At 41.2% G+C, this 72,089-nt stretch overlaps 1 protein-coding gene across 1 annotated transcript; it reads right to left on the reverse strand.

Moving 5' to 3' along the window:
* Positions 1 to 12,376: 12,376 nt before the first annotated feature.
* Positions 12,377 to 51,442, reverse strand: mmp15b (matrix metallopeptidase 15b). Its single transcript, XM_079247264.1, has 10 exons — positions 50,674 to 51,442; positions 35,371 to 35,519; positions 34,868 to 34,990; positions 34,363 to 34,670; positions 31,455 to 31,616; positions 29,240 to 29,436; positions 23,973 to 24,111; positions 19,953 to 20,103; positions 18,315 to 18,433; positions 12,377 to 18,056 (listed from the first exon to the last, which is right to left on the reverse strand). The coding sequence occupies exons 1-10, from the start codon at positions 50,791 to 50,793 to the stop codon at positions 17,530 to 17,532; spliced, it is 1,995 nt and encodes a 664-aa protein (XP_079103390.1). The 5' UTR covers positions 50,794 to 51,442; the 3' UTR covers positions 12,377 to 17,529.
* Between the last annotated feature and the right edge of the window lie 20,647 nt (positions 51,443 to 72,089).

Below are 72,089 nucleotides of genomic sequence, written 5' to 3' on the forward strand. Positions count from 1 at the left end.
TAAATACAGGTTTGTTTTGAGTTCCTGCTCTACATATAAAGCTGAATTAAACTGAACTGAATCTGACTGATTTGAGTTGAACTGAACTGAATACAAAAGATCAGTGGAAGTCTGATGCCATGAAGAGGAAACAGAATATAAAGTTGAAAAAGATTAAAGTAAAACGGAATTTGACCTGAATTCTGTGATCCAGATAAAGTTCAGAGTAGACCTGCTGCTGAGCTGGCTGCGTCCTGGTGAGGGGTTCTGGGTACGTCTGCTGGAAGGGGGACCCTGGGGAAGACCCAGGAAATGCTGGAGGAACTATGTCTTTTGGTTGACCAGGACTCGGGATGCTCTGGATAAACTGGGAGAAGTGGTCAGGGAATGGGAAGCCCAGGCTTCTCTAGGCTGCTGCCCCTCCCACCTGACCTCAGATAAGTGGTAGAAAATGGGTGGATGGATGACTGCAGCAGTGCATTACAGACATGCATAATAGCTCGAAAGAGCTCACTGACGGTAATTTTATGAAGACAGTGAGTATTTAAAGCTCTTTCTGGCATGAATCTTGCTTATATGCTGATTTAAACGTCTGAAGGTAAACAGGCAACATGCCGTATTGTGTCTACATCTTCATCCCTTTGGATCATCTCCACACAACACCGATGTGCCTATGCATGACTTCCGCATTGTAACTTTTAATTAATTTTGCTTTTAATTATTTTGTCATAATTTATTATTTTATTGTGGTTTTCCTATTTGTGCAGCCTTTTATGCTTCTTTTACACCATCTGTAATGCTTTTAATGTTTTATGTAAAGCACTTTCAGTTGTCTTATACATGCAAGGTGCAGAACAAATAAACAGTTTATGTTCACCATAATTTGTATGATGTAATATATATTATCTCCTGTTTCCCATCTGTTTCTATTGAAATCCACTGTGATCATCTCTGCTCTTTTTTTTTTTTTTTTTTTTTTGTTCAAATGACTTTTGTTCCCTTATTTCATTATTTAGTTTCTCCTGACTGGAAAACAATTAAGATGGCATTACTAAGAAAAACTGAACAATCAACACAAATTATTTTATTAAAAAAGAAAACTTTTGTAATGTGGTCATTTCCTCCAAAACAATGTTTCCAAGTCTTTTCTTAGCTTATTAAACTAATGTCAGCTCATTATTAATTTTTTAAATATTTACATTTTTTAATATATACATCATGACAAACCTGAAATGTAAATCAAAGTTGAGAGTTTCAGGGCAAAGTCAACGCAACACAACCAGGACATACTGGACAAATATTTGCCTTTGCTGTCAATTCATGTTTATCTGTGTGCTGATTGCGGTCTCCAAAGTGAATAGTAGCTGATAGCGATGTTTTACATCAGTATATCCTACTATTTAGTTTTGTTACAAAGTTTTTATATACAACTGACTCAGTATCTGCATGTTTCATGGCTAAAAATGGGAGTAAATCAGGCTCATGCGTCTGCATATCATTCTGCAACGATGGAGATTTATAAAAGAGAACTACACGTGTGTTGCTTTATAAATCTGTCAGAAAGAAGAATCTGTTTAAGACGGCCTTCAGATCACTGCGTATCTAAGGGTTTTGGTAATTCAGTGAGCAGCAAAGTGCTGCTTTAGGATGTTGTGCACAATGTTAAATAAACAGGCAGTAACACGGAAAAATATGGTTAAAAGATACAAAAAAGGGAAAATAAATATTGTCAACATGGATCTTATAAGCAAATGTTCCAACTCTTAGTAAATTTGCAGCTCATGTTTTTAAGTGTGACTGCTCCTGCAGTCAGTATAGAGTACGACTCGGTACAACATAAGTACTAAGTGATATTCCTGAATAAAGTTTTGATGAGAAAAATGTTTTATTTAAAAAAAAAAAAAAAAAATAGAAAGATGGATCTCAAGAGCATTTTAAATTCTAGTTCCAATGATATCTTCAATGTGTTATCTTTACATTACCTTTTGATTTCAGTTTGTTTCATGCAGCTTTATTTGCATAGCGCCACTTCACAACAATGTTGTCACAGGGCACTGTACATACAAATCATTTCAAGCCAATACACACAAATCCTATAATAGAAACCATTTGATTGAATTAAATCATGACTTTAATCCAATCATCCAAATAAATAAAATCCTTTTCAAGCAGGAGTTTCTCATGAAATACTCAATTCATTCACACTGCATGATGTTATCGGCTCATTTCTGAGGTGCTCCTTAATTAAATCTATATCTTATGTCACAGAAAGAGCTTTTTTTGTCCAATTATTTTTGAGGGTTTGCTCTCAAGTTCAACATGATAAACAAGACTAATGTGACTAAAACATTCAACTTCAGACTAGCCAGTCTGGAATCCCATCAAGGTTACTTTAACCTTTCATTTACGGTCTGCAGCACACCTGGATTCATATCTCATAAAAACATACTGAAGATAATGTGACGAAGAAAAGCAACCTATAGCTGCATCTTTATGGAGAACATCTTTACATCTGCTTCCTTTATATGATAGCATTTAGGCTAACCTCACCAACCCGCTCTCCATCTCAGCATATGACATGCAGATGTCTGGACGGGGCGCCTGAAAGGCAGCGCTTTGTGCAGCTTTGTGCAGCAAATAAGAACAGAAACACAAAACTGTTTTATATATATATATATATATATGTATATATATAAGAAATATTTTAAAGTGAGAAGAAATAGTTTTAAAGGTCTGAAATCCTTGTACTGCTGTGAAGACTGGTCTTTGACACAAACACACTGCAGCAACACTCACACACAGGTTCGTGCACGTGTCCCCTGTGATGTTTTGCTCATTAACTTTATTACATCCCATCATTTTTATGAGCTTTTTTTTTTCTTGCCAGTGGTTGTGATAACAGGTTTACCATCAGCAGGAACCCAAACTGTTTGCAGGTTGCATCCAGATACTTCTCCTGCAGCGCACGTGAGACACGGTTTTTATAGTGCAGACTGATGCTGAACGTGAAGACATAGTTGAGTCTTCTCATGACCATCACGCCGTTTCTTCAGGGATGTTCATGCACAGTCGGAACGTAACGATTTGGATATCTTCTCCTCTTTGGACCTGCTGACAAATCGTTAGATGAATAAAAAAAAAAAAAAACAGTTTTAATTAAATGGTTGTTGGAAAAGCTGATTAAAGTTAAAAAGGTATAAAACTGATGTCATTTCTAAAATGTGGAAATCCCGAACAGAACAGCTTCATGGATGTGAACTCTTGCAAATGTGTCTGCTGCTGTGATTTCGTCTCTCCTGGGTCTGCTGAGGTCAAAGGTTCGCATCACAAGGGAGTTGTGGGAAGTGTGGATCTGGGTTGTCTTCTGGACTCAGCTGCTTTGGACAGTAGGTCAAAACTTTCTCTCAGGAAAGGAGACGGACTGAAGGGGACGAAGAAGAACCGCATCAGATGCAGCCGAGTGAGTCCAAACAAACACAAACACAAACACAGCATGCATCTAAATGACCTTTTAAGCTCCTGTTTTTATGTATTTTTACTCATATTTTAATGATTAAAGATCAATGAAAATCTTTCTGTGAGTACCAGTTAACAGAACCACCAGATTTACATGATGTGCTGGTGTTAATCATCTTGTTCAGCTCACTTCCATCAACGTGTCTTTTTCTCTACGGTGGCTCATTTGATCCAGATAAACCAGCTGTTTTTATGAATTTAATGTGATTGTAACTTGACAGAAAAATGGTCAGAAATACAGAAGGGTGAAATGCAGCGAAGGGTTTGGAGGCTGCAGCCCCTGCACACAGTAAACACCACCCCAGAAATATATACTGCATGCTTCTTAAACACACAGTTTCATAGGTGGATGGTGGGAGGCAAGTCCAAGATAGGAGTCAAACCAATAAGCTTCTGCACAACCATTATGCCAACCAGTTAGAGGTAAGATCTTCTGGGTCCAGATCCAAACTGGTGGACTGGTCTAAACTAACAAATGTTTATGGTGGACATCCTGCAGGAGAAGGACATGTCATTGTGTAGATCTGGCAAATCAGCAGTTTATAGAATATGAAGAAATAAAAGAACACACACACACACACACACACACACACACAGGAGCAAGGGGTGATGAGAGCACTTTAGAGCGTGAGTGCTCCGACGTTCATTTCTTCATTCATTCATTTTTCATACAACCATCATTCTGTTTAGGACCCCTGGGGGACCGATCCCACTTCCCATCCTGCGAGGAGCTGGACTCACCTCAGACCGATCTCCAGTCCATCACTGGACCACAGAGACAAATTACACACACTCTGGACGGCCACTTTCTGGGTTTAATGGGTTGGTGACGGGGAGAAAGAAAAACACTACACTGTACTGTGACACTGACCTTTACATGATACACACACACACACACACACGACTTTTCGTCTGAAAGTTGTTGAAGAAAAAAGCTCCTGTACTCTTTACAGGAACGATGACAAACTGTAAGAGTTTCCTCAAACTTTTAAGTTTTTTCGACACTAAAACAACATAAGTAGCTTTTATTTTGAAATTTGGTATTAAGATGTAGTGGTTGTGAGCTCACACCTCGGTCCTGACCAGCGTTTTACAAGCGTTGGGTGCATCGTGGCACTGACCAAAAGGCTGGCAGGCAGCGTATCAACACCCTGGGCTGTGCTGGTGTGTGCCAAAGCTAGCACCAACACACACTGAAACGAGCTGCAACACAGCTCCAGATGTTGCTTCAGCATGACCTCACTGAGAAACGATATGAGAGGAGGGGAGAGGGGGGGTGACACGGGGGGAGAAAAGGAAAATGAGACTGTTAAGCTGTTGCATTTGTGGAGAAATATTTATACAACATTAAATGCACAGAATCCATCATAAGTTCAGTTTAGAGAAGGATGATTTATATTCTGACACTGATGAACAACACTCAGTAAAGACCACCGCAGGACCCGGTTTTATTTGTCACCGTTACATCCGACACATCGGTTTGATATTAAGCCTTATGACCTGATCTGTGTTTTTTTAAGACTGTGGAGTAAAAATCTGGACTTTGGTCGCTTTATTGACACTTTTCAGTCCTGCTTTTAGCTTTCCATTGTTTTATCCCAGTATGAGATATGAATATTAATATAAAATAATAATATAAAATAATAATAATATAAAATATGCTCTTTTTAGCAGAAATTTTACACAGAAAAATTCATCTTCGCATTTGAAGAGAACATGAACAATCTGTGATGTCACATAGAAAACACATCAGCGCTTGTAGCTGAGATATTTACAACTTATTACGACTTAATAAAAGCTGCATTTCAATCGTTTTTTTCATTTTCACCATCAGCAACCTGATCTGTTTTAATATTTCATCCTACCCACTGATACGTCTCCCGATGCCTGTATGCATGAGCCTATCATGACAACGTCATTTCCGTTTTAAGACACGCCTATGAACCCACGCTACTCTGACATCTGACAGCGGTGAGATTTTCATCAGATGCAGCTCCTAAATAAAGTTATCGTTACCGTTCACGTATTTTCTGTATTATTATCAAAAATAAAGTGCATATTTAAACTATTGTACATTTTTCATTCTTATAAAAGCCAAGTAATAGAAACACTGATACAGCTGCGGTATCCTACTTTCATACATGCATATAGGTAGAATACTTGAAGATGGACCGGCGACCCGTCCAGGACGCACGCCGCCTGCAGCTTCCACCCAACCCTGAACCGGACGAAGCGTAGAGAAAAGGAATAAATGAATGAATGTAGCTACTCAGACGGGGTTCTTTCCACTGTTGTGAAACAAGTTTACAGTTCAAATGAAATTCATTTAAAATGTGTAATATTTGTTCTTTAAAATATTTCAAGTTGTTTATTATTATATTAATTATCTACTTTCACTAATTTACTTTGTGAAATCCTCCTACATGGATCCATATAAAGCTATTGCACCTAACTTCTTGCACCTGACATCTGTCGAAATGTCCTGCCTTTATTCATTTATTTGTCATTTTGCTTTTAAATGTTCATGATGTTCAGTGAGTTTAAAGCTCATTCATCCACCAACATGTTGATTAACTACCTTTAAACTGAGTAACTAACTATAATTGCACAAAATTGTAAATCCTTGTCCTGTTCTCATGGGGAGGCATTGGTTCGACAGATAGGCCTGTCACGGTAACAAATTTTACCACGCGATTAATTGTCTCCGAAATTATTGCGATAGACGATATTATTGTGCTGAGTGATTATTGTTGTCATTTTGAAATAATTTTCAACTAAAATAACAAAAACGCCATCATACTGCAAGAACACCAATTCAAAGATCAACCTACTTTAATCTCTAAAGAACATTTAGCTGGATGTGCAGACTAGACTCATCAAGTCCCCAGTCTGCTGAAACAGATCAGGATTTCTCCTGCGGTTTTGGCAACATGGTTATCTGGAACATGTAACACAGTTACATAGTCTATGGTCATATAAGGGGACATGTTTGGTCTTGACCAGAGGTGGAATGGTAAAATGTCATTTTTCATGTCATTGTAAAGTCGTTTGTGACGGGAATGTTCATCCAGATGATTCATACTGGCTGTGAAATGTTTGCATCATTTTTCAAAATGTCGCCTTTTAAACAATATTAAAGGGCAGCGTCGCTTTACCAACCATGGTAACGATGGTGCAACATGGCGTCTGAGTGCACGCCATGTTGCACTGTCATGTTTGTATCTAATCTGTCGGTTAAACACCGCAGTGGTCGTGGCTGTCGGGAAGATGGAGCTAGTCTGTTTGTTAAGGTCTTTTTTCCCAGCTGGGAAAACTTCAGCGGATGTTTTAAGTGCAAATGGAAGCTTGTTGTTTGGTCGTGTTCAGTTAATATTGTCTAATTACAAATGCGGCACTCAAAAGAGAGAGAAATGAAAATGATTGCATCCGACAAACTGCACGCATTTTTTCTTATCATTCAATGGATTGGCTTCTAGCTTATTGCGACAGGCCTATAAAGAGATAAACCTGTAAAGTCAGGCTGTAGCAGCACATTTTACCATCATAGCAGGTAGGTACCTATCCATCAGGTAGGTCTTCATTCGACTCCTTCACACGTGTCACTAATCCAGACAAGAAAATGAAGTCCATGAAAGAATACAGAGATATCACATCGCTTTGGGCGGCAGAGGAACACAAGATCCTAAAAGATACAAAAGTCACAGTAGGCACATAAACGTCTTCATTTATTCATACAAAAAATGTTCTTAATAATCATAGATTCAATCAGGAATAATTAAAACAGCAGAAATAAGAATAAATAAGAATCTATCTATGAGCATCCAGTACGCTGATTGACGGATTTCAGAAGACTTCAACTGAACTACAAACCAGCTTTTCATTGTTTTCATTGAGCTTTTTACTTGTTTTCTTGGGCGTTACAGCAGCAGAATGACAGTCTGGCTACTGTTTTGTTTTTTCCTCGTTGAAATCAAGAAAAATGGCGAAAAAAAAAAGGTTTGTACTTTTTTTTTTGTTAAAAAATCAGCAATATTGAGGAATCATGAGAATTGCAATTTAAATTCAATCAACACCCATAAAAAATCAGAATCGAATCGAATTGGGATGAAAGCATATCGTCATAGACCTAATGTACTCTCACTATTTCCATGGTCTAAAGTGTTGTTTATCCAAGGCGGTGTTGAGGCACCTGAACTAAACGCTGGTACTTCTGAAGCGCAGCGGCTTCTCACTTCACACACAGCACTGTTTGTCCATTCAGAGACACCATAGTGAAATGATGGCTGACATGGATGTGGAAAACCAGCAAATAAACTGTGACTTTTTCCTGAGAGAATAAAGTCAGAACTATCAACAATAGAAACAATAGAAACAGCTTTTAAAGGTACATCACATGACCTTTGAATTTCCGCCACTCTGCACCTTTAAGTCACAAATAAACACCTCAGAAAGACAAAACGTCAAATTAATAACCATGTAACTGTAAACTAATGTAATGAAAAGCACAAATGATTTCAGAAAGTAACTTGCAATGGTGGAGACTCCGGCGGTGACACCAGATGTTGGTGCAAAACGAGGATGAGCGAGGGAGGAAGAACGCCTATACGCTTATGATTAGTGGCAGAAGTTTAAACCAGCTGTGTCCAATAAACGTTTTTGGTCAGTGCAGATGTTTTGCAGATGTTGGTGATGATTTTCAGGTCTTCATCTGTGTAGCGCCGCACAAATCACCTGTAGTTGCTACAGTAACAGTATTTCTAGCATTTGTACAGCTGTCAAATATTAATGGTGCAGTATTTCACCTCAACATGACTCTAAATCTGTCCACAATATGTAATTACAGTAACCATGACGATGAGTTTGATCAATTTCTTCTCATTTTTAAACAAATGGGTGATTCTCTGCGTGATGCATTAACTTCCATTCAACGTAGCTTGCTAGTTTCCACAACAGCAACATCTAAAAACATCCATCTACTGAAGTTTCATCTGCTTTTGCTTTTTAATGTCAGTAAACTGCAGAGTTCTGAATATCTGGGCATCTAAAGGAAGAGTTGCAAGAAAAATACCAGAATCTTGGCCAGTCAGAAGACAGCCTGCATAGCTAGCCGTTAGATTGAGGTTAATGTACTCTAAAAATGACAATCATATCAGGGTGGGGAGGCTTTGTTACACTTTGGGAGCCAAAAGGTCAGCATGCTCATTTTGCTGTGCAAACATGACCCAGTTCAGATAAATCCAGTTAAAATAGCGGAGCTACACTTGGATAATATAATTTTGTATAACAAGCTAGCAGTTCGTTTAATAATTCCAGAATATAGTAAAGTCCCCAACAAGAAAAACTATCTGAGAGAGGTAATTCAGCTGCACCTCATTCACAATTTTGTTTAGGTATCAACAGCAGCTGCTAGAGGTTAACATCCTGTCCTGCATCTGTGTCTACTCATAATGGATGCGTGTGTGTGTGTGTGTATGTGTGTGTGTGTTTGTGTGTGTTGTGGAGCTAAAACTGAGTTAATTTTCCACCCAGAGTGAGGAGATGTTTGTAAGCAATTACAGCACTCCACAGGATGTACCTGCTGATAAGTGTAGCAGGTAGATTTCACAAGCAATCATCTCAAACTGCACACACACACACACACACACACACACACACACACACACACGTGTAACAGGAAAGCATTAAAGGCATGCAAACAGAGTGCAAAAGCAGGACACACTCAAGTACTGTGTGCTCACAGTACATGCACCATTAAAGCTGTTTGTTTAGAAAATGAGCTCACAAATAAAACTTAATGGTTGACATGGAGCGCATCTCTGGGAGTAGGTCACGGAACGGGAAGGTTGTCCTCAGGTTTGACTGTAGCGTCTCAGAAGTGGTCAAACTCAACGCTGACTGCACTTTGTAATATCTTTGAATGCTCTTTTTTTTATTTTGCTAGATTTGTTTTCAGGTTCACTTTATTGGTTACAAAAGTCACTTCCATCTTCACAAAGTGAAATCTTTCCCACAGGTCTGACTGAGAGGTGAATAGAGGTACTGCTCTACTGGCGGCTGCTCATCAGGATAAATATGACCTTTTTTCACTTCAGAGAAAAATTATATTTAACTGTAATAAAGTCGGTGCGAAAATGAAAACATTTGGAAAGTAATGCTGTTATTTCACATCTAATGTTTTGCACATTCAAGGTTTTATAAGGTTTTTAAGATAAACACAAACTATAAAGCTTCCCTTGTCAGAGAAAATTTGCTCAGCAGAACACAGCATCCAGACCATCATTCTGCTTGTCTAAATGCTGGACAAGACAAAAAAAAAAAAAAAAAAAAAAAAAAAAAAAGATAAACACAAACTGATAAGTGCTGACTGTGCATGTTAATCAGAGATTTATTTGTCGCTCCACTCTGTGTTTACATAAACCGACCATTTATCCTGGCGGGTCACGACCTCGGTATGTGAATATGTGGGACTGGGGTTGAAGACAGGCTGCAACGTTCAGGTGTATTCAGACTAAAGAAGAGTCAGTTTGTTGTTTTTGTAGTAGCTAGTAAATCTGCCATCGGCGCCAGTCTATAAGACCCCTACGGCTGTCTTCATGAAGCTCCACCCTGCTGACAGCGCTCAACACACACACCTCTTCTGCAGCTGCACAAGATTCAACAGGTGGTTCAGAAACATCACAGAGGGTGTTGAGCTGCAGGAAAACAACATGGATGCTTGTTTAGGACTTGTTATAGAAGAGAAAGTGTAGATCAGCTCCCGCTCAGAAAGCCTCGATGCAGCTGATCTAAGCTGTTGCATGTCCTCACCAGTTTGTGCACACACACCTCGACTTTGCTTTAACACAAAGTTTGGTGATAAATTTAAACAGAATGGAGGTGGAGGCGTGACCAAAACATTTAATTCAGATCTGTAGCTGATGTTTGGTTAACATCCATGGTGCTGCTATGAACAATGAACTTCCTCTCAGTGTGATACTATTCCCCGCTTGGTTTCTTATTGGCCGTTCCAGCGACCTGCTGACTTCCTGCCGCTCATGTGGTTTCCTGGCGAACCGCCAGACACCGCTGCACCCCCCACCCCCCACCCCTCCTCCCACGGCCCATAAGGCCATTCTGCTGCCTGTCCCGTGTGAGACAGGAAGCTAGCGCCTCTGAATAGTGACCTCACCGCAGGAAGAGGGTATGTATGCTCTATGTGTGTGTGTGTCTGGAACTGTAGCTCTATATTCTCCACTGATGAGACACAAAGTTAAAAAAAAAAAGACGCTTAAAACTGAATATTTCTCGGAGCAGTTTTTAATGTGTACATGTCCAGCATGGCTTGTTAACACACTCAACTAGAGGTGAACACACAACACAAATGTATAAAATCTTACATTTTCTATAGAGAAAAAAATCACTAAAATCAATCCAAAAACCTAATTGGAATGTTGTTACATAAAAATAAAAGTCGAATCAAGTTTGAGAGAGAAAAATGCACAAAAAAAAATGTAAATAATAATCATTGTGTTGAGCTGCGATTTCTTCTTCAGCTTCATCGGACCCCCCGGCGGGGAGGTGGGGGGCGCTGAAGGTAAAGTTCTTCTTTCCAGGAAATGATTGAACCATTACTCAGGCGGTGATGAAGACAGACCTCTGAAAGGGTCCAGTTCTAGTGATGACCGAATCCATCAGACTCTACTCTCTACTGTAGCTGCAACCAGAGGATGGAGGCGTTATTTTAAAGTAGCCTGATCGGCAGTTTTAGAGTCTGTCTGCAGTAGAAGAAGTGCTGATCTGCTGCACTCATCCGGGACAAAGTCACTACTCAGATGCTGAAAGTCTTTTGTCAGCCATTTTTTCCCTCATTCCCAGCGCGAGCGCTCAAGAGGTGATATAAAATCGAGTGGTTTTAAAGGAGGATGGGCTCAGTGAGCAAGTTGAGATGCATTCTGGGAAAAGAGAAGCATCGGCACGACCCAGAGTCTCTCGTTCCTCGTCTCCCTCGGCTCATCGCACCACGAGCCAAATCCGTTCAAGCAAAAACAACCCTGTTGTGTTCAATTCAGTCCATTTTAGATCAATCTGGCGTTTCCTTGTTTGCAAACACAAAGCTGTGATGAGGAGTTCTTACAGTCTGCCGTCATTTAAAGACAAAGGAACACATGAGAGGAGAGGGCTGGAGAATTCACAGAGCAAAGTGTGGAAAGAGGAGCAGAATTCCTGCTTTCTGGAGGAGATTTTAACAGAGGAGCAGGTTTATAAGCCAAATGAGAGGAAAGAGGTCGGTCACCAGGGCCAAGTCAGGGCCGAGTCAGGACCGAGTCAGGACCGCTCAGGTCTGCTCAGGGCCAAGTCAGGGCCGAATCAGGACCGAGTCAGGTCCGACTCAGGACCGAGTCAGGACCGCTCAGGTCTGCTCAGGGCCAAGTCAGGGCCGAATCAGGACCGAGTCAGGGCCGAGTCAGGACCGAGTCAGGGCCGAATCAGGACCGAGTCAGGTCCGACTCAGGACCGAGTCAGGGCCGAGTCAGGGCCGAATCAGGACCGAGTCAGGACCGCTCAGGTCTGCTCAGGGCCAAGTCAGGGCCGAATCAGGACCGAGTCAGGTCCGACTCAGGACCGAGTCAGGACCGCTCAGGTCTGCTCAGGGCCAAGTCAGGGCCGAATCAGGACCGAGTCAGGGCCGAGTCAGGGCCGAGTCAGGTCCGACTCAGGACCGAGTCAGGGCCGAGTCAGGACCGAGTCAGGTCCGACTCAGGACCGAGTCAGGACCGCTCAGGTCTGCTCAGGGCCAAGTCAGGGCCGAATCAGGACCGAGTCAGGGCCGAGTCAGGGCCGAGTCAGGTCCGACTCAGGACCGAGTCAGGGCCGAGTCAGGGCCGAGTCAGGTCCGACTCAGGACCGAGTCAGGGCCGAGTCAGGACCGCTCAGGTCTGCTCAGGGCCAAGTCAGGGCCTAATCAGGACCGAGTCAGGGCCGAGTCAGGACCACTCAGGTCTGCTCAGGGCCAAGTCAGGGCCGAATCAGGACCGCTCAGGTCTGCTCAGGACCAAGTCAGGGCCGAATCAGGACCGAGTCAGGGCCGAGTCAGGGCCAAGTCAGGGCCGAATCAGGACCGAGTCAGGGCCGAGTCAGGACCACTCAGGTCTGCTCAGGGCCAAGTCAGGGCCGAATCAGGACCGCTCAGGTCTGCTCAGGACCAAGTCAGGGCCGAATCAGGACTGAGTCAGGGCTGAGTCAGGGCCAAGTTAGGGCCGAATCAGGACCGAGTCAGGGCCGAATCAGGACCGAGTCAGGGCCGAGTCAGGGCCGAATCAGGACCGCCCAGGTCTGCTCAGGGCCAAGTCAGGGCCGAGTCAGGGCCCAGTCAGGGCCGCTCAGGTCTGCTCAGGGCCGAGTCAGGACCGAGTCAGGGCCGAGTCAGGACCGAATCAGGGCCCAGTCAGGGCCTAATCAGGACCGCTCAGGTCTGGTCAGGACCGAGTCAGGCCTGACTCAGGACCGCTCAGGTCTGAGTTAGGACCGAGTCAGGACTGCGTTGGGGCCGAGTCAGGACAGAGTCGGGGCTGGGTTAGGGCCGGGTCAGGGCCGAGTCAGGACCGAGTCAGGACCGAGTCAGGGCCAAGTCAGAGCTAAGTCACGACCGAGTCTGGACCGAGTCAGGGCCGAGTCTGGACCCAATCAGGGCTGAGTCAGGACCGCGTCAGGGCCGAGTCTGGACCGAGTCAGGGCCAAGTCATGACCGAGTCAGGGCCAAGTCACGACTGAGTCTGGACCGAGTGAGGGCCGAGTCAGGACCGCTCAGGTCTGCTCAGGGCCAAGTCAGGGCCTAATCAGGATTGAGTCAGGGCCGAGTCAGGACCACTCAGGTCTGCTCAGGGCCAAGTCAGGGCCGAATCAGGACCGCTCAGGTCTGCTCAGGACCAAGTCAGGGCCGAATCAGGACCGAGTCAGGGCCGAGTCAGGGCCAAGTCAGGGCCGAGTCAGGACCACTCAGGTCTGCTCAGGGCCAAGTCAGGGCCGAATCAGGACCGCTCAGGTCTGCTCAGGACCAAGTCAGGGCCGAATCAGGACTGAGTCAGGGCTGAGTCAGGGCCGAATCAGGACCGAGTCAGGGCCGAATCAGGACCGAGTCAGGGCCGAGTCAGGGCCGAATCAGGACCGCCCAGGTCTGCTCAGGGCCAAGTCAGGGCCGAGTCAGGGCCCAGTCAGGGCCGCTCAGGTCTGCTCAGGGCCAAGTCAGGGCCGAGTCAGGACCGAGTCAGGGCCGAGTCAGGACCGAATCAGGGCCCAGTCAGGGCCTAATCAGGACCGCTCAGGTCTGGTCAGGACCGAGTCAGGCCTGACTCAGGACCGCTCAGGTCTGAGTTAGGACCGAGTCAGGACTGCGTTGGGGCCGAGTCAGGACAGAGTCGGGGCTGGGTTAGGGCCGGGTCAGGGCCGAGTCAGGACCGAGTCAGGGCCAAGTCAGAGCTAAGTCACGACCGAGTCTGGACCGAGTCAGGGCCGAGTCTGGACCCAATCAGGGCTGAGTCAGGACCGCGTCAGGGCCGAGTCTGGACCGAGTCAGGGCCAAGTCACGACTGAGTCTGGACCGAGTGAGGGCGGAGTCACGACCGCGCAGCACGCTGTTTTTACAGAAACTCCTGAGAGGAGCTCCGCCAGTCCCAACTACAACTACGCCACAAAATGAGCAGAAACATGAAATTTGACCATCAGTCTGCAGGAAGCCGGCAGGTACGGCGGGTTTCACTTTGCTTCTTTAAACCAATCTCCCCACAGCTGAAGGAGGAGGCGCTGCTGTGTGAGGCTGGACCTTGGACTGGTTTCCTTACTGGGAGGAGGGGAAGCGGGTGAGGCTCAGGGAGACAATAATGTGTTTGTGTGAGTTTGTCTTGGAGAGAGAGAGAGAAAACAGAGGGAGGAGAGAGAGGGGAAGAGAGAAGGCCATTGTTGTTATTACGATCCCCTCGGGCTTGGAGAGCCGGGCTGAGTACGCAGAAGGGCGGGGAAGGAGATTTACAATCAGAGAACAGTCCTCGCTGATGGAGAGTACAGCTGATTAACTGAACACCGACACACACACACACACACACACACACACACACACACACACACACCTAAACGCGCATCAATCAACCCGGACAGATTTCTCCCCTGACCTTTCCGTGCTCGTCTTCCGGGTGGTGTCCTGACACTAAAGCATGATTTGCCGTGGAGGAAACGGAGGAGGGCTCAGATGTTCCTGCCAGTGAGTCTGCAGTTTCTCAGCGTGTCCAGACGCTCGGCGGTCTGAACGCCGTCTGACGTTGGACCAATGGAAGCACAGGACATGAGAGGACAGTGGAAGCGAGGGCGGGGGTTGCTTTTAACGCTGATTAGCTGCGTCCGCCAACCCCCACCCACAAAAACCTCAATGATGATGAGGTGAGCGATGGACACAGGACACCGTTTCCTAGCAACTGTGATCGACCTGCCTCAGATCAATCGTCAGACTTCTGGTGAAGGCTGATTCTGCGTTTCCTTCTCTGCCTTTCACTAGCAGTATCCTGTTAACTGCGTCTGCCTCCACCTGTCTTCGCCTTCATGGGAGGCCGGGCGCTGAACGTCTGTCAGCAAACCGTCTGAAAGCCACAAAAGAAGAGGCGGCGAATCTTAAATGCTCTGAATGTGCAGGTTCTCCAGATGGCAATGAGCCACGCCAGCAGCTACAAAGTTCTCCATCTAGTCGTCTTCAACCAGGCACTGACTGGAAGTCTCTCTGCCTGGTTGTCGTTGCTGTCGGGCTCAGTAGGAGAATTTGGGTCATTTGAGCTCTGGCAGGTCTCCTCTATCTCTTTTTTCTTCTTCCCATCCTTCCTTATGGGATAAAACCCATGAGGAGGGATGGGAAGGGCGCTGACTAGGTCCCTTCCCCCTTCTAGTCTTACTTCAGCTGCAGGAAATTCTGGATCTCCTCTCTCCTCTTCGGCGATGTCTGCGTAACCTGAACCTTCCCCTGTTGGCAACGCCGGCTAACATAAGCCTTCCTGTCATTAAGATTAGGAGTTAAACTAAACTTAATCTATTTTAAATGACCAAAAAAAGACCAAAAACGCTGCTGATTTTCTAACTTCAGCTCCAGTTTACTTCCTATTTTAAAATCAAGCCCGTTTTCAGTGTAATGTATCCATGGCAACAACTGCTTTCCATTTTTTCTCAGAAAAACTATCATTATTAAAGTTTTATTATTAGAAACTGAACTTTTTAGAAGTAAATGGTTGATTTTGGAAGACGCAGGATGAGTGGATAAGAAAGACATTTTTGCGGCTCCTTTGTTCAGGAGAGATGAAAGACAACCGGAGAGCGTTTCGGTTCGGGGTGGTAAAGGTTGCCGTCGGAGGTCTCAGAGGTTAACGGCATTTGCACACACCTGCTGTTTTTGATGAAGAGGATTAGCCTGTGCTCACATGAGCCTGAGAGGTCTGAGCCCACCCTGGTGCCCATGGATACCCCAACTTCCCAGCACCGAGGTCGTCACAGGGGGTTTCTAAATGGGTCTTTGAAAAGAAAAATATAGAAGTTGACAGCCTTTTGGAAGGTACAGAGAACATTAGCTGAACCCTGCAACTGCTTTGCTTTGTTCCAGCCTTGTTTTATGTCTCACACAGACAATAAATGCTTCCTCTCCTGGGTAATTTCACGGTAAACTGGCTTTTTACATTCAGCAAGAGCCCATCTCTGCAGAACAAAGCAAAGGTCGCAGTGTTGACAGAAAAGAAGCATGTGGAGATTTAACTCCGTAACTAAAAAGCAAGGCGAAGAGGTCCTTTAAAGTCTGTTTACCCTTTAAACCAGAAGATCTTAAGTTTCCAAATAAGGTAAAGAAAGAAGGTCCGGCTGAGTGAGCGGAAGATAGAGAAGGAAAATAAGGCTTTACGTGTCTGAGCATTAGGAAGAATTGGAATTTATTACAACCTGGTTCTGGTTTTCCAAGCACTGATTTTTCTGTTTTAATCTTGTTCTCATAAAACGTGACTGCTGACGCTGAACGGAGCTTTCCAAACGAGCCTCCTCGCTGTCCTGCATGATCACAACAAACAGGGTGGGATGTGTTTACAGCCAAACTGAGAGCTGCTTCCAGTTCCTCTCGCTTCACATTTAACATCTTCATCATGTCATCTGCTTGGCGAAAAAAAACCCAAAGGGTCCCACAGTTCAAGAATAACCAGATTATCAACATCATCATCTTATGTGACGGATAAAGTGAAAATGAACTCCCCACAGATGCATGCAGTGTTGACAGCCTGTTAAGTTATTCCCACTACTGGAAGAATAACCTTACAGGAAGGTGTAAAAGTTGTACAGGGCTGTAAAAAGCCAAAACTATGATGTTAGTTGTAATAATTTGTACAAAAACACAAAACTAGTGCTGCAAAAGTCTGTTGCTACCCACTTGCCTGCCGCTGACATGCTTCACCTAGAAGGAAAAACGAGCAGCACTGAGCGGAAAGCCGAAGCGCCGCGATCTGTCGGCATTTCTTTCTGTTGTCACAAGAAAGATGACATGAGCAGATGCCAAGTTATCAGGCTGGAAAAAAGCCCCCGCTGAGATCAGGGGAAGGGGGGGAGAATAGAGCGGCCTTCCTGGTTTAGAAACAATAACAATAACAACAACAAAACAAAGTCACACAGAATGAACCGAAACAAAACAACATGAAAAAAGAAGAAAATAAAAAACAACAATGTGCAAAGTTCTCTCATATAAATAGACTACAGTCGCTGCTTTGTAGAGCACCATGGGACGCAGGACGAGGAGAGGGTGATGTGTGTGTGTCCAGGTGTGTGTACATGTAAGACATCATTTATGTTTGCTTTCAGTGTGTGTTTGTGTGTGTGTGTGTGTGTGGATGTGTCAGTCCAGGATCTGCATGGATCTACTACCACATGTGCTAAGAGCTGCAGGAGCCGTCGAGCAGAGAGACGCGAGTCAGCTGGATCACTGGATGGGATGGGGGGGGGTAATCTAAAGTCTGATTCAAGTTCAAAGTCCAGTGTGTCCTGGTGTCAGGGTCAGACCCAGTCCTGCAGCGAGCGCTTGCAGTGCACCAGCAGCCGTGGGGCGCCTTTGCTCTGCAGCGTGTTGATGATGGCGTAGATGAGTCCCAGGATGCACAGCACCAGGACCAGCGGGATGGTGACCATCAGAATGTTCATGGTCCTCTCCTCGCTGTCGTCCACCTTCAGCACCACGTCCACCTCGTTGGTGTCTTCTTCCCGGCCCTCCCGGTAGTCTTCGTCCTTGTCGCTGTCCGAGCCTTTGCCCGTGTCTCTGTCGGCTCCTTTGCGATCCGTCCCGTCTCGCTCGCGGCCTTTGTCTCCGTCTCGGCCTTTGTCTCCGTCGCGTCCTGCGTCCGGATTAAACGGCGGATGGTTGACGTCTGGATATTTGCGGCCAGAGTCTGTGTCCCTGTCGGGGTCCAGGTCCACGCTGCAGCCCATGTAATCTCTCAGGATGGACTTGGGGTAACCCGATTCGCTCTTCATACGGTGGTTGTCGAACTTCCAGTACTTGGAACCCTTGTAGAAGACGGTGTACGCTGCAAATGGTAGCAAAGCAGAATAAATACGACAAAATATCCCAGAAGTTCACCGTTTTTATTCCAAAAAACATCTCACACATCCCCTCCCTCTCCAGCATGACCACACCCTGATCCTTTGTTTCAGGCATGTCTCAGTCTCCTACACACACACACACACACACACACACACACACACACACACACACACACACACACACACACACACACACACACACACACACACACACACACACACTTATGAACCTATGAGCTCACCCCCATCATCAGTGAGGAAGGCCCCCTTGGGCGTGGATGGAACGGAGGATCCCCAGACGCTGATTGACTTCGGGTATCCTCTGTCCACCAAGCGGGACTGCTCGTTGAAGCGCCAGTACCTGCACACAGCAGCCCAGACTTGTTGCTGTTTATCAACTCTCTAAACAAAAACTGGACATCGCCTGACGAAGAGCAGCGCGTACATGAAGGGTGTACAACAAACTGCTTCCAGGAAACACTGAAAGATGTTCTCAGTATAAATACCCGGCGAATCTTAACGCAGTTGGTCGTGCGGTGCTTACATTGGGCCGGCTGCGCGGGCGGATCTGAAGTGGGCTCACACATAAACGTGTTATTGAAATGTGTGTTCTACAGAAGAGCAGAAGGAGAGCTTCGTCTTCTTTCTCAGAGAAGAGACGTTTAAACGTTTCTGCTGATCCTCCTGAACATGCACAGAGCATTGTTGGAAGTCCAGAAGACCAATCCAGGGATAAAAACTTAGAAGTAACAGAAATCTGTTTGAATATTTACTGTATAAAAAAGTGTAAAAACTGCATTTTGTTGTTTTAGGCAGAACAGATGTAAACAAGCTGGCGGTTCTAACTTCTTATTTTAGCATGTTAGCATGCTAACGTACACTTCCAGCATCTTCTTAGATGCTTTCTCAGCTTCATGCCAGGAAGTTAAATCCTTCTGCACATCGGGATGTGTCGACCAACATGATTGTTTAAGACATGAGAAGCGACTCACTGTTGGTGTGAAATAACTTGTTGCAGCTAAAAACATCATCCTCCGATGGGGGACATTACCTGCTAGCTTCGTCAAACCCACTTCAGTGTTAAATAATGTAAATGTTCATCATTTAATCCTTTAACTTTACATTAGAGTTTAAAGCTGGTGATTATGAAACATTTCCTGTCATGATGTGACATTTCACGTGTTTCTTCTAGTTCTGGTTTCCTGATTTAGTTTGTAGTTTTGCTTGTTTAGCTCCCTCATGCCTGGTTTCCTGTTCATTCGTTCACCTGCTCTCGATTAGTTCATTCACTCCACCTGTGTCTCGTTTTGTTCCTGTGGATTTATACCTCTTGATTTCTGTTCATCATTGCTGGTTTATTTTGTTAGACTTTGTCACCTCCTATTCCCTTCAGTTTGGTTTTTTTGGGATTAAAGACCGTTTTTCTCCACTTGCGGCTCCCGTCTTCTGCATTTGGGTCCTCACCTTCACGCCAGCGTGACATTTCCTCTTTTTCCTCCCTTCACTGCAACTTTTTATTGTTATGTTTTACAGCCTGGAGGCCGACCTCCACAATGACACCTTGACCATTTTTCCACAACCAAATAAATCTGACGGGGATGTTTCATGTTTGTTTGGAGGGAAAACTCTTCCTCTGCCATACGCTACCACTGAGACATGCCACATATTGATTAACTGTGGCATTTAGTACTTCAATTAATTATGAAATCAAGTAATTTTAATATTCCTAGACTGTGGTCTATAAATACTAGAGTATATATAACTTGTTTTACATTTGTTGCATGAAACAACAGACATAAAGTGAACATGGCTTAAGAAATCGGTAAGCAGGTGAATAAGAGAAACTTAATGTGAGGCTAAGAGACAAAAGGTTTTCTTACAGATCTCCTTGGAAGAAGTAAGTGAAGCCGGTTGGCTCCCACCAGATGGCTGTGTCTATTCGGTCATATGGAATATCTTGACCATATTCAACCAGCTCTTGAGGGTATCCAGGTTCAAGGTTGGCCTCCCTGAAAAGCCAGAATCTGCTTCCTGAAGAAAAGAGAGGAGAGAATTGCTCCTTATTCATCCAAACATCAGGTTATTCCACACCCAGTCGTTCCCAGCTCTCATCCAGTCTGGAAAATGTTCACACACAACCGTACCGGAAGTGTCGTGTACAATGGGTTGCATACGGGTCGTACAAACTCGAACATGGATGCAAATGTTTAAATTCTGAAAGGGAAAGAAATGTCTGCTCATGCATTTCATCTGTTGGCATTCCAGGAGAGAAACAATTGCAAACTACACCGACCTTCACACACACACACTTGTAAATTATAAGAATGCAGTAATGATTTGTTGGCAAGCAATGAAAAGCCGGCAGGCGCGAGTACGACATCATTGACTGAAGAGTTTGGGTTTGGCCTGTAATTATCCATTAGGAGTGGCGGCTCTCGTGTCAGACTGAAGCAGACTTCTCGCTGAAGGGAAGGTTTTACTGTTTTTTACAGTGTTTGGATGGCGAGGGGGGTGGGGGGGACTCCGTTCCTCCATTACATCTCTTTTTGGCTTCAATCTGCTTCCCCTCACACCACCCATCCATCCAGCGACCCACCCACCACCGGCCCCTTGCTCCTAGTTTGAAATGAAAGCAAAGCATCTGGAGAGAACATGAGGCTGACGCATTGCTTCCCAGGGTTCCTGTGGTCCACGACCCCCGATGGGAAGTTCTAGGCTTCCATTCACAACTTCCAGCGCTTCAGAGACAAAAACATTTGATTCCATCCTTCCATATAGCTCAGGTTTTCTGTAACAGCTGGGATTTTTGGCAAATAAGGGCTGCAAGTCCAACAGCTTCACTGACATGGATAAAGACTGCATGTTGCTAAAATTCACAGTTCTATGCTGTTACTTCCCAAATCTGGGATCCCATATGCACGTGCACATGCTCTTCAAAGGCCTGGTAACGAAACATTTGTTTGTTTCAGGTGCGTTGGAGAAGGGATCCGTCTAAAAGTTGGAGGATAGGAGATGTCAAGGTCTGGATGTGGGCACCACTGTTGTAAATTCACAGGCAGGTGTAGTAAACGGAAAATGGGGGTTGTGTTGTGCAGTAAAGCTGGTGAAGAACCAACAAAGAAGAAAAAGATGTGAAGGTGTGTACATTGCCCACACAGACCACCGCCGTCTGCTGCACCGCCTATTTCTCTGTGTTGAAGATAAATTAGTAACTAGATCTCCTCCACTGTTGCCGTGTTTGCTGTTGTCTGAACCGACAGGTGAACTCTGACCTCTGCACCGCCCTCTAGTGGAAGCATTTACTAACACTCATGCCAACATGTGACTTAGTGCATTCGAATGTAATAAAGCAAACGTGGAGAAAGTAGAGGAGGTTGTAATAGTCTGCATTCTCAGACAGAGACACAAGACAAGCCACACAGTAGAAGGTGGTCTGCGGGGCCATTAAATTCTCTTTTCTTCGTTGTTCCTTTGGGAAGGTCGCACTGCGCTACACTGCCCCCTATGGCTTCCGGGGGGAGTTTCGTTTTCTCCCACCGGGTATGCATCTGGTACATACACATAAAAACGCTGCAGAAGATGGACAGAAGACTCTGTCTGCATGTGTATTCGCCGTAAAGGATAAATGAGACTCCACTTTGCATTTCTAAGGAGATCTGGATCAAACTTTGATTTCCACTTCTTTAATCCACAGACTGAGTCTGTCAGGTTTTATCCCAATCAGCTGCGAAGTTTCTCAGTAAACTTGCCAAACTGACAAATCCAACCATCCAAGTGGCGACAATGACATAAATCCTCCTTTGGTTTAATAAGATCTTGGAACAACAGGAGTTCAGTTGATCTAACGCACGAGTGATTTTCATGCATTCATATCTGGTGCTTCAACCACATTTCCTAACCCATAATTCCGCAACACACTGATCGGTGGCATTATTTCATATCCATGTAAAAAGATCATCTCCCATTTGACCCGAAGAAACCCAAAACTTGGCATTTAGATGATATAGATACATTTCTCATGTATGAGATTAGAAACATCTGCAAAGTGAGGTGAAGCTGACTGATGGTTTCATTTATCCCAACAGAACATCCCTTTACTGTCTCCCTTTGTATGGGATCTTCAGATCAGCTACTTCTTCCTTTCTTCCTTTGTGTGACCCTTTCTTTGCTTGTGGCTCGCCGCCAAGTGGCACGCTGAGAGGCTCGCTGATGACATCATTCTCCTCATTATCAACAGCTGCCCCAAAGGCCTTAGCTCCCAGAGTCAAGCGGCATTAAACGCTGAGTTCTTCCTTTTTCATTCAACAACTTTATCCAGCGTTGTAAAAGACAAGCTGCTCTCTGTGACTCACACTATGACTAATGGGCTGTGCCAAAAGAGATTTATACCCTGCATGTAGAATTCATTATGCACTGCCGCCTCCTTACAGAGGTGGAGTTATGCGTGGATATTTCATATTATCTGCAAAAGAGCTCCAGAATCTGTTTTGCTGCCACAATATGACATGATGGTTTAAAATGACCACAAAGGAATATAAATTTATTAAGATTATAAAGTAGAAACCAGATGCTGGATTCTTGTGTTTTTTTTCTAAAGAAGGGCATATATTTATATATATATATATATATATATATATATATATATATATATATATATATATATATATATATATATATATATATATATATATATATATATAGTATATATATACATATATATATATAGTATATATATACATATATATATACATATAACAAAGTGTAAGTCCATTGTGTCCCATATGCTGAGAAAGATGAAATACTCTGGATGTAAAGATGAAACGAATATTTTTACCTTGAACAACTAGTTGCTGCTCAGACAACAAAAAGTTTGCATGTTCCTGCTGAAATGCAGGAGTTTGAGATGAATTTTTAACACTATCTAATTTTCTTTTCACTTTTTGCATTCTCCCTATTGACACAGTCACTGTGTTGTCCTGTAGGTTAACTCAGTTACAGACATTTTCTGTTAATTTATTTGTGTGTGTGTTTCTGGTTTTAGATGTACGGAAGAGTATTAGGAAAAAAATAAAATTCTGAGAAAAAAGTCAGAAATCTGACTTTAGTCACAGAATTCTGATATTTTTCTATGTTTGCTCTTTATACATCTCAGTGCTTTCCAAATCTGGTTTCTTGTTACCAGCAGACACGGTCCTATATTATGTGTGTGTGTGTGTGTGTGTGTGTGCATGTGTGTGTATATATATACATATATGACATAAAACCAAATAATTGAACATTACAATAAGTTGCAACCAAGCCATGAGATGCCCTTTATGTTCCTGTACAGGTGTAGCCAATGGTCTTGAACAGGGGTGGCGAGCTCCAGAAGGGCCACAGTCCTGCAGGTTTTCCATGTATCCCTGCTCCAACACACCTGACTCCGTCATTGTGCAAACTTCATTGTTTGTTAGATCCATTTAATGGAAGCCAGGTGTGTTGGAACAGGGATACATGGAAAACCTTAAGGACAGCAGCCCCCTGGTTTAAAATGTATGATAACATTGCAGCATTTCCTTTCCGGTGTGTTTCTCGCTCCTCTTTGTTTTCTGTTTACTTTCCTTTTCCTCTCTATTCTCATACTATCCTTGTTCTGTTTTTTCCGGTCAGGTCAAGTAAACTCAGTAAAACAAATATTTATTCAAAATAAACAAACAAACAAAAAAACCTTAAATTATTAAAGGGGATTTTTATATATAAACTTCTTCTTGAAAAAGCACATTTGCTCAGAACAACACAGCAGCAGAGCATCATTCTGCTGCTTTAATGCTGGACAGGTTTACATTTAAAGCCACCATACTGCAGGAGGAGTTTCCTCAGTAGCACACATCCACACATCCATTTAAATCTGAAAAACTTACCTTTAAAAAAGACGAACCTGCCGTCACTTCTCTCATACGCAGCATCTATGTCTCCAGGCAGACCCCTCCAGAAGTGACCAATGGGCATGGGGTAGTTATCCAGAACCCTGTTATTACGTACCCTCCAAAACCAACGGCCCTGGGGGGAACAACATGTATACAGCGCTTAGCGCCTTCATGCCAGAAATTTATAATGACATAAAACCTAAAGAAATACAGGAAAAAAAATACAAAAATATACAGACACGACTGATTCTGACCTTTGCCTTACATTTCAGCTCTCTTCTGGATTTGTATCTGAATTCTGCTGAACTATGTTATGGAAGGACCACTGATCATTGGCTAATTACTATTACATGATGTTTTTTAATTCCAAATTAATCATTCGGAAATAAATAATTCGGAATTAACGTATTCTCCTACGAGTTTACATGAAAATAATTCTGAATGAAGGTTTACATGAAACTCCTCCTCACTTAATTCCTCTTTAGAGCGGCAGGTTGGGAAGGGTTCTGATTGGACAGAGAGTGCACGTGACGTATATCGGAAATAAACAAAGTTGGCTCCCTGCTTCTCGTCTTTTTAGTCGTAACTTGTAAAAACCACGTCATAAGTACCAGTTTTGCTGCTATTTTTATTATAAATTTGAAGTACCAGCTCAACACAAGCATACTACTTCACTTTTTTCAGCAACTGACAAGGAAGAAAAGAAGAAAGATAGACCACCGAACACGGGAGGCAAAACAACGCGCGTCATCGGGACAGGACAAGGTAACGAGCATGCTCAGAACGACCAGAATTAACTAAGAGCGGAATTAAGGTTTACATGACAGAGGAATTAAATAGATCGGAATTAAAAATGCAAATAAACCAGACACTTACATCGGAATTAAGTTTAATTCTGAATAGAAATTTGCATCAAGAATTAAGTGTTTACATGGTCGTTTTTTATCAGTTAAAAGTGGAATTAACTTTTATTCGGAATTAAAACTCCCATGTAAACATAGCAAATGAGTAATTTCTTGTAACACATGTATTGTGATCTAATGGAGTACTATACTGGACTACCAGTTCTGTCTACTCACAGCCTGCCCTGTTGGTCCCGTGGTAGCGAGACCACCTGGCAAGCGGGTGACCAAGGTTCAACTTCTTCCAAACAAGCTGCTACAAACGGATCAGCTCAAACTTCCCTGGATATCTAATAAAGATTGTTCTTTTTACCCAGATTTGCTCGTGTTGCTATTAGGTCCTTTCCACCCCTATTTCACAATCCTGTTGAGATTTTTATGTCATTAATCACCTTGTTAGAAAATGGCATGTTCGGCGATAACAGTTTAAACACTGAACAGATGTGCATTAAAATTTATTAAGTCAAAGTTCATCTGTAAGGGTTGTGCTATGTTTTCAGGTAACCTCTGGCTAAATACAAAAAGCTGAATACTTTCAATTTCTCAGTATATGTTGCTAAATGTTACTGAAGACCAAATGATCCAATTTCTTTTATATTTATGTAAAGGATCTTGTCCGAAGACTTTCACCACACGGGGGGCTTGGGGGATTGAAACACAAGTCTTGAGAGGAGAAAATAACCACTAACAACTGAACCACTGCTCCCAGCAGTAGAATGCTAATAGACCATTCAGCTGGATTTATTGTGCCATATTCCTGCTGTCTCTGTTCATCAAACTGACTTTTTTTTGTTTAAAGAACTGGGTATGTGGCATATTTTTCAGCTTTCTATTAGATGTGCTCTGTAAACTCATTTCCACCAGCCTTTCAGGTCATTCACAAGCAGCGAGTCAGTTGTCATCCTTTCTTGTCCTGGATATTGTAACCGTAAAAACGCTCCATGCAGCGTCTCTGTGGCAAGCTTGCCTTGTTCTGCTCCTCATGCAGGATACTGTGGCAGACAGTACGGCGCAGTACTGTACAGACCAGAACAGACTGAAGACGAGTTGGTGAGAGAAATGGAACAGGACAAAACCCAACTGGACGCTGTCAGACACCTGACAGATCTGCATGTCGAGCATTTTACAGCTGAATTGTCCATATTAGTCCTGATTATCACTGCGTGGGAGTTTCAATTTTAAAAGCAGCTCAGTTGTTTCATCCTGCTGCTGTCAGATGGACAAAAGAAAACAGAAACCTTCCTGCAGAAAGACATTAACAGACTTGGCTGGATGGAGAAAAGAGTGGTGCTGAGGTGCTGCTGGTTACTCCCACTCATCTAATTCAAGCAATTCTGACTGTGAAGCATGTGGCGATGCTGAAGAGTTCATTACAGAGGGATGATCACGGTAAAGGTAAAAATTTACAGTTTAAAATTCATCTCAAGCCAAGCTTAAATCAGAACAAAAACATTAGTTAGAGCTGTTTGATAACATATTTGCTCCAATAATATTTAAAGACAAAGGTCTTTTTTCATCTTTGTCTTGAATAATTAAGTCATCATGCAGATAAGAGTGAAAGAATAAAGAAAAGAGGAGACTAAAAGCTTTAGCTGATTTAATAAACTATTATTTAGTAATTAATATTAACATAGTGAAGCCACCTCCCTTCAGCAAAACTAAAAAAAGAAATAGCTAAAATGCTGTTCTACTAGAAGTCTGTGTCCATTATCCAAAGTTAGGGTTCTCGGATTCTGCCTGAATCTACAGAGAAGATGGAAATAAAAGAGATTACGGCTAACCGCATGTGTTACTGCTCTGACACTTGTACTGACAAGGCTGTAAAAATGCAGTTTGTAAGAATGAAGCACACTTTAAGTTAGTCGTTTTTATTATAATTATCCTTTTTATTTTTTAGCTCAAGATTCATAGAAATTTAAAAAATGAATGCAGCTATATTGTGAAGCTAGCATAATAGCATGCTAGTTGCTCTGTGAGTGGATTCAAGATCCACAGTAGTTTGAGATAAAGGGTAAAAGTTAGCATGATTGTTCTGATATAGCTTAAAAAAACTGATATTCAGCTAACATTTTGTTAACATGTTGATAATCTTGGCAAGTTGCCATGCTAAGATTAGCGGTTGCTTTCCTGCAATAGTTCTGTAAAGACTATCAGGAAGTATGAAAAGTCAATATTAATACACTTCATGTGATTTCTGTTGAGGTAGATCACTAAATCATTTATGTAAGTGAAAACACAGGTGTGGCATGGACGCCTGCACTCAGCATAATTTCAAAATTAAAAATTAAGTTTGTGCAAACGTGACTGACTGGGAAATATGGGTGGGAAAATCGAATATCTGGATTTTTTTGCTTCACGATTTTAAATTTTTTATTTTTTCTAAAAAAAAATTTTTTTTTTCAAATAAATAAAAATAATCCATTATAAATTTTTTGTCATTTTTATTTTTTCATTGATCTTTTTACGTGTCTTCTTGGGCATTACAGCAGCAAAAAAAATGACAAGTAAAAATACGTTTTCTTCTTTTTTTTTTTTTAGTTTTTAGTCTATGGAAATCAGCAATATCAAAGAATTGTGAGAATTGCAATTTAAATTGAATCGACACCCGAACAATTGGAATCGAATTGGGACAAAAGCATATCGTCACAGCCCGACTGGGAAACCATTGTTTACATCCTCCCAATAACACTGCTGTCAGTGAAAATGGAAAAATCTAAGCAAATTTTGAAATGAAGTTTTAGTTTATGATTGCAAAGAATGCAAATTAAACCAAATAAAACACTGCTTTAACTTTTAACTGAACCAATTATACTAGTTAACTCATCGGCTGCTTTGACGTCTTTTAAGCCTTAGCAGTTCTATATACGGAAAGCTGATCTGGCCAGGTGCAAAATGACTCCAAAATACGCCCCCTGACTGCTCACCCAGTGCACACCCAACATGTTGTGAATGCACTACGAGTGCGCACCCCAAATACGCCACAATCACACATCCAGCCAAATCAGCCCCTCACATTCCAGTCCTGACTGGTGAGCCAAAATGCAACAATGCCTGGCAGCCAATGAGTTAAAAACAAGTGAGCACAAAAAGTCCTTGACGTTTTCGGGTCCAGTGTACTCTGAGAACCCCTGGTATGTGTTGACTGAGTTCAGTCTGGGCTGCGATTTGGGATATTAGCTGAAGTTCAGATATACACACTGGAGAGGCAGATATGAAACCTGAGAGCAGTGATACAAACACGTGCAACACATGTCCAGAGCGCTGGATATCAGCTCTTCTAAATGCTGGTCAGTGTCACAACACACCTTCACTCAATGATAAGAAGTATTCACTCACTAATCTGAGAGTTTGAGGGGGAAGGGGCAAGATATGCCTGCTGGAGAGAAAAACTAAACCTTTAAGACTGTTCAAACAAACAGCAAAGAAAAAAACCTGTCATGATGAGTCATAATGTTTTGCATTTCCCCATGTTTTTTTTATATGTCACACTTGACACATGCATTTCAAACCTTTTCTGATTTATTCCTTCATGTTTGACACCTTTCTCGAACTGACTGTTTACTACTGAAATTTGTTTTACTCTCAAAGGTCAAATATTCAGACTCCAAGGCAGCATTTCTGAAAACCAAACCAAACCCTGGACGCTCTCCGTCTGCCTCAGCTCAGAAACCTCTTCCCTGCAACAGCAGCATCATCTCTGACCTGTACCACTAAAACACACCATTACTTATCAGAGTAGCACCAAATAAGTCCTGCACAGATGAATAGACACAGGAAGAGGAGAAGGAGGAGGAGAAGGGGTTCTAATAGCTGCTGAAATTTCAGTAAAGTCAGCACTGAGAGTAATCCCACATCCCACAGACTTCTTGCTTCACTGCTTCCGACCAGTAAACAGGACTTCTGAGATGACTCTAAACAGAGAGCAAACAACCACAAGACCAGACCGCGAAACATCGAAATCACCCTGATTTCAGGATAAATAATAAAGTCTAACTTTTGGCAAAAGCAGCCGACTGAAGAACAACCAGTTTCCAAGCTAATAACTCCCTGCGGCCTGATGCCTTTTAAATGTTTTGTAAGAGTCCAGAGGCTCTTTAAGACAAACACCTGACCACCCCCCACCCTTTAAACAGCGCTCCATCCCATAAAAGAACACCGGCCCTGTTGGTTTACAATCCACAAGAACCTGATTGAAAACAGACCACTTGTTGGCCATGCACACGCCCTTCGTCTTAAACTCATTCTCATTTTACTGATGCTGTTAAGTGAATTTCCAACCAAGGAGACTGAGTGGAAATAGAGAGCAAACCAAGTAAACTGTGTTCTTTAGGAAGACATGAGAAACCCCGAAGCCTTTACCTTGAAAACAAACATCTCGCCTCGCAGCATCGCAACCGTGTCAAAGTTCCCTTCACAGATATTGGGTCCATAGTGATCTGGTCTGTCAGTAGTCCTGGGGCGGTCAGGGTGTCGAGGGGGTGGCTGGGGTGGCCTGGGCTCCGGACGACGGGGTGACACTGTAGGCAGGGCCTGGGTGGGGCTGCCATCTGGCTGTCCTACAAACAGGAACAAAGTGGGTTAAACGGAGTGGACGTGGCATCTCATGGAGCCACTGAGCTGTAGACAGCTGTCATAACATACCATGTATTGTATAACATAATAGTAAAAATCTGCTCTTATTAAAATACCCAGAAACTGATTAACTCGAGGGATCAAAAGGTATTTAAATGTGTAAAAATGCATTATTTCAAAATCAGTAAGCAAAATGACCAAGCTAAATTAATACTGAGCAAAATCAGAAATCATGTTTCATTCCTTCATTTTCTTAGCTGCTTATTCCAGTTAAGGTTCAAGGGATGCTTTAGCCTACCTCACCAGTCATTAGGCCAGAAGGGGGGTCCGTCACAGGGCACAAATTATATTATTATCCCTGTACCACTAAAATATTCAAGTAAAACGACATTATTTTTTGAATATTTGATTGTTCTCAAACTTAACAATCACTAGGTAACCCTGTGATGGACTGGCGACTGGTCCAGGGTGTACCTGCCTCTCGCCCAGTGATTGCTGGGATAGACTCTAGAAAATCAGGCTTAAGAAAATGGATGGATGGATGGATGGACGGATGGATGGATGGACAGATGGATGGATAGATAGGTGGACGGATGGATGGAAGGATTGACGGACGAATGGATGGATGGATGGACGAATAGACGGAAGGATGGATGGATGGATGGACGAATAGACGGAAGGATGGATAGATAGGTGGACGGATGGACAGAAGGATGGATGGATGGATGGATGGATAGGTGGACGGATGGATGGAAGGATTGACGGACGAATGGATGGATGGATGGACGAATAGACGGAAGGATGGATGGATGGATGGATGGACGGATGGATGGATAGATAGGTGGACGGATGGACAGAAGGATGGATGGATGGATGGATGGATGGATAGGTGGACGGATGGATGGAAGGATTGACGGACGAATGGATGGATGGATGGACGAATGGACGGAAGGATGGACGGATGGATGGATGGATAGGTGGACGGATGGATGGAAGGATTGACGGACGAATGGATGGATGGATGGACGAATAGACGGAAGGATGGATGGATGGATGGATGGACAGATGGATGGATAGATAGGTGGACGGATGGACAGAAGGATGGATGGATGGATGGATGGATAGGTGGACGGATGGATGGAAGGATTGACGGACGAATGGATGGATGGATGGACGAATAGACGGAAGGATGGATGGATGGATGGATGGACGGATGGATGGATAGATAGGTGGACGGATGGACAGAAGGATGGATGGATGGATGGATGGATAGGTGGACGGATGGATGGAAGGATTGACGGACGAATGGATGGATGGATGGACGAATGGACGGAAGGATGGATGGATGGATGGACGGATGGATGGATGGATGGATGGATGGATGGATGGAAGGATGGATGGATGGATGGACGGATGGATGGATGGATGGATGGATGGATGGATGGATGGATGAATGGATGGATGGATGTATGGATGGTGACTAACCATGTTTGAAGATTATAGGGAAAAATAGCACAAATTTGGAGATTTCAGCTTCTAAAACTTGTGATTTTTCTGCTTCTCCTTGTCTTGAGTCCATTAACAGTGATGAAAACATTCGATGATAACGGCTAAGATGGAAACATTCCCTGTTGAATGGTCATGTTTGACTGGTTAAGCAGGAAATGAGGGGAAAACACATCTCTGCTTAAATATTAAATCTACCAATCTCTTTTACAGCTTACTGATTAACATCCTCCTTTTGAACATTAGTTTCATGGAGGCATCTGCCTCCACCAACTAACAGTTTGTAACACAATCCTAAAACCACATGTTGATGTGTTACTTTATACCTGTAGTTTATTTAACTCTGGTGTTGATCATAATGTAAATGTGCAGTTAGCCTCAAAGTTCATTTTCATCTGTTGTCAAAACTACAACCCGTGTATAACAAGGCACAGACAATAAGAAGTTGAATCCAACAATGTGTGAGGAAGGAATACCACATAGTAAAATATCCTACCGTAGATCTGTTGTATGCCTCGCCGGTCATCCTCTGGCAGCTGGAAGTTCTCCGTCTCCATCCACTGGTAGAAGGGAGCCATGATGGCTAGGGGATTGTTGGAGTGCTCCAAACCCAGGGCGTGTCCCAGCTCATGGATGGCCACCAGGAAGAGGTCATTACCTGGATGTACACAAGACAGCTCAGAGGAGGGATGTGCTGCATTTTTATCTCTTTCCTCAGGGTGGGACATCTGAGAAAACACTGAATACACATGACTCTGCATCGGCCGCAACAGCTGGTACAGACAGGAAAGTCCCTCCTGTATCTGTGTGACACACATGCTAAAGAAAAGAAGCAGTGTTCATTGTTCTCTCCTGTTTATGATTTCAGGAACAACTTCACAGGGACATAAATCACACACAGGCAAGTTAATGACAGCTGATATGAATCAGCATTCATTCCTGTTCCAACCAGAGAGGCTTACTGCTGTCTCCTGCACATTTACTCAGTAACAATCAGCTGCACCGACTTCCTGTCAGTGACAAAAGCTACTTATACACAACTTTCTTCTGTTAAACTAAAACCAGGATTATGTTTTTCTGAATATTCTTTTGAGTTCATCTCAGAAGCATAGCTGCCACACAGCGGGGTATTTCCCCGTCAGTCAATACCTCTTTGTTGTTGTTCACCCGAGGCCGCAGCCTACATGAACTGTGCACTCCCAAACCATTTGGTTGGCCTCATAATGAGCCACGTTGATTGGTCAGATTTGTGCCGATGACATCATGTTTCAGGGGAACTAAAACTCGCTGATGTCACTGCTAGCATGCAAAAGAAGAAGCAAATGCTCTGCATGCCTTTCCTCATGCATCTCCTTATTTCCTCTTGAAACACACACACAAGGATGCACACAGTCCACCTCCCCCTCTCCTTCTGTAATTTCAGTCACATGAATGTCCTCATGGTATGTTAAGCTGCAGCTAACCCTCAAAAGAGGGGGGTGGAAGGTGGAGAAGATAGAGTGCATGAGATAGCTGAGGATGAATGAGGAGCGAGTGAGCACTGAGAGCAGATAAAGAGGCCTTTGTGAGGTAACCGTGACAACCATTCAGCCGGACAGGACAAGAGTAAACTTCAAAAGTCTCAGAGAGAAGTTCAGCCTCAGCATCTATTTCTAATTCAGTCTCCCCGAACAGTTTGTCAGTGACGTTCTACTTCAGCTCTCTGCAGCTTTGTTCTCCTTTACCACGTCTCACACTTCACTCAGACACCGACAGGGACTCCCAGAGCACAAAAGCAGCACCTTGACAACCAAAACACTCTCTTCAAGATTGCTCCGTCTTTTGCCGGTAACTTACTGGCATTGGTCTCATCAGGGAACAAAAGCTTTGGAGCTTTTTCTGCTGCGTGACGGCAGCGTTTCATCTGCGTGAGATATGCTAGAGGGTTTCAGATAAAAGTTGTTTGTGTTGGATAATCTGGACCAGAAAGGCTGATTAATCACAATGTGTATCCCCAGCTTCATCCTAACAATCTTCATTTTAAAATAATTATTAATTACTGGAAGTGAGGAGAAAGAAAGAGAAAAAATACCAAAGAAAGACTCAGACTGATTTGTTCTTTTACAGTCTTTTTAATTCTTCTTGATTGTAAATGTTGTTTATTTAATTTGAATTCAAAAGAAGGCCAGAGTTGGTCTTACTTTTGACAGATTAAGATAAAATAACTATCTCTTTAAGGTGTTGTCTGAGACCGTTTCAATTTGGATCGATACTACAAGCTCATTGATCCTTAAATTGTTACACCACAAAAGCACAGAACACTGTAGCGGCATGATTAAAAGGAATATAATCACAACTACACACAGCAAAGCTGTCACGGCCACGGCCGGGATCGATTAGCGTGAGCTGTCTCAGCTGAGAGAACCACAAAACTTCAAAACGCGGGGTTTACATTTCATCATTAACACCAGCAGAAAGCTGTAAACACAGAGACGTCGCATGTGTGAAGTTCGACTTGCTGGACAGCTTTCTAACTAAAGTCAAAAGCAGATTGTAATTTGGTTGAACTTTGCTTTCAAGCTGTGTAAGTAGCGTGGCACAACAAGAGGACCAGTCTTCAGATCTTCCTGAGCTGAACACACTCCCACTTACTGTGGCATTCCAGCATCCCTGTGATCTGTCCTGAAACACATCCCACACACAGCTGATCACACAGATACAGACACATGCACACACAAAGCGTAGCTGTCTGCGTCTGCAATCTATATGTAGATAACAGGGCAGGAAAGCTCATTGTCTGAAAAAGTCCTTCTAGTCAGACGACTTAATGGGTGCAAAGAAAAAAAACAGAAAGAGGAAAAGACGGATTCTTTAAATGCTAACTTCTGTCCGGGGTTAATTTCATGCATCAGATGTGACAACGGCTGTAATTGGGTTTAGGGTTCATCTTAAAGGCAGAGCATGAAACACTTAGAGATAAGGAAATTACTTAATCTCCCCAAAGAACAGCCCAAATTGTCACCAGAAGCCCAGTCTGAAGTTTTCTCCTTGGTGGGAAGAGCAGCGCCGGCCGGCAAAATGAGGGACGATGTGGCTAACGGAAAGAAGCTAACATGCTGGTTACCACAGCTGTTTGCAATCAACTACGCATATTTATTTTAATCTCCATCAATAGATACCCTCCTCATCTCCATTTCCGCCTTAAATCTAACTCACTTATATTATCCAAACTTTGTAGAAAAGTCTCCAAACAAACAGTGATTCATCGTAAACAATCCCAAAATATTCAGGAAAACTTACACGCATAGTCTTAAATACTTCTCACCTCAAAAAAGTGTAGATTTGTATGTTTGGGACACTTTTGTTTTATTTATTTTCACTGCCATGTGACACCCCTAAAGCCCCAATACAACAGAGTTATTTACCTTGTACGTTGTGGTTTCCGATGGTCCACGGTTCATCAGAGTCGAAATGCGTGTCCCCACCCATGCCAGGTCCGGGGAAGTAGGCGTGAGCGAGGAAGCCACCCTCCCCATCAAAAGGAGAGCTATCTCCATGAAAACCAGAAGCAAAGAAGATCATGATGTCGGGCTCCTTGCGGCGTCCATATTTGATTTCCTGGTAGGGGATTTCATCAAAGGTCAGCGGGGTGACGCTCTCCCAGACCTTAAAGGCTCTCCGGATGGCCTCATACGAGTTATACTCTCCAATTTTGGGAGTGTAGTTCTGAATGCTGCGTGAACAAAGAGGGGAAGAGGGAAAAAAATCAAAGACCAGAGAGCGATATCAGGTTCTAGTGAAAACAGAAACTTCTCTCCATTTTCACACAGTCTGACGAAGACAACTGCAAAAATAAATCGGATGAAGCGAATGTCAGCAGCAGCGACGTCGTGTTTGTGTGGTGCGCCTTCGGACTTTACTTTCTGTTACCTGTAAGTGAGATGGCTCTTGTTCCATTTATGTCCAGTGAGTGCGTAGCGTTTCCGCCGAACGTTGGTTTTGATCTGCCCTCCAAACTTGTCAGGCACGCCGCAGCGGGGTCTCTTCATGGCACTGAAAGAGTTGAAAGATGTCAGGAGGCGGTGAGAGGTGTGTGTTTGAAGGATGAAGCGCCCAGGAGAGAAGATAAAGAAGAGCATGATGTAACGGCTCCTGCTCAGGTACGTGTTTCTGGTTCAGCTGAAAGTGTGCTCATATGCTTTCTGGTGTAGTTTACCTCAGGATTATGAGGAAAAGGACCATCTTTATCGCTGCTTTTCAACAACATCTAGTCTTTTATAACTAATATGTTTTTATTTATTATTGGTTAATTATGCCAACTAGAAGCCTGAAAACCAAAGTCTGGTACTTAAAATGAGTTTACTGGATGATTGCTGTTGCTGTTGGTGTTTATTCATCAGTAAGTGCATCAAATTGCAGTAATCCCAGCAGACCTGATGGTTTGAGGATCCATCTGTCCCGTGACCTCCAGACCGTAGAACTGCTGCATGTCGCTGATGGCGTTGGACAGGATCTGAGCAGATCGCATGGTCGACATCTGCCGGCTGGCCTGCGGCAGGTAACCGTACATCCTCAGCCATGACTAAAAGCCAAAAGAAAACAGCGAAGACATCACAAGGATGATCTGCTCACATAGAGTTATTTCTTATAAAAGTATTTTATCATCACAAAATAGCAAATAAGTACATAAAATAAACTTAGCGAATGATTAAAAGGTGGATTTGGACGATAAAAGGCCATCGCCATGGGAACAGCAGCAGCTGTTTCAGTAACAGCGAGCTTCTGTTTCCCCGATTCGCTTCCTGGGAACGAAGCTCACGTGAACGAGCTTGTCATTATTATTAGATTATAAAAATGAAATGATCTGGACCAGAGAGCAGTGTGACACCACTGCATCCGACAGCACTGTGGGGATATCTAAACGGGGGGGCTAGATGACAGACTCAAGGGAGAAACTGGGATACTTGACCCAATCGCAGATGACGCAAAGTCCATCCCACCTGTTATGTCGAAACCTAATATCGCAGACGCTTGCGAGCAACACACACTCAGACAGAAAACCCTGCGTGTTCAGTAGTCTGGGACACGAGATACTCCCACACATGGACACACTCCCTGTGGCGCAGCAGCGAGAAAAAACAAAAAAAAGAAAAAGGAGTGTGTCTGTGTATGCAAGCCTGAGGATCACGCCCGTCTTTCCCAACACAAAGCACAGCTTGATAAAGGTCTGTATTTACACACCCACTCCTTTAAAGCATGAAAACAAGTTCACTGCTTTCAGCTTTTCGCTGCAACACACATCTTCATCATAAGGAAGAGGCGCCCGCATTTCTGTTTCCTGCGTCGCCTGTGGTGTTTTAAATGCTCTACATTTTAATCATTAACCTTTTTTATGCGCTTTATAAATAAACTTTACCAAACTGCCCACCAAACACGTTGGTAAGGGCGACAACCGATGACTCAAAGCCTTCGCACAAACATTCCCACGATGTTTGTCCTGTTTGTCAGCGGCCTGAGCTGTCCACACAAAGTCAATAAGGCACAATTACATAAAAAGGTCAAAGGGTAAAAGGATCTTTTTTTCTTAAATTAAATGCTGATTACAGGCAGTGCTCTGGGCACCAAACTGGCCATATAAGCCCAAACTAGTGTCATTTAACCTCAACTTATCATCTCAGAATAGCAACACTCTGCAAGTCCGCCCTCTGGCATCAGAGCCGTCTTTAACTGCTGCTGTGATTGATTATCATGGACACATCATTCATCATCAATCAGTCAGTGTCAATAGCCTGAGCTGAGTCTGACAGCTTCCATCTCATCCTGTGTAATCCATAAGAAGGCCACCGCAACACATTAAATGATCAGCTACCGCTCTAACAGCAACTTCATCTCTTAACGCTAAAGCTGCCAGTATTAATGGACCAACAGCTGCTGGTCATCATGGTTTCATTCCTCCAGTCTGGTGCCGTGTGAGGGAACTGCGACCAAACCAGATCCGTTTGCACTCCAGACGAACTCCAGCTGATGCAGTTTAGGTGTGACTACGATGAAACCATCACATCTTCACATCTGGAACAACAACAGAAGTCTTAAAAGAAGTCCCTGTGTTTTCATCTCCGACCTCCTCGATGTTTTCTGACCATACTGTAGATTCTCAGCAGGTATTTTAATCGAGTAATACTGAGACTTCACACAGGAAACTCCTTAAACGATGGCGAAGATGCCACAACTGTTTTTATCATGTGTGTGAAAGTTCACAACCGCAGCGTCGAGGTCACAATAAGTTGTGTTTTCTGAGTCATATTCTTGTTTTTTCCTCTATGCTGTAAAACGTCTTCTTTAAAGAGTTTGGTGCCTTTTGGGAACATCCCTGCTTCCCCGAGGATCCACCGTACGGAGGACTCCCGTTGGCTGATTCTTCCTTTCAGCTCATCTACTTATAACACATTGTGCTCATGCAACATGGGAACAAGTTCAACAACGCAGGCGATCCATGAAAACAGAACACAAAATGATGTTTTTAACTTTAATCAACAGATATTCAGGTTGTGCTCGAGTTCAGTTTTGTGTCTCAGATTTAGATTTAAATGGAGCATTTGGGCCAAATAAAAACAAACATACCTTAAATGGGAAAAATGGACGTCTGAGATCAGATAACGCGGAGGCAGGATCAATCATGCCTGAGCCATTAAAGTGCAGTGCAGCAGGGTAAAGCTGAAAGTTTGTTTTTAAAGCCTTTATTGTTTGCTGGCTATCAGGATTCTACAGTTTGAGTTGATGTGAGGAGCCTCTACATGTCTTAAACACATGCAGCGACGTGTTGAGCTCTTTGTTCCAGCAGCTTCTCTGCGCTTTACTTACATGATGTTTTTCATTCAGAGTTACTTTGGATCAAATATATCCCAATTAAAGTATTTTCCTTCAAGTTTACATTGAACTAGTAACCACTAAATGAAGTTTACATGGGGCTCGGGGGGTTGGGAAGGATTCTGATTGGAGGGATGCGACGTACTTACATCTACCAGGAATAAATAAACTCCACTTCCTCCTTTTTTCAGTTATAACATGGAAAACCACATAATAAAAACCATTTTCGCTTGTTGTGAAGTACGATCTCGACGCGAGATTCCTACTTCAGCTTCATCTGCAGCAGAGAGGCAGAGAAGGAAGATAACGTACCGAACACGGGAGGCAGAGGACCGCGTGTAACATGTGCGCCATGGCGATGGGACCAGGGAATAAAGTTAGAGCAGAATGAAGATGTACATGGAAGAGGAATTAATCCGTAACGATCTAAAATGGGAATAAACCAGCCACTTATTTTGGAATTAAGTGTCTCTTTCATTCAGAATCAGGCGTTTACATGGTGACGTTTCATCTCTTTAAACCGGATTAAACTTTCATTCGGAAAGAAAACTCAGATCTTAGATCTCATTGATCTTTTTTTCCTTTGTTTGAGAAAAGCTTGAAAATATTTCCGAATATCCGAACATATCCGAACCACGACATCTTCTTCTGCGTGGTTCAATCTCCGTTACCGCAGCGACGCACTTGGCTGCTTTGGCTTTGCATGTGTGTGTCTGCGTGTGAGCGCTTGTGTGTAGGAGGTGAAGCAGGAAGGCTTGTAGTGAGGCCTGAACTGGAACTGACCCTGACCCACCTCTGCCTTCAGATAAGGAAACCCAAAACGTGCTGACACAACGCCAAACACACACAAAATGTGCATACAAGTCCTATAAAAAACAATCCTTCCCTTTCTCACACACACACACACACACACACACAGTGGAGGTCAGGGAAACCGGTGATACGGTCAACAAAACACTTCGCTTTCACACCTTCAGCAAATAGATTTTCTGTGTTTAAGCGACAGGAAGCGGATGACAGCCGTCTGAGTGCATCAGGCACTGCTATGGAGCCTGACTTGGTGACAAATGTTCTGGAAAATAATTCACAGCATGTAGATTTGCCTTCTGGAACACCACCAAACATGAATTATTCATAGCCAAACCAGGATGTAAGAAATATCTCCATTACCTGATGCACACACTCAGCTGTAGCTGCTGAAAGAATGGAAAGGAGAAAACTCTAAATTTAGATCAGACTTTTATTATGTACGTTTTCCTGTTTGGTTCTCCACACAGACAAGAGTTTCTCCAACTTACACCCAGCACATTGTCTGTCCTGCTTCCTAAAACACTCTGAAACTCCAGGAATCTGTTCATGTGCTGATAAAATGCAAAGAAAAACAGCTGCTTTAAAATCTAATAATACCTTCACATGATCATCTGCAGCATAAACCATGAAAAGATTCTGTGAATCTGGATGATCTCTGTGTACAAGGAGCACAGCTGAACATCAGAATTAGATAGCGATGTGTTTGTCATGTGACACTTGTCATGAAAATAACTGCATGGCTTCAGGAAGACTTCCAGAAATCACTCTGTAAAATGTTTTTTATGCTATATCGACGAATTCTCGTCATGTCTCTATGAATCAAACAGAAGTCCTGTGTGAATAATAACCTGAAACGAAGCCATCATCTCCGGTTCAAAGCTCATTTAAAATGGATCTGAGCAAACAAATCATAATGTAGAATTCTGTTTGCAAATCATAGATACTGGAGACTAAAGAGGAGAGGGAACATCTGTTTCATCCCCGCTCAGTTGAAAAGCGGATCAGAAACCCGATCAAACCCAACCCAGGGCCGGAAGGAGTTTACGAGAAACAAAGCAACATAATGCTAACATTTAAATGACTTTTTAATGGAAGGCTTTGTGTATTTTAGCAAATGGTAAATGGACGGCATCATGATGCTTTAACCCTGTATGTCACATTCATACATTACTTCTACACACTGAGAGCTTTTCACTATCACACACATTCATACCCCCAATGGCTATACAGCTTCCAGCCTTGGGTTGGGTTTGACTGGGTTGATTAGGTTCTTTCTGATTGGCTCATACCCCCAATGTGTATGAATGTGGGGAGGTTCAGTGTCTTGCCCAAGGGCACTTCAACATGTACTCAGTAACCTTCGTGGCAGACAACTTCTCTCCCTCCTGAGCTGCAGTACAAAATCACATGTTGCATTTAATCATCAATAACTGCCAACATATTGCATCGTAGCTTGAGCTGCACAATATATCGTTTGAGCGTCGTCATCTCAACGTCTGACTCGTCTCACTGCAGGTCCTTCAATATAAGACACACACAAACCTGATGTTTTCATCATTTCTAAGAGTATCTGACACACAGGTTTGTTTATTGCCAATGGGAACACAATTCACGTTCGCACATTGTAGAACGAAACATGTACTCAGGACGAGGATGCACCGACACCGATACCAGTATCAGAACTGGTGGTATTAACTTGGTATGAATAAAAGTGTACCGGTACCACAATTGATACCCGATACCACACTAGTCAAGCCAGCGCAGATGTGTTTGTTGACATGCTTCGAACTCCAGCTGATGCAGTTTAGGTGTGACTACGATGAAACCATCACATCTTCACATCTGGAATAATAACAGAAGTCTTAAAAGAAGTCCCTGTGTTTTCATCTCCGACCTCCTCCATGTTTTCTGACCATACTGTAGATTCTCAGCAGGTATTTTAATCGAGTAATACTGAGACTTCACACAGGAAACTCCTTAAACGATGACGAAGATGCCACAACTGTTTTTATCACTTGTGTCAGAAAAACCAAAAAGTTCACAACCGCAGCGTCGAGGTCACAATAAGTTGTGTTTTCTGAGTCATATTCTTGTTTTTTCCTCTATGCTGTAAAATTTCTTTTTTAAAGAGTTCGGTGCCTTTTGGGAACATCCCTGCTTCCCCGAGGATCCACCGTATGGAGGACTCCCGTTGGCTGATTCTTCCTTTCAGCTCATCTACTTATAACACATTGTGCTCATGCAACATGGGAACAAGTTCAACAACGCAGGCGATCCATGAAAACAGAACACAAAATGATGTTTTTAACTTTAACTTTCATCATTTCTAAGAGTATCTGACACACAGGTTTGTTTATTGCCAATGGGAACACAATGCACGTTCGCACATTGTAGAACGAAACATGTACTCAGGACGAGGATGCACCGATACCGATACCAGTATCAGAACTGGTGGTATTAACTTGGTATGAATAAAAGTGTACAGATACCTGATACCACGCTAGTCAAGCTAGTGCAGGTGTGTTTGATGACATGCTTCGGACATGTTTTAAAAGCCTTGAATGTTAAAATGTGACATTTTTTGTTGCACTATAAGAGAGATCTTTGTTTCAAAACCACACATTTATAGCTGTATTTGGGTAAAATGTGCCAAGTAACACAGTAATGTTCACATAAACACATTTGGTATCGGCTGATATCGGTATCGGCAGATACAGAACAGTGGATGGGTGCATTCCTACTCAGGACCTGGAACAATGAAAGGAAACAAGAATAGCTCTGAAAGACAGACACAAACGATGCCTGTAAGATTCACAAAAAGAGGTGAGATGAGTGCAGGTAGATTGTCAACGAGACGGCAGGAGAGCAGCAGAAGTTCCTGTTCAAGTCGTCTGTTAGAAATTCCTGATTATTTCCATAACGTCACCCTCTTAAAATAAAGTTTCTCTAAAATCACAAAAGACTGATTTTTTTTGTACATCTAGTTGAGTTTTTAGTGTTTAGCAATCATTGGGTGAGAGACAGGTACACCCTGGACAGGTCACCAGTCCATCACTGAGCAATACAATGATACGCCACATTTCCATCTCAACATTATCTTAAATATTTTATAAAAACAATGACAAGCAGCATTAGTATCTAACTTATATCGCTGACCTCTGATTCATTTGGCAAACTACTTAGTGCAGCGTTTCTAAATAAATGAAAACATGTAGCACAGCAACAACCTGCTACAAAAGACCCCAGATAACCTTGAATGAGCTGCAAATATCAGGTCATTCTAAAGGCTTTTTCTGTTGTAAATAGATAAATAGTCGCATCATGTTATTGGAAGCCATCTCTTTGTATCTTTTTATGCCATTTTAACCCCACATGGTTTGTGAACTGGAATTAAACAGAGTTATGATATAAAGTTAAACACAGATCAGGATGAGTTGAAACCGACCAGATAAACGTCCTGCTGCATATTTCAGCAACATTCACCACCTACAATTAATACTTTTTATTAAATATTTTATTTATACTAATCAAACGCTCTTCGATTTCAGATATAAGTTAACAGATATTTTGGTGTTTGGTTTTTTTTCCGGTGTTTATTTTCTTGTTTTTGTTTTGACTTTTTTTCATTTTTGTAATACTATTTTTGTAACATTATACATGTTGATAGTTAATAGGGCTGTGATGATCTGTTTTCATCCTGATTCAATTCGATACCAAGTTTTTAGGTGCTGATTCAATTTAAATTGCGATTCTCATGAGTCCTCGATATTGCTGAATTTTGTAGATTAAAAACAAAGAAAATGTACAAAACGTTTTTTTTCTAGTCAGTATCTTGATTTAAATTAGGATAAAATAAGATAAAATAGAAACACAGTAGCCAGACCATCATTCCTCTACTGTAATGTCAAAGAAGACAATTAAAAAGATCCATAAAAACAATAAAAATGACAAAAAAAATTTATAATGGATTATTTTTATTTATTTGAAAAAAAAGATATTTTTTAACAAAAAATCCCGATATTCGATTTTTTTATTCGATTTTCCACCCCTAGTAGCTAAATTTATTAAATTGGACTTAAATACAAGCATTATGCTTCAGTCTATGCTTTTCAGTCACTTTACATTGTTTATGTTTGTTTTTAATACATTTGTTGTGTGACTAATAAACTGTGAGTGTGTTTTAAGCCACTGATACTTTTTCCAGTCTAACAGTCGCAGGCAGTTTATCAGCTAGAGCTAATATTCCATAAATTAATATTTCACATCCGTTAAAACTTCCTCCATCTGTCTCCTTTTGAACCATCATGTGAATAAATTACATTCATCTGCAGAGAGATGTCCGAATACAAACACACCTTAAGTCTCATGTTTCAGCTCGTGCTGGTGGAACGCATTAAACCTCTCCATGCATTTCACACTCTGCTCATTGATCAGCATCTCTGTATTGTTGCTTTGCTGCAGTTAACATAATGAAAAAAAGAAAATTGCCTTTAAATCTTTTAATGTGTATCTGTACACACCCAAGCATCTATAGTTGCATAGACACACTCTTCTCAGTCCGATCTCACAACAGGCTGCTGTCAGGTACAAGGGCAGAGATGCAGGGCTGTTAGGAAGACGTATGGATGAATATGAACCTCCACCCCCCTCATCTTAAACAGTAAAGCACTTTCAGTCTGGCCGCTCACCTTCCCTCGTCAGCTGGGCTGAATACAAAACAACATAAGGAACTGGAAATGGCCTGTGTGTGTGTGTGTGTGTGTGTGTGCCTCGTCTATTAAATGGTCTTTCAAAGAGTCCTTGAGCTTACCTGCCAAAACCAGACCCGGCAATATACAAGGAGTTGTAAAAACTGCCAGTGTGGGACTGTGTGCACGAATGTGTGTGTGTGTCCAGCAGAGTGTCAGCCAAGAGGCTAACAGAGCTTTTATTCCAAGGCTTGGTCCGCTGCCATGTCTTGGCCTTACTGAGAGGACGGAGAAGCAAATGGAGCAGTGAGAAAGAAGGAGAGTCAGATGGAGAGGAACAGCTAAATTCAATTTGTTCATGTTAAAGGTTTTCTCTCAGTCCACGAAGCGGTCAGGCAGATAAGAAATCGGATCTTTTTTTTATTTAATACAATCCTACATACAGATGAAACGATCAATCAGTTCATCTCAGAATCCATCAACGATCGACAAAACTAATCTGCAACTTTTATGTAACTTTAACTGTTTCAGAGAAGATTTATGTTCAATTAAATTCACTTTGATTCAGTTCTTTATTTTCTATTTTATATTCAGTTATAAGGGTACAAGTCATGACATGACACTGGTTAGCTATCTTTAAATACATCAGCGGTGCACATGTCTGGTCCGCTGGATCTACTATCCAACGTTTAGATGCGTCCCTCTGTCAGATGGCTGAACTCCCTCATGTGCATGTCATGCAGCGCTGCAGAAACCCGCTGATGAGAGGAAACCAGCCTCAGGTGTGCAGCAGAAGGGATGCAGCAACAACAGCAAATCACAGCTCACTTTATGCTCCCCAACATGGCATCGTAACAAACGATGTGATGCCACTGACAATATATCCTTCATCCAATGCAAAGACCTGAAGGGATGGAGACCATCATAACTGCTACAGGTGAGAGATGGGCTATGCCCTGTACCAGATTATAATGCTATAAATACTGAAAAAACTACACAGTTGCACAAATTATACAAGAAATAACTATAAATAAACAAAAAAATGCAGATGCTATTAATGCATGCGAGGAAATGGTTCTCATTCCCCATCGCTGTAGCAATGTGAGCCTCTGGGGAGCTGGTGGAAGCGAATCAGTGGGGTGGGGCTGTGAATGTAAGGAGAGGGCATGTTGAGGATTACACGGATATGAGGATACAGACGGAGGAAGTCGTCTAGAGACACCAATTACCCCCGTCTCTCCATGTTCACCCGGCTTCAGCTTCAGCCTGCCTTCCCATCGTCATCATTTCTCTCGTATGCAGGATTCTCTCTCATCTGACAAAAGGGTTCATTGTACTTCCTGAGATGCTGTGGAGTCCCGAGCGCTGCATGCCTGCTCTCGGTGTGTTTGTGTGTCCAAGTAGGAGAACAGCTGTCACATTCAGCCGTCACATGCTGCACAGCTGAGACATACCGCCACCATCCCTGTTAACTTTCTTCCTCCCTGTCGAGCCCTCCTCTTCTTCTTCTTCTTCTTCTCTATAATTCATTTATAACACATTTCTCTCTGCTGCTACTGTGACATTTCCCTTATTTAATCGAGGTTTCACAGATTCTGGTCACACACTCTAATAATCCCTCTCTGTTCGACTCGTACTTTTAACCTCCCACTTCATCCTTTATGTCCAGACAGAGTAGGAGTTGAGATTTCAGGCCAAATCATGGTTGCATAGCAGGATCAGACCTCCAGACGACATTTTCACTGTATGAATAAACTATTTTTTCAAACACAATCCAACATTATCTGATTTATTGGGAAAATACAGACTGCTTTCAGTCAAACAATCATTTTTACTGTTTATTTCACTTCACAAGTTTATCATATTATTACAGATGTATCCAGTTCTCCTGCTTAACTCATAAGTTAACTAAATACTTACTTATTATCATCCTTAAAAAAACCAGAAAAAGCTATACTTTTTTCTATTCATCCATTAAATATGCAACATCTGACTGGTTTGGGTGAAAACAAAGCAGAGAAACATCCATCTGCTGCACAGAAACAATGAGACCACTGGTGACTAAATAAAAACAGGTCCTCGAAGGGTAACATGGGACACAGCAGTGCCAACAAATCCGCAACATTTAATTGTTTTCTCATTTATAATTCAAAGGTGGTTGACTACTTTCCCTTTGTTAGGAAGTTTGCCTTTTATATCCCTCCCGAAGGCAGAACACAGGCCAGTGCCAACGTTACAGGGCTTTTGTGTCGTTTACTTCACTCTCTACCCTGACTGAAGCGATGTTGGGTCTCTGTTTGAACAGAGAAAAAATCTGTTTTTCTTTGGCTGCACAACAAAGGCCCTCACAAGCAGAGGTGACAAACCTTCATGGCTTCCATAAAGAGCTGAGAAAATCTGCGTTTTTATGTGGTTTTCATGTTTTCAACACCTTAATCTCTTCTTCCCAAGGCCTGTTAGTTTCTGACTGACACACACCCTAAATAAATAAGTACAGCATCACAACTACGAGGCTAATATGAATTATCTTGCATCATCTTTATGGAGATAACTAAACGTGTCAGAGTCAAGACGTGTGTCAGAGCTCTGTGCAGAAGCAGAGGCTCGAACACTGAACTTGAGCGCTTTGATACATGTTTTAACAGAAGTTACACAGCTAGATATCCTAGTAACACATCGCTTGACCTTGATGATGGACAACTCGATCATCAGTTAGTCAGGAGCATCCTGGGATGGTCCCCAAATTCCCTTTAGAAACATCATGAGGATCCAGAAAGAAGTGAAGCCCAACAGTGTTATGGCAGGAAGAGAGAATTCATCACTAAATAAACCTCCTTCATCTCCATGGAAACTAGAAGGATCTTCATCTCCATGGAAACTAGGAGGATCTTCATCTCCATGGAAACTAGCAGGACCTTCATGAGCCATTTATATATTTTGTATATGTATATAAATTACATATATGTATAAATGTATACATATTATGTATATGTATATATCTGTTTCTGTTTTATAAACTTTAGGACACACATTAATAGAGTTTTTTAGTGCTGTAATCAGACTTTTCGCCACGAAACAGTAAGACATGTGTAAACACTCTGGCTCCTGGTTCGCAGAGTTTCCGTCACACAGCATGAAGAAAGACATCTGTAATCAGCAGAGTCTCGGCGCTCATATGACTCTTTGTTTCTGTGGAGAAACTAGCAGAAGCTCTCATCGGGACAGTTCTGGATGTTATCATGATCCTGTAAAACTGTTTGGTGCTTGAACTGTGTTGTGCAGCGATGCCTCAGTGCCGGTCGTGGCTTTAAACTGAGTTTCTTCCTGTCACGTCGCCATGCTATATGTTAGACTGCTGCTTGTTTAGTGTGAAAAGATCTGTGCTGCAGACATCTTGCTGCCTCCACATGGACTTTAGAACTGCCTCTCCTGTAACTTAGGAATTAATTTGGGTTTTGTTGTTGAAGAAAAAAGTCAGCTGTTAGAAACTGTCACTAAGTTTGTTGTCCAATGTGAAACAAGTTAACAGCCTTATTACTATTCCTCCTTTATACCATCCCAGTCCAACCACTGCTGATGTTTCACACCAGGACAGTCCAGGAGACTCGATATGATGCTGCAGCTTCTGTTTGGTTTGCTTTCACACTGCATTTTACTCCAGCAGACCAAACCACCTGCACATGGTCATGCAGTTACAACGGCTGGTCACTAGGGGCGATGTTCCCCAAAAACAACCGGTGACAAAAAATAAAACAGAATGCTGCAGCTCATAACTTGAACAAAAATGGCTTTTCATAGTGGACCAAGACGTTTTTACAGTCTTGGCTTTTCAGGATTTACTTTGGTCTTCAATCCTGATCCAACTTTAACAACATCTGTGCAGGATGAGCAGTAAGATGGGAGGAGAACCGCACTTCCTCTCTCTGGTTCACTGGATGGGCCGTTTGCTTTCACACTGTAAGCAAACTGCACCAGGGTTCACTTGCTAGCAGAATGAGCGTTCACACCGGCCCAAACGAACCGTATTATCCATGGAAGTGAACCAGGCAGAGCTCGAATCACACAGGGCTTTCCAGTGAGCCTGCATCACACGTGCACTGTGCACATCAGCGCAGCCATGGTTACTGCCATGGAAACCTTCTGCTGTTTGCTGCTGATGCAATCATAAATGTCTCACACAGGTTTAATTCATTTCTAAACTTAATTCATTAATTTAATGCAATAAATGAATAAACACACAATGCTTACACATTAAAGCTTTAAAAGAAACATTTAATATAACCTGGAAGAGGATCATTTTTAAGGGTTTCCTTTAGAGCAGGAATCTACAAATCTGGTCCTCGATGGCCAGAATCCTGCAGGTACTGAGTGATTCCCTGCACCATCGGGTCATAAACAGGCCGGTGCAGAAGTAGACAAGATGTGGGAGTTTTATCAGTGTTGCAGTGGGACAGTGTTTCTCAATCCAGGTTCTCAGCCCCCCCGCCCTGCATGTTTTATAGGCGTCCCTACTTCAACACACCTGAATGAAATAAACGACTCGTTAACAGGCTGCAAAGAACTTGATGAGGAAGTTCAATGATCTGACTTTGGAGAGGTGCTTTGGAGGAGGATCATGTCTAAAACATGCAAGGCAGGGCTGCCTAAGGACCGACAAAAGAAACACTGCAGCAGGGAAACATTCAATACCTACAGGACTCCAGCTCTGGTCGATCCATTCCCATTAGGTCTCAGCTGAAAGTCTTTAGTGGCCGAGCTCCACGAAGCTCCTCTGTAATTTAAACCACAGGACCAGAATTTGTTTAAAGCACATCAAACGGGGGATCCAAGTGTGGATCCGGAGTCGGTTCCAGATCTGCTCAGGACCCTGCCAAATACGTCGCAGTATATGATTGGCTGGATGTTGGGTACACTACTGTGGTTGGTCCATAAAACTTCTGAAAGTAGTTTTTTCAGCTGAGTGGGATTCTAGTTCTTCGTAGGATACACGGACAATGTTCATAAAGAAATCCATCATTACCGATCAAACAGGTCTGACTATCACTTCTAAAGCCCCCGAGAGCAGAAAGGCCGCATTTTTAAAGGAATGAAAAAAAAACTACACAATAAAAATATCAATGTGACTTAATGTTAATGTTAGCGACTCGTTTAGTTCATAACTGCAATATTTATCCGCAATTTAACCAGTTATTATACATAAAATCCCAAAAGAGCGTTGTCTTTCTTGCTGCATTACATGGACACGTGTATCCCTGCGAGGCCAAGCTCCGCTTGTTGGGAGTTTAAACACGTTTAAAAGGTAAGTTGTCATGATAATAAAATTGATACATATTCAAATTCAAAAAGGCTTTATTAGTCCAGGAAAACATGTTTAGTTTGCTAAAGTAAATGTAAAATAAATGGAATGGTAAATGGACTTGTACTTCTATAGCGCTTTTCTAGTCATACAGACCACTCAAAGCGCTTTACACTACTTGTCACATTCACCCATTCACACACACACTCACTACACTCATACCCCGATAGGCACATCGGGGGGCAGTATGGGGTTCAGTGTCTTGCCCTAGGACACTTCAGCATTTCAGGGGAAGCCTGGAATCGATCCCTCAACTTACCAGTTGAAGGACAACTGCTCTTCCTCCTGAGCTACAGCCGCCCAAAATAAAACACCACGAGCATCTTATCAGAGTCTAATGGAGCGCAACATAGTGTGATGGCATCAGCAGGACCCCGAGCAGATCTGGTACCTACACCGCAGTAAGTTATTCATATTCTAACCGCAGCTCTACATCAAAAACTCTGAACTAATAAGGGGACATCTGAACGCAACAGGTGCTCCTTAACACTGTCCTCCAAACCAACACACAAGTTTCTTTTTGTTTGGGAACTTGTGTGAAGATTCAGCTCCACCAAATTCACTTTTCTGGCCATATGAAAAGTATCTCATCATACGCTGCAACATGAGCCTTCACCTCACAAACATAACTTCTCCAATCATTCATGCAACTTGTATAAAATTTTCCCTGATATCAGAAAAAGTTGGTACAAACTGGGTCCAAGAAGCTCTTAAGATACCAGCAGTAGTTTGTGCACGTGTAATCCAGATGCTACGTGCACAATATGGGTGAGACCGCTTGTTTTCACTTCAGCTGAAGCACACACACTTACACATTTAGCAACAAGTGCTTCGAAATTCCTCGTCTCTCCACAAGTTGGGGAAAGACTTTGTCCAGTGCGTGTGCGCACAAGCACACACACACACACACACACACACACACACACTCCTGGTGTGTTGACAGCCAAACAGAAACTGTTGTAACCTGACTGACGATCTGATCCTCAGGTCACTGAGATTATAACCTCACCTCTAACAACCAGGAGGTCTTTGTGTGTTTGTCACAGAAACACACACAAACCCCACCAGTAATCACGCTGCTATACACCAGCTGTCAGATATTATCAGGTCTTTTTGTCTTTCAAAACAAACAAGTGAGACAGATTATTGCTGGACTAATGCCATGATAATCCAAAGAGTGCTAGTTCATGTCCCAGCATGACACTTTGGCATCCAGTGACACACCTCAACAAACATTAATGTCATTAGGTGTTTCTTGCTGGCGTCGAGTCTCTGAAAAGCAGGGAAATAAAAACGATGTTCATGGAGAAATCGCCAAGCTTATGAAACAGTGAACTTATCAGGGCAGTGAAGGCAGGCTAATAATTCACACCAACACGCCATGTGTACATTTACTGCATGTCTGCACGGGTTTCCAAAAGTCTTTCCAGAACCAGAAGAACAAAGCAGCAACGTAAACATATCGAACTGCTTGGAGCAGAAGTGTCAAACTCTGGCCCGCGGGCCAATTTTGGCCCACAGTGTGGTTGTATTTGGCCCACGAGGAAATACTAAATGACTTCTGGCCTGCCGATATTATACAGCACCAGTATTACAAACCTGGTGGTGGTTTGGTGTGTCCATCAGGATGGGACTGACAGTAGTCATAGCAACTTCCAGCTACAACCAATCAGAGATAACAAAATAACCCAGTGGCTGAACACACATCATTTTACCACCGAGGTTCAATGAGCTTCATTCTCAAATCTGGAATATTCTTTCAATAAACATCAATGTTGGCCTGCAAGTTTGTCCAGTTTTAAATTTTGGTATATTTGAGTGTGACAACTCAAAGAGTGAAAAGTCCTGATGAGGGGAAAGTTGTGTAAGAAAGAGAGTTTGTCCAGAAGTCCTGCTGTAGTTCTGTCTCTGAGTCTGTCAGTCAGCAGGTGTGTTGCTCATTTACCTGCCTCACTTCTCACAGCTTCTCAGGTCTATTTTACACTTTACCTCACAGCAGGATGTTCTGTTTTTACCTCTGCGTTGAAGGAGCCGTCATGGTCCGCTCCGCGCGCAGCGGCGGCGCACAGCCAGAGCGCGAGCAGGGTCCGTCTCCACAGCAACCAGAAGCAGCTGTCTCGGGAGGTGGAGGCCATTGTCCGGGTATTGTTGAGAGAAACCGGTTGTTTGTTGTGGTTCAGTCACAAGGCTCCTAGTTTTACGCGACAAGCTCAGTTTAAAGCAGTTTCCTAAAGCAGAGGCAGCAGCGTTCAAGAGCGCACGTGCATCCTGAAAACGCGCTCCATCACGCGCTAAACTTCCATTTCAGTGGTCAGGACCCCCGTCTGATCACAAGTCCTTCCAGTTGGGACTCTTCTGGCAGAGTCACTTTCCTTTAGTTTCCTGCTCTGTGGTCTGTTTTCATTTCATTCAAATTAATGTTGCTGAAGAACAGAGGAGCTAAAAATCACTTTCCACGTCCAGAAACGACTAATATCAGCACCAAGACCTCATTTAACCTCTTACTGCGAACATGTTCTCATCCAGGGAGGTGATATATCGTCCCTGTGTGAAAAATGCACGGGGAAGAGGAACTGAATTCACCAAAAGTTGCAAATAAAAGCGGCTCTAAGTCCGAAGTTTGAGCGACTTTCTCCTGAAAGCGAACTAAGCTGCTGCAGGTCGCAGCATTTCCTTTTAAAACCTGTATTTTTCTGCTCCTTTTGCGTCTCGTTTGTCCCTTTTAACGGAGGAAATCCTCCCAGAAGCAGCTCCCAGCCTGCAGACACGATCTGTGGTGTCACCCAGCCGGAGCAGGTCGGACAGTGAAGCGCCTGCAGGAGTGTTTCTGGACCCACCGTAACCCGCAGACGTCAACACGGCCATGTTCATGCTGCTTCCTGTCAGGAGTTTCAAAGTAAAACTCCTGACTTCTGCTGGTTTCCATTATAAAACAAATTAAATTACCTCTGCTTTGCCTATTAAGTTAACATATGAAAGATCTAAAATAAGCAACAGAAGTAAAAGTTACTGCAAAAATATGTTTTTTGTTATAAATAACTTTTTGTTATTATTTGGCCTTTATTTTTATAGTAAACACTTTCAGGTGGTGACATTTAGTTTGACTGTGACAAAGTTATTCTTTAACCTGGTTTAGGAGGTCGAGAGGAAGGAAGGGACACATGCTTGAAGTGTAGACAATTAAATGTTAATAAATAATTAGTGGAAGCCGAACTGTACTTGTATAAACCTCAGATATCCAAGTGGAAGTGAACGCAGCATCTAATATACTCTGAGAAGGTGTTATTCTTCTGCTGCCAGATGCATAAAACATGGCAGAAACAGTCAGTTAAATAGTAAAAATAAACATGAGTAAAATTAGTCAAATTAACTTTGCTTTGAATGCATGATGTAAACTGATGTGGAATATTACATGCTTCATCTGCTAATAGATGGATGTTTAGGATGTAATAGTCATCCTGGTATACTCCGTTAACAATAATAAGACTGAGCTCTAAGCTGTTCTTCTTCCCATACAATGAAGTATCTTAAGTAGCATAATGTTTGAAGAAATTTAGGATGATCCTCTTTTTTTGTTTTTTTTTTTATTATTATTTTTATTTAAAAATAAACAAATAAATAAATAAAAATAAATAAATAAATTTTAAAAAATTAGAATGATCCTTAATAAAACAATCACTGAGGAATAATCATTTTCTTTTAGAAATGCTGCCATAATTTTCTCATAGAATTACTACTTTCTTTACAGTTAACACTCAAATATTTCCAAAAATTTCACCTCTTTAAAATTGTTTCCCATGTAATTTATACGTGCAGACCCATCCGTGCCTCAGCATACAGGAAAGCCAATAACGACGGCCCACACATGTTCACCTTTTTATAACCAGCTAATAACAGCTGCACAACTGACCGCATGGTGTTAAATAAACACAACACACCTCACAGAGCTGTGTTCAGGTCAGACACCTGCAGGCACTCAGGTGAGAAGGAAGCGCTTGTCATCGCTTCGATGGGTTGTAGGGACAGAAAGATCCTCTCATTCCTGACATTTGCTCCCGCTCTTTGTGATGCACATCCTTATCTGTTGATCCAATCTCAGGCTGCAGGAAGAGGGTATGTTACATGTGTAATGGCCACTAAAAGCTGTATGTCTGGGTCTCATATGCTCTTTTTTTTTCTTTGTTTCATTGCCTTCGGTTCCATGTAACATGTTGCCATGCAGATGTCTGGATAGCAGGATTTTTGGTTTAAGTGGCGCTCTGGCATTTGACCAACCAGAGCTGTTGTTGCCTGTTCCTTCAAACAGTTATCAACATTTCCTGTCAGTCCGCTTCAACTTTTCTCTCATTCTCCAGGTGAGCAGTCTGGGTGTTGAAAGCAGGATTCATCCCCACAAGGTGACATCACTCAACCCTTTTCCTCACACCTGGAAGCATCTCAGCATGAACCAGCAGGAAATTCCCGGCTAATAGATTCAACGCAGACAGATTAATAAACAACCGCATGACTTTTGTGTTGGAACCAACTATTAAAACAGCCACAAGTTTTCTCACCTTCATACATGTTCTGTCTCATCCTTCAGTCACATTAGTTCTGATTAAATGCCATCTGGTCTGTTTCTTCATGAGTTTATGTTGGACCACCTGGCTCCATATCCAGCCAGTAAAGCAGCTGATGGGTAAAACATGAGGTGTTGTGCTTCCACATGATCACAAGCTCCAGGTGGGTCCATAAACACAGAATGTACAGGTGTGCAGGATGAGGAAACCAGCTCCATCAGCTGTTCTCAACTTTTCCCATCCAGAAACTCTGTCAGTCTGTTGTCACTTTAACTGAGAAGCAAGGCAACGTGGGAAAAATGCTTTTGTTGTTGGAGTGCTGCATAAGACAACCTGGCTTCCACAATCGCTTGACCTTAACTCACTTGAGATGGTTTGGGATGTTTTGAACCAAAAAGTGAAGGCAGAGCACCTAACAAGTGCTCAACACCTCCAGAAACTCATTGACACTATTGATAAGCCATTCCAGGTGACTGCCTTGTGAAGCTGATTGAGAAAATGTCATGAGTGTGCCAAGCTGTCACCAAAGCAAAAGGTGGTTACTTCGAAGAATCTAAAATATAAAACATATTCTGGTTTATTGACCACTTTTTTGTTTACTACATAATTCCAAATGTGTTCCTTCATAGTGTGGATGTATTTAGTTGTACTCTGCAATGAAGAAAATGAAAAAAATGAAGAAAAACCAGGAGGTTTGTCCAAACTTTTGACTGATACCGTGAATATATATATATATATATATATATATATATATATATATATATATATATATATATATATATATATATACACACATATATATATATATATACACACATATATATATATATATATATATATATATATATATACATATATATATATATATATATATATATATATATATATATATATATATATATATACATATATATATATATATATATATATATATATATATATATATATATATATATATATATACATATATATATATATATATATATATATATATACACACATATATATATATATATACACACATATATATATATATATATATATATATATATATATATACATATATATATATATATATATATATATATATATATATATATATATATATACATATATATATATATATGTATGTATGTATGTATATATATATATATATATATATATATATATATATATATATATATATATATATATATACACACATATATATATAGATAGATATAGATATAGATATAGATATAGATATAGATATAGATATAGATATATGAACATATATATATACATATGAACATTTTCTGGTGGAATTCAAACTTTTGCAAGCTGCAAAGAGAGCTGTAAAAAAGTTTGTCTTTTTTTCTAGATATTTCTGTAAATATTGATTTCTTTGAGTTTTATTCCATACAAAATAAAAAGGTTGGAGTTCAAATATTTTCCTTTTGTTTCTTATGCACCACTGTCCTCTGCTGGCGGGAGTATTGATGTGCTGTTGGGAGCTCTGCTCTGGGCTGCATTAAATACCACTTAATGGCAATTACTTTAAAACTGAAAATAATAATTAAAAAGCAAGATAAAATGTAAAATAATTTAAGTCGTAGGAAACTTTGTATTGAGGTGCTGAATGCTGAGGAACAAAATACAAAAAAATGTTTAAAAAGTGTGAAATACTTTGCCATTATTTACATCTACATTTAATAATTAATGGCCTTCTTTGTAAGAAAAAGGCACAAAACTCTGGTAGTGATGACATTATCACTGTCCAGGTTAGAAAACAACATTAAGACCTCAAAAGTTTATTTGTGTGGCACATTTCCTGTACAAGACAACACAAAGTTCTTCAGATAAAACATTACTACAGTACAGCGAGGTGCAGGAATCACCTGAAGTGTACATTTAAAACAAAAAGAAATGAACAAAATGAAAGAAATGTAGAAAAAGCTTCACACTGTGGTGTGGTGGTTGGAATGGCAGCCTCACAGAAACGTTACTGACTCGAGCCTTTTACTAGGGGAGGCTCAAACAGTGGCCTTTCTGTGCAGAATTTGCATGTCCTCTCCATGTAAACATGGGTTCTTCTTGGGAATTACCGCTTCTTCCTGTTGTCCAAAGATATGCATATATATAATACAAACTGTTTCTGAGACATTTTGCATCATTTTATGCTCAAAATTTTTGCTCAAAATCTTGTTTAACATAATCTGATAATTGTCTCCTGCCCCCTATAGATACCAGGAAGCTGAAGGTTACACTGTAATAAGTCTGACATACAGAAACTGGATGTGACGTCTCACACAGAGCTTCAGAAGAACAAACACAAGCAGCTACAACGGCTTAGACCAACATGCTTGATGGTGTTTGTGATTACAGCAAATCTGTTTGCAATTACTCTGTTAAAGCACCACAACTTCCTCTGTTAACATGTAATATGAGATGAATGTGTGTGTTATGTTGACTCGATGCTGAGAAGGACGGATCCAGACCAGAAACAGCTAAAAAACACCTGACTAAAAGGGCTTTACCAGGTGTGTGTGCTCTCACAAAAAAAAAAACTTGTTGCAAGCGAATGTAAAAAAGGTTTCCCATGTCCCCTGCGAGGCTCCGTAGAACACGACAGCAGAAGGAACAAAAGAATTACTTCTGCTGGTTCTCCTTTCAGGAACATGGTGACACCAGCAGCTATCCAGTCAAACTCATCTGACGGCACATGATGAGGATCACTCCTGATGGGAAGCTCCAGAAGCTCCTGGAAGGAAATCCATTCCCTCCGTCTGACTCCCATCATCCAGAAACAAGCAGATAACAGGCTGTTATCATCCTTAAGAGACTAACCACTAAACCAACAGCGAGATGAAACTTCTCCCAGTCAGGAGTTACTCCAGTCAGAGACTTTTTGTCCGCCGGGTTTTTGTATGTTATCCTGTATAAATGAAACCACTGCTGGTACAGAAGCACTGATGCTGAGGGGAAGATCCAAACTGACAGGAAAGATCGGACACTGGGTTTTTTAGAGGATGCAGGTTTTTATGGGATGGGATAGTTCCTCTGCAGACGGCTGGTCTGAAGATGCAACACAACGCTGAACATAGCCATGCCTCCACCATCACACAGATGTTGTCTTTTGTCATTTGTTCCATTTAACTTGTTTCTAGTTAAAAGTAAAAAGGAAAGCGTTAATGCATCAGACTGGGATTTTATTCAGATAATTCCAGATTTGTAAGGTTGTGATCTGGGACCTTGAAGGGGAGGGAGGTAAAAAAAAGCATTTTTATAAACCATGTTATCCTTACTGCACATTGAAATTTCTCACTTCTCTCCCAGTTTCTGGTTTTCTGGGTCCAATTTCTCATTTTAACATCAAGATCCACCTTCTGCAGTTTTCTTTTACTTTGTTTCATTTTCACTTTTCCCACTGGGATTAATTACTGCAGATGTAGGATGTCTAGATAAGCATTAACAGTACATTCATCTCTTTTTAGGACTTGCTATCATCTCCTTTCTTGTCTAGTCAGACTTACTGGTGCTCTCTGTGAAAGTAGCCATCCATTGGCGCGGTTTGGCAGCTGCTCTGCAACAGGACAGGAGGAACTTTGCTCCGTTGGTGATGTTGAAAAGCCGACCAGGAGGTTGTGTCAGGAGCTTCCCCTCCAACCTTCTGACCCTAACAGAGTTACTCTTAAACACATTTGCACTGCAGATTAACAAATGTTTTTACACGATTATCACAAGTTTAACACTTTATGTATTTTTGTTTGTAACGCAATAGTTGATCAGTTTCATTATAAACTTTTTTAGTAACTTTTATAACTCTAAAAAATCATGTTTGTAGATTGTGGACCAGAGGTGAGAGTGGGTTCCCCCTCCCTCCCCTCTTCTCCCCTCTCCTGCCCCTTACTCTAGGCCCTGTCTGCAGCTGTGGGGGGAGGTGAGAGAAACTTCCCCCTCCTCGCTGTTGGCCTCGGCTGGCAGAGTGGAGAAGATAACATAGAGATTTTTTTTATGCTGTTTGCAATACAATAGTTCAATTAACTGTAGTAAGCTTTTATAAACCTTTTTGTTTTTAGAAGTAGTAATTCTTGTAAAACTATATTTACAATATAAAGGATTATAGAGCAGTATTATAGACGGTGTGTTCAAGGAGTTAGTTGGATAGAATTCCCCCCATTCACCTCTCCTCTTTGCAGCTCTCTTACCTTGAAGATAAGGAGCTGCATCAAGACGTGATGTGTCTCAAATTCCTGGGACTCTTTCTCAGCCTGAAAACAGATTCTCATTGTTCTCAAAAGGACTCTCTGAATTTCATAATGTCAGACACCTGGCAGGAACTCTTCTTCTAACTTCTCAGCTTTGGCCTGAAGAAGGCGAGGAAGGAAGACCCTGATCTTATCGCCGGAACTTGGTTGCTAGGCAACTCTGCATCACCCGGTCCAGAAGACATCTTAGCTCATTAAAACTAAAGTTCCTTTGTGTGACTCTCTGTCTTCCTCTCTCCCGCTCTCCCGCTCTATCCGAATATATATATATATATATATATATACATATATATATATATATATATATATATATATATATATATATATATATATATATATATATATATATATATATATATATATATATATTATATGTCCCAGAAGGGCATATGACATACAGAAACTGGATGTCATATGTCATATATATATATATATATATATATATATATATATAACCCTAACCCTAACCCTAACCCTATATATATAACATGTAAACTTCCAGCTCGGTTTCAAGGGATTTATTCCAACCATGATGAGTAAATAAAAGCAATGTATAAAAGCAACTATTTCTGCTGACATTACTGTAGAGTACATTAAACATGTAACCTGTTTTTGTTGTATGACTGTATTCAAACAGAACAAACTTTTTCTCTTTTTATTTATGTCGCCTTTTTCCTCATGTTCATTTACAGACAGCTGTAAACATGTGATAACTGCTTGCTCCATATATATATATATATATATATATATATATATATATATATATATATATATATATATACATATATATATATATATATATGTATATATATATATATATATATATTATATGTCCCAGAAGGGCATATGACATACAGAAACTGGATGTCATATGTCATATATATATATGTATAGATAGATAGAGGAAGATAGCATAAAGGGGAAAAAAAAAAAAAAAAACATTTTTGGGAATTTTAGTCCTAGATGAGGAGAAACATTTTTTTCTGAAAAGAGAAAATTAGGCTTTAACAAAAAAATTATTCTTATCTCCGACGTATCCTACACTGGGTTTGTAACTCTATGGAGACTATTCTGAAAAAAGAAATATAACATTTTAGAGTCTTTCTCTGAGGAAGATATTTCCTTCCAGGTAAATTGAACAAAATTGAGTTAAGGTTAAACCCTATGGGGAATTTTCTTAATTATTCTTTGTTTATTTATCTCATAGCTATAACCTGAAAAACTTCAATAAAAGGGGTAAGAGGTAAGTTGTAACCTTAACCTCCCAACAAAAAGTTAGCTTCTTCATTCTTCCAGTTTAAGGACAAGAAAGCAGGAAGGAGTCTTCAAACTCTTCAGGTAAGCCTCTCTACCCAGACGCCAGCAGAGACATCAGGCCTTGAACTATTATGCTGTTCTTATAACCTTCTGAAGCCTGGCAGCGAAAAACTAGACTAAGCTCGGAGGGTACAAAGAACCGTTTAGTTAGGCTAATAGTTGGGACCTTTTTATAGGGTGAGAGACTATCCCCGGCCCCCATTTAAGTAAGAGATGGGCTTCGGCAAGATTCTCTGAAGGGGTTTTTCATGAAAATAACTCTAGTAAGAAATTAGCTTCAATAACATTTACTTACTAGGGTCTAGTAATGATTAAAAATACCTCTAGTAAGAAATTAGCTTAAGTAACAGTTTCTCTCGAGTCTAATAATATTAAATAAAATAACTAATGGGAAACTAACGTCAGCAACAGTTTCTTGTTGGATATTAAAAGGAATTCAAAGAAGTAGTCTTCGGGATAGTTTTCGAGAGTTCAAACTTCATAACCAGACTCTCACTGGTTATAAAAAATATTAAAGGAAAAAACCCTCAACCAGAGTCTCACTGGTCGAAGAAACGATCAAAGAGAGGAGCTCGAGAGGGAATTGTTTCGCAGTTACATTTCCTTCGAGGGTTCAACAGTGAGGACAGCTCACAGGATTGTGGAGTACTATTAACAAGATCCGGACTCTACACACACAGCCTGAGTCCAGAAGAGGACCAGATGTGTTGCAGCCGACCCTACTCACATGGCGAGGCAGGTTTATTTATACAACACACTTCAACTGCAGGGTGGCTCAAAGTGTTTAATATTGGAAAATAAGAACCATAACTGAGGTTAAAATAACAAAAACAGCTCAACTTTATTTATAAAGCCCTTCAAAACAACCATAGTTGGGACAAAGTGCTGTACATCAGCCAAAAATTATGAGATAAATAAATAACACAATAAATAACGCAGTAAAACAATAGATCGTACAAGGAATAAAAAAGTAAATAAATGAAATGAATAAAAAAATGAATGAAACAAAATGAATAAATACTAATAAAACCAATTAAACCAAAATTAAAACCAAAATATAAAAATTGACCAGATGCGGATTCACATTGGTTTAAAAGCCAAAGAAAAAAATGGGTCTAAAGATAAGTATTAAAAACAAAAGGAAAGAAAATTAAATAAAACTATTAAAAACATGATCAAGTTTCAAAAACCTTAAAAATGAACACTGCAAAAACTCAGCCTTAAAAAACAAGAAAAAAAATATTTAAAAATTAGGTAAATGTTGCTTAAAATAAGATAAATTATCTGCCAACAGAACAAGAAGATTTGGCTTGTCAAGACTTCCCAAAACAAGTAAAAATAGAAAGAAATAAAAAAAGAAATTCTCTGGCACAAAAAATTAAGAATTATCTTACCTTTAAAAAAAAAGGATATGTGTACTCAATTTAAGATTTTTAATCTTACTTAGATTTCAGTTTTTGCAGGGAAAAGAGCGGATTTGGGCTTTTAAATTAAAACTTGTAAAATGCAGCTGAGACCAGCAGGGTGTAAAACTGGATTTAAACAGCTGATCTGAAAGGGGAAATGTACTGTTTGGACCACTTCTGTCAGGAAAGCGGGTCAGGACGTTTACAAGTATCACAAGAAGACCTGGAGACATCATCTTCCCCAGGGAGCTGTGAAAGCAACAGATCCTCTTCGTAATTTCTGCTTACATCCACTCACACATGCTGATAAGTACCAAGAAGGTTGAAAGAGATGATCTGCATCTTATTTTCCAGTTCTTTATATTCTGACTTAATGGACAACAAGAAGCCTCTAAGACCTCTTTAATCACAGTTCTGTCTGCTCGGTCAGCCCAGTCGACTCAGACTGCTGGACCTGGTCAGCGAGATGCTGCACGTCAGGGGGACAGATGCAGCATCGGTCGTCTTAGCTTTGAGGGTCCGTGATGTTTTATTATGTATTAAACTTGGTGGGCGCCAGAGCCTAGACGCTTGCTGCAGCTTCCCACTCAGGCAGCTGAGTTTAACTACCATGTCCACAGACGGACAACAGCTGATGTCTTTGGACTCATCAGACGGCCAATCAGAGAATAAATGAGCACTGCACAACCAGTGTCAGGGAAAAGAGTTCCAGTTTGCATGGAAGCACAAATCCAGGCTGCTCGCTGGTGTTCCTTTGAGGAAATCAAGAAAAACTTATTGCTTCTGTGACTGGAACAGTGAAACACACAACAGCTCTCCGGCATTGTTCTAATGTTCCTGTTAAAAACGACTCTTTATGGAGCGTTACATCCAGGTGTTTTCTTTTACTTTTCTGTCATGTCTGGTGTTTTTCTATTTTCTTATCTATGTGTGTTTAATCCATAAGACTCCTCAAAATTCACTTGTGCTTGTATGATAACAAGTCTTGGTTGTCTGTCGTGTGAATTTGTGCTTATTTGTACATGAGGTGTTATTTTTTTGTCTCTGTAAACTGCTCTGCCCACGAGGTGCAGTCTGGTGGTACCTGTCTTTTGCCCTCTACCCTCGTTTCTAATGTACTTCTGTTCTTTTCTGTTGTTGCCGGATGAAGCCAGCTGCGAGGCCTGAGGCTGCTCTGACCTGTGATCTGTGTCATACTTTCCGGTGTTTGTCTGTTAAATCTTGGACGAGTTGTTCTTGAACCTTGAATTTCCCCTTGGAGATGAATAAAGTATTGAATTGAATAAAATATTGAATTGAATTCTGAATTTGTAAAAGAAAAAAGGTTGTGCATCCATGTATTTTCTTAATGCTTAGTCCAGGTCAGGAATCATGTGCGGTACACCCTGGACAGGTCGCCAGTCCCTCACAGGGCCATGGTCGTACATGAGCAGCACAAATGATTAACAAGGATAAAAGCTTGGATTTATTTTCCTCAGTAACATGTAAACTTCCAGCTCGGTTTCAAGGGATTTATTCCAACCATGATGAGTAAATAAAAGCAATGTATAAAAGCAACTATTTCTGCTGACATTACTGTAGAGTACATTAAACATGTAACCTGTTTTTATTGTATGAATGTATTCAAACAGAACAAACTTTTTCTCTTTTTATTTATGTCGCCTTTTTCCTCATGTTCATTTACAGACAGCTGTAAACATGTGATAACTGCTTGCTCCAGGGTCAGGGCATATCTGTCACGTTGGGAGCGTGGGGGGGGGTGAAGGTGTGGACCCAAATGCGGGAGATGAGAACTGGCATGCAGGTTGAAGACTGATTTAATTTAAACACAGGAACTCAGGAGACTAACTCAAACAAAATGATCCAGCAAACAAAACCAACAAGTGAGGATTATAAATACACTGAACCAAATGAGACACAGGTGACACAGACGAACTAACTGAACACAGGTGAAACTAATGAACATGGAATTTGGACACCAGAGATCTAAACAAGGCAAACTACAAACCAAAACAGGAAACCAGACCTAAGGAGAAACACCAAACACCACATCATGACAATATCCTCACAGACCAAACTTGTCGTTTGTCACTAATAATGCTGACTGGTAAAATCACCATCATGACTAAAGATGGCAGAAATAATGTGGCTGTTTATGATGCTTAATTTTTCTTTATGAATAATCAACAGGAGCAAAGCCCACAGAGGTGGAAAAAGTGAGAGGAGGAAGGTGGAGGAACTGAGGTGGTAAGCAAATGTCAGATATTTTTACACATGATGAAAGTCCCCACCAACAGCAGCAGTCAGCTGACGGCTTAATAAAAGCCTGATGCAGGAGACGTTTGGTGTGATATAATCTGTAAACCCTTTTCTAAACCTAACACGATGGTGAGAGTTCAGAATCTTTTCCACCCTCTTATGAAGCTGTTATAATAATGGTGCTTTGTGCCGTCAAAGCTTCATTTAGCTGTAAATGTTTCTTGGTTTGTTGTTAAACTCTCATCGGCCCAAACATAACGCTACTGCATGTTCCACCCCACACATAACATCCTTTATGGGATTTCCTCATATAACCTGTGTGAAAATGACAAATGGCTGCTGTAATACTGACACATGTTGTCCACATCTGTCGACTCACAAACAGCTGCTTCATTTTGCCAACGTTAAATGCTGATGAGGAAACTCTTTGACTTCCTGGTTATGTGGAACTGGAAGAGATCATGTTGCCTTCTGCCAGTGGTTTCCAAACTTGTTCTGCACGGCCCCCTTTTCCATCAACGAGAATGATGTCGAGCCCCCCACCCCTCTCATACTGAGAAATGCTTCTTTAATTTTAGTGGCTGTATTCTAGATAACTATAATTAAAACTGTGTCAGTTTTATTATCCATTCTTCTGCTTCAGTGTGAAACATTTTAAAACAGGAATCTTTGCAAACTTCTTCAGGTGAGGGAGATTTCTGTGAGACGATGCTGCTTTAGTAAAACAACTTTGCCATATATGATGGTTGGAGAGTTTATTTCTAAAGTAACCTGCAGGCTTTTCTTTGTGTTGAGGATGAAAAGCCCCCCAAGCGGCGGTGTAACTTGTTTGGCTTCATACTTCATTATATTAGATGATAATATTTTGGTACATGCAAAAGACTATGGTGTCATTATTACCCACCATTGATTATTACTCTTATTGGTCAAGCAGGGACAGATATGCTCCATGATTGTTAGTTCTCTTTTTTCATTACTTGAAGTCTCTCTCGTTGATTTATCATATTTTCCTATGAGTAGTTTTACAAATTTATCCAGTGTAAAAACTCCCAAGTTTTATTTAGCCTTGCCCCCCCCCCCCCCCCCCCCCCCCCCCCCCCCCGTTTGGGAACCACTGCCTTATGCTAAAGAGGAAAAGCCCTTTAAACGGGTGTTTTACAAAGACAACAACTCCAAACACACCAGTAAAAGAGCTTTATCTTAGTTCCAGACAAACAAAATTAAAGTTACGGCGCGTCCAACCCCATCTCCGAACCCTAATCTGGTAGGAAATCTGTCGGATGACATAAAAACCAAAAAACCCTAGAAATGCAAAGCAATATGTGGGATGTTGTCAAATCAAGCTTGAATTCCTGCTCCGCTCCGCTGGCGCCAGAAGCCGGTCGACTCCACGCAACACAGATGTGATACAGTTAACAGTGGTTATACAGCATACAAATACATACATACAAATATTAATATTACTGAATTAACCTGAATGCTAAATCCTGAAAAGTTTAGAGAGTAAATATTTGAGTTTGTAAAGAAAAAACATGGACATGGATTTTCTTACAACAAATATATATAATTTTTTTCTTATTTTCTGTTGATTGTAAAAGTCATACATTTTCCTTTATTTTTTAATTTAGGACATTATGTGCAGTGATCAATTTGAATCTTACTCAAGGTTTGAATCACACTGTTTTACATTGAACACAACGCTTTGTGTTTGTGTCTGATGGATGTACGCAAATGAGTTTTTATTTCTCTGTCAGTAACTGAACCTGTTGTTGTAGATTTGTTGAAATACTGAAACACAGTAAACACGTTTTGCTTGACTATGTTTCCTCTTTTTTCCATTACAAATAATATTTACATGTAATTTACAAACAGACTTCCCATATCAGCTTTCATATTAGGCCAGTTTCCTCACTGGTTTTTATTCTGCTGGTCCCTTCAGCCGTTCATTCAAAATAACAAGACATCCAGTTAAATTTAAAGGTAGGATATTTTAGTTTCCACCTATTAGACAGGAGAAAAATGTTTGTATGTATGTGTGTGTGTGTGTGTGTGTGTGTGTGTGCTATAAGGTGTGAGCTCTTCCACTGCTCCTGAGAACAACACTGTCAAACTACATTATTCTCTATTTGTTTCTCTGACATTGTTTGATCTAACTTGACTCTTAACCTGCCCGTTCCAGATCTCTCTTGAACTGGACAGGACAAATGTATTTTACACAATCCCCCTTAAAAGTGCTTTTTTTTATTATTCATTTTTCTCTTTTTACGCTTGTTTTATTCTGCAGCGTAGCAGCAGTATGGTGGCCTGACTGTTGTGTTGCCAAGCAAATTGCTTTGCCAACCAGAGCTTCTTGGGTACAAAGTTCATCTTGATAATCTTATTTTATACCCATTATACATGTATATCTGTTTATATACATATACACACATATATGTGTATATATATATATGTATATATATATACATATATATATGTGTATATATATATATATATATATATATATATATATATATATATATATATATATATATATATATATATATATATATATATATATATATATATACACACACAAAAATCACAAAAAGATAAACAGGTTGAAAAATAACCTGTATTACAACTAAAAGTCGAAGTATTAACACACACACACAAACTGTACACTCAAAAAGAAACTAACCAAAAGTAGGTATGAGTGTATAAAGTGACCGTGTCAGCCTGCAGATCATACAGAGTGAGGAGTGTGCTGATGTAAATGTGACCACGCCTGTGCAGAAGCAAGGCCAAGAGGACCCCGAGATCAAGGCGATCAACGGCCACCTCAGAGCCTGAATCTCAGCCACCTCGGCATGAAAATGATCATGCATCTGCCCAGAACGTGGCAGAGGACGGCCACACTCACGACCCCCTGCAGCACACGGCGCAGATCCAGTCGGCCAAGATCTGCCGACTCTGTCAAGCACTGGCCACCGGGGTGGGCAGAGGGCAACCCAAAGGCTGCCCCTCACAATGTAAAGGAAGACCAGGCTAATGTCCCAGCAACCCCCCCACCACCCTGTGCCCTGTGGAAGACACCCCCCCCAGCAGATTGGGACATTTAGTGGAGCTTTAACAGGCTGAACAGTTTTCTCTGCTGTGGCTGAAAATCATCAACAGAGTTTCTGATAAAAGCAGATTTTTATATGTGGTGTTTGTCTTCATGGTTCGCTGTTTTACTGATAAAAACTGCTCTCTAACGACTTCTAAAGCATGTAAATGTATTCCCTCCACCTGACAGGATGAAGTTCTGGATGCTCTGGTGGCTGCTCCCATCTTTCATCGCTTGTGGTGGAGCTCTTAATTGTTCGCAGCTTTTGGAATGTTCTGGGAACTTTTGCTTTATGAACAAGACGATTTTGAGAGAGGGACCGCGTGACGGAATAATCAGGTAAACATTTACATTCTCCATCAGAGAATACAGAAATTCTGTGATGCAGTGAACATCAGGTGATTTATCTTTTCTGAAAGCGCCCTTCAGTGCATGGAAAACACTTTGATGGCTGCTGCAGGCTCTGGACTTATTCAAAATGGCAGTTTTATGGCCAAAGTGTTCAGGATCTTTCATATCCCTGCATTGTTTGGCATTTACGCCAATGGAAGTGAGGTAAGAAATATATTTAAACTAATGAGAAGCTGTGTCAAAGTAAGAATCTCTTGTTTCATTTTGATCCATGAAAAATGTTAAAAGCAACAAGATGACTCAACCCTGAACTGATGGACATACGAGACCAAGTCAAACCACCTTTAAATTTTATAATATAGAGAGAAATAAAAAGTAAAACAAGTGAACCTGATCTGAAGAAATAAAAATATATGATTGTAATATATTGAAATATAGCAGATCAATAGTTTGATCTTGTCTTTGACACTGATGTAGATAAAAGAGAGCCCGGACGTCTCCAACCTGAAGATAACAGCTTTCCTACCGACTGAGACGTTAAAAGGACGACTTCCCATCGTTGCGTTCTTCACATTTTACCTTCCAAACAGGGTAAGAGACACTCCGTTGTAGGTGTTATAGGAAGTCTGCATAAAGTGTTTTACATGAAAAAAAATCCCTGTTAGTTCTGAGGTTTTATACATCACGGTTTAATTCAGGGAGAAAACATTTGATCTTCAGCAGGTCTTCAAATGAAGAAAAAGGCCAACAGGGGCAGCAATTCAAATCCTGGTGATCAGAAAGTTTGATCCCCTTCTAAAATAGAAAATTTGGTTTGGAGCATTGAACTATAGTTTTACAATTAAATAATATTGATCTTATTGAGACAACTGCTGCTACAGGACAGTTTCTGGGAAAGGTTAGCATAACGTTTATTTAACCAGACTTGTTGGAAGGACAGTAGCGCCGGTCATAACAACTAAAGTTTAGTTGCAAAGTACATGATAACAATAAATGAAAGAAAAAGAACTATAATTTAGAAATTTCATACAGATCAAGTTTCTAATAAATAAAGAAGTTTGTGAGTTTGTTGTAGAGAAGACTCTTAAGTTGAGGAACAACTAAAAACACAGGTGTTGTTTAAAAGTCTGGAAAGCAAATAAGGAACTAAATAAACTCTGAAACTCTGAAATCTTCAGCTCATTTTAGGATTTTTTTTTTGTAAATAATAATTAAAAACTGAGAACACACCCCGTCTACTTTGTACTTTTTATTGGTGCTCCAAAATGTCGCATCATCTGAGACTGAAGGCAGAGACGAAGAGAAACAGACTGAATAACTTAGTGAGGTGATGAGACTTGAGCCTGTAAACCTGAACAGATCCCCCCCCCCTCCACACACACACACACATGAATGAATGAACACACTGCCAATTACATTAAATATCATGTTTATATTATGGACTCATAAGTAATTACATTTTTTACTTTTCTGTATTGATGAAGTTATATTTCAAAGTTAAAATGAATTTAAAATGTGTTTTGTATATTTAGCATTGCTTAAGTGAAGATTAGAGATGGAGGGAAACATGTTTTAGAGGTTAATCCTGCAGTTTGGGACAGAAACATTAAATCATGAATCGGCTGTGATGGAAACAAAATGAGAAAGAAAACAAACAAAAGACCCAGAAAGCTGCAGACAAGGCAAGGATGCAGCATAGTGTTGTGCTGATATGTGGCATCAACCTCGTGTCTTTTATAATAATAGTATTTTAGAATAGTTGGCAAATGTTAACAAATGTCTGTTCTGGAAAATAGAAATAAAAAAGCAAATGGCTGAATGTATTTTCCTTTGCAGGATTTTTTCCCAGAAGAGGTGTATGAAGGCAGACTGATTGGCCTGAAGGTAAACTCCGAGGAATTTTCTGGACTACAGCAACGAGTCAACATTACTATTCACAACGTCACCAACATTAATGTAAGTCCAGTTTCACCACATTAAATCTTAGACTCCCCAGACTCTGCAAGTGTAAGTTAATGCTAAGTAACAACAGTACGTAAAAAAAAAAAAAAAAAAAAAACAGTTAAAATAGGAATGAAATTTAGGTAAAAATACTGGCAAACAGAAGTATTTACAGAATGTTTATAAATGGTACAGGAAGTTTTAGAGATGAAAGTTAAACAACTAAGCAGAGGTGGTAATTCCAAAGTAAAAGTCCTGCCATGTTTTTGGATCTACCTGTACATTTAGAACAGGTGTTTTAACTAATAGGCTCGTTCACCTGGCAAATAAACTCTGCTCATTAAATTCGGCTGGTTTGGTGACTGGTCGGAAAAGCTGCCTGACTGGACTTTTACTTTCTGGACCAGGAGTTGTCTCCTCTGCCACTAAGTCACATTGTGAAAGTGACCAAACACTGCAAGTATTTCTGTAGTAGTAACGTAGAAGTAGTCAGACGTGCCTGAGAAATGCTGCAGTGCAGAGGATGTGAAAAATAAGGCTACATGTTGGTGGTCACCATAACTTCCGTTCCGTTATGGTGAGAAGCCAAACGTAGTTTCATCACTCAGGGGTCCACACCTCTTCATCGCATGAAGGGGGTCCTTTAAGAAAATAGGTTGGAAACCACTGAACTAGCTCCACACAGATATTTGATATTCCTCTTTCTCTGTTCTGGAGCATAACTGATGAAGAGGACAGAGGACTGCTGCTTCCTGTTAAAACTAACAACAGCTCATTGTTTTTTATCTGAGCTTATCATCAGGTGACAGAAAAATGCATGACGTTGTTTTGTTTGTTGTATTTTAAAGATAATAATGTAAAAAATAAATTTTCTAACCATGTAAACCTGTGTTGTTGTGTAACAGGACTCTTTAACCCCCCAGTGTGTGTTCCTAAATTATTCAACTCGAGGTGAGAATCAAACATTACGTCTGTCATCACAACAATGATTCATTTAGTCATAAAAATGACATATAAGGTTCATTGTGGTTTCATCAGCCTGCATGGGCGGTTGGTGTGCTTCATCCGTCACATATGAATTATGGATTTATTTGTCTGCCTGACTCGACCAGAATTCAGCACTGAAGGCTGCTTGACCCAAAGGGAACCTGGCTGGAGTCACATCACCTGTTCCTGTGACCATCTCACCATCTTTGCTGTGCTTCTGGTAGGACTGGTCTGTTTGTGTGTCAGTGACATGTCTCCATCACGATGCTCAGCACTCTGGTTTTCTTTGTCTGCAGGTGAATCTTCAAAGCTCAGGGGTGAGTTTAACTCAATAAGGGATCTGTCTCCAACTAAAGACAAAGAGTAAAGACTTTCCTTGTATTTTAAATGATAAGTAATTTACATGATATTATTCTACATGTTTCAGTTCTAAACTTGACTAACAGGACGGAGACAAAAAGCTCACACATGAAGCAAATACAACAAAGCAGCAAACAGAACTGAAACAACGGGTTATAAACACTGGCGAACAAAACAAGATACACGTGAAATGGATGAACTAACGATATCAGCTGAACAAACTATGAACAGGAAATCAATTCAGGAAACAAGATATAAAAAAATGAACTAAACAGGAAACTCTACAAAATAAGACAGGATATTAAAACTAAAGACACAACACATGAAACGACATGATAAGCAGAGTTACACATAGTAACAACTTGGTTCATTGTGATTCAGTCACCTGATCAACTCCTTACAAGCCCGTCTTCTGCAGTCATTGAGCCAGATTGCAGTTTTAGATGGGCCAGGATGGGCCGTGTCATTACCTCCACCAAGGAGGTCACCGTTTATCTGTTTGTCTGTCTGCCTGTCTGTGTGCAACATAACTCAAACAGTGATGGACGGATTGTCATGAAATTTTCAGGACTTGTTGGAAATGTGAAAAGGAAGAACAGATTTCATTTTGGTGGTGATCCGGATCACCATTTGGATGCAGGAACTTTTTAAAAGCCTTGGCAGAGATTTTGCGCTTTCTGGGTGCCTTTCTTGATAAAGATTATAATCATTTTTAATGTTTTTTTGTGTATTTGTTTAGCTAATTTAACTTTTTTTTACTGCCCACAAAACCTGATATTCAAGTGAAGTGCTCATCTTTTCTCTGCTTGATCATTTTTTGAATCTCCAGTAATAAATCAAGTTTAAACATGTCTGACAGTGACACACACTGGTTTGATTCACACCTGATGGTCCACGACACTCATCCAGGAATTCACAGAACTTCTCAACATTTTCTTGCTGAAATGTCTTTTTATTCTGTTGCTGGTGCTTCATAAATCAGGCAATGCTGAAAAGCTTTTACTTCAAACCTGAAGTTAACACAAACAGCAAACATCTCTGGAGACATCAAAACAGTCCCTTCCTGTTACTTCAAAATAAAACATCTAAAAATAAAAGCACTTTTGTTCCTCTGAAAAACTAAACAGTTCGTAGTCATGTGAGAAATTTACATGACCTCATTGTGAAATACCTCGTTCTCAGCTAACTAAACATATTAAATGTTACTATTCATTAGGCCATGTGCGGCTGTTCCCTTGACAACCATATTTACAGGGTTTCTCCAAGCGGGTTCACTCAGAGCTGCAGATCCAGTCTTGCCTGAATTGTTGCGTCAAAGGAGATTTGCTGTGTTATAAAAGCAGAAATCGCAACTAAAGGCTTAGATCTGGTTGCAGATGTATTTGTTTAGTATGGTTTGCTTAAAAGAATCAAGCTTTGCAGATGTGATTTGCTGCATATTACTATCACAACATATTTAATAATTAGGTACCAATTGAGCTAAAAAAAAAAGAAAGTTAACATGAGGTACAGTTTGTTAAATGTGAAACATTTTAAAGATGTCTTGTAATTCAAAATTGATTTATTTCCCCAAAAAATATAAATGTCCCATGAATTTATATTTTAGACCTACATAAATACAACACTTAAATAAGTACTTTAAATAAAAGTTTAAAAAAATTACTTTGTGTACAAGATATAATCAAGTCACCTCTTAAAACGGATAAAATGGGACAGTAAAAAGGTCATTTAGCACAGAGTTTGAAGACAGTCTTGGTCTCTCCACAGGGGCCGACATCTGTGTCAGCTGAGGACCTGGAGATTCTGACATACATCAGTCTGGTTGGATGTAGTCTTTCTCTGGTTACTATGATCATCGCTGTTCTGATTTTCATCACAAATAAGTAAAGTGTCCTTTATTAATGTTCTTTCATTTATCCTTTCTTCTCTGCTGATTTATTCATCTTTCATTTTCAAGCTCCATGATTTTTTTTTTATTTTGTTATTTTAACAGTAAAGCAGCCAACTCCTCTTTCTTCATCACCATTTCCGCGTCAGCATGTTTACCTTCTGTTAGCATGATGCTACAGTATAACCAGACGCTCCCACAGACGTGTTTCTAACCACAGACCATGTTTTCTCCATGTGACAGGCAGATGAGGGCAGATGACTCTAAGAAGGTTCACATCAGCCTCGTAGCTGCCCTGATCCTCCTCAACATGCACTTCCTACCCAGTGAGATGGTGGCGAAAACGTCCTCCACCGAACTTTGTTTCTACATGGCTCTTTCTCTTCACTACTACCTGCTAGCTAGTCTCAGCTGGATGGCTTTGGAGGGGTTCCACCTCTACCTTCTCTTAGTCAAAGTCTTCAATATCTACATCCAGAGATACATGCTTAAAATCAGCCTGGTGGGCTGGGGTGAGTGGCTTTGCTCGATTTCAGATTGTTTATGTTGATGGGATGATGTGAATTAACAGATATTCTATGAATTATTATCATACATTGGGGGAGGGGTACATTTGTTCAAACAAAATTCAGTGTGGAAAAAGAAAATCATAATTAAATGAATAAACATCTTAGGTGCACTTCAAGGTATTTCTTTAATGACGTGGAAAACTCAGACTTGAAGTAAAACTTTAAAATGTTAAAATTTTATATAACAATGGTGAGAATAAAAACCTGGTTTCCTGGGGGCAGTTTAACTTCAGCTCAACTTCAACTTTATTTATATAGCGCCAAATCACGGAATGCCATCTCAAGACGCTTTACAGACAGAAAAAAACATAACGAAAGCCAATTCATAATAGCCTATATAAGGAAACCAACAGATTGAGTTGGAGGTCCAACTCAATCTCCCATCCTGAGCAAGCACACTGGCAACAGTGGGAAGGAAAAAGCTCCCTTTTAACGGGAAGGAAACCTCCGGCAGAACCCGGC

This window comes from Telmatherina bonti, assembly GCF_933228915.1.
Source record: "Telmatherina bonti genome assembly, chromosome: 1".
In the NCBI taxonomy this organism is placed as follows: domain Eukaryota; kingdom Metazoa; phylum Chordata; class Actinopteri; order Atheriniformes; family Telmatherinidae; genus Telmatherina; species Telmatherina bonti.

What these genes read in the sequence shown, in the direction of transcription:
- mmp15b (XM_079247264.1), bottom strand. Translation starts at nt 50,793, where the DNA reads ATGGCCTCCACCTCCCGAGACAGCTGCTTCTGGTTGCTGTGGAGACGG. An exon ending in AAGAGCCATCTCACTTACAG is followed by an intron (nt 34,671 to 34,867) that starts GTAACAGAAAGT and finishes TTGTTCACGCAG; the next exon opens with CATTCAGAACTACACTCCCA. An exon ending in CAGGTTCGTCTTTTTTAAAG is followed by an intron (nt 20,104 to 23,972) that starts GTAAGTTTTTCA and finishes TCTTTTCTTCAG; the next exon opens with GAAGCAGATTCTGGCTTTTC.